A 72,089-nucleotide genomic window follows, 5' to 3' on the forward strand; every position below is an offset into this window, starting at 1 on the left:
AACTCATGGTACTACATCAAACTAAAAAGTTTTTGTATGGCAAAGGACATCATCAACAAAACAAAAAGTCATCCTACAGTATTGGCAAATATATTTGTAAATGACATATCCAACAAGGGGTTAACATCCAAAATTTATAAAGAACTTACCTCAACACCCAAAAAGCAAATAACCTGATTAAAAAATGGGCAGATACGAAGAGACGGTTCTCCAAAGAAGAAATTCAGATGGCCAACAGGCACATGAAAAGATGCTCCACATCACTAATCATCAGGGAAATGCAAATTAAAACCACAATGAGATATCACCTCACACCAGTAAGGATGGCCAGCATCGAAAAGACTAAGAACACATGTTGGCGAGGATGCAGAGAAAGGGGAACCCTCCTACACTGCTGGTGGGATTGTAAGCTAATTCAACCATTGTGGAAAGCAATAGGGAGGTTCCTCAAAAAACTAAAAATAGAAATACCATTTGACCCCAGAATCCCACTTCTTGGAATATACCCAAAGAATACAACTTCTCAGATTCAAAAAGACATATGCACCACTATGTTCATCACAGCACTTTTTACAATAGCCAAGATATGGAAGCAACCTAACTGTCCATCTATAGATGAATGGATAAAGAAGAGGTGGTACATATATACAATGGAATACTATTCAGCCATAAGAAAGAAACAAATCCTATCATTTGCAACAACATGGATGGAGCTGGAGGACATTATGCTCAGTGAAATAAGCCAGGCCGAGAAAGACAAATGCCAAATGATTTCCCTCATTTGTGGAATATAACAATGAAGCAAAACTGAAGGAACAAAATGGCAGCAGACTCAGGGACTCCAAGAAGGGACTAGTGGTTACCAAAGGGGAGGGGTGTGGGAGGGCGGGTGGGGAGGGAAGGAGAAGGGGACTGAGGGGTATTATGTTTAGTACTCATGGTGTGGGGGTCACAGGGAGAACAGTGTAGCACAGAGAAGGGACATAGTGGATATCTGGCAACTTGCTGCACTGATGGACAGTGACTACATTGGGGTGTGGGTGGGGACTTGATAGTATCGGTAAATGTAGTAACCACATTGTTTTTTCATGTGAAACCTTTGTAAGAGTGTATATCAATCATACCTTAATAAAAATTTTTTTTTAAAAAGGGTATGCTCTATTCAAAGCACTGAGGGAAGAATTACTACTTGAAAGAGGAGAAATGAGCTATCCAGTATAAAAGTAGGAAAACAGCTTACTTTTTATCTGCAGGGCTTATTTGCAGTGATAACAGCCAGCATGCCTAGAGAGGTACAGTCCATTCCTGATTCTGGAGTATGTTTCTAAAGTTACATTTCCTTAACTGAAGACTTGCACCACAAAGAGCCTAAGTAACATTCATGGGTTTCGTACCTCATCCCCCGTCTTGTAGGAGTTGTGTCTGCAGACACACTGATACATGTACACAGCCTGGTCAGGAATGGCATGGTGGGGGTTCTGTGTAGGCCTCTCCAGATAACGTGCCTACTGCTTGTTTATCCTGGTTCTCTCTTGGTCCACTATCATTAATGAGAAGCTTGAGGGAAAAAAAGACACTAACAGTCAGATTCCAGTGGCCTCCTTTTTATACTCATTTAGATAAAATTAAATGGGAGAATGTTTGAGATTAAAGACCCCAATGTTTACTCTGGAGTAACAGGCTGCCTTCTAAAGGATTGCTTTACTCAAATGTGGGGAAAAAAAATGTATACTGACCTAAGTTTCTGGGTCAGTCCTAAAAAAATCTCAACTATCCGGTAGATTTTAAGAGGCTTATTTTTTACTGAAAAAAAAATAGTTTTGGTCAAACACATGACCTCACATCAGACATCGTCGGCTTATGAAGAAGCTCCTTTATCCACAGGGGCAGAACTCCTTAAAATTAAAACATAAAAAACACCAATAGATATTTGATTATATCCAATTCTGAAGGTTAGGTTATCTCCATCAGAAAAGAAAACAGAATGTCTGTACACTTAAACTATTCCCTTTTCCTCTATCGTTGGTCATAAAAAGGTCCCATAAAATCTCCAAGTGATTTAAAATCCTATAGGTTGTTTTCCTAAGGAAGCAGTGCTCCTTAAAAGAGCTCCCTAAAGGACAACTAGTGGCTAAATTTTAAGTTAAAAAAAATAATAACCTTTATAATCTAACAACTCCTAAAAAATAAAGTTTTTAAGTAACTAAATTTTAAAAAGATCAAGACTTTATTGAATAAACGTTACACAACATTCTTTAACATGTAAGTTTCAGCGTATTTTAGATGAGAAACAATTTGTCATTCAAGTCTACAAAATGAAATAGGCTGGTGAAGATTTGAAATACACAGGTAGCATGAAGCAAAGCTTAAATATTAAGCAACTCAAGCAATGAAGTGGAATTAGCAACATGGTATGCCTGTATTTTAAATACCAAGTTTCACTTTTTAAAAAATGAGTATCTAGTTTATTACAAAACACCTTTGAGAACTTATGAGAAAAATATTTAAATACCTAAAATCTGATCTCTCCCAGTTCTTTTGCCTTTTTATTACTTCTTGGTCATTTCCATCACTATGCAAAGACTTCCGAAGCTTAATTAAAAATCTTGATTACACAGTCCACAGTGGCTTGGAGGTCCCTGATCCTCAAAGTGCACCGGGACAGTACTGCTGCCGGCGGCAGGTGTCTTACGCCCATGCCCTAGGGCCACAAAGCGCAGGGCACCGTTCAAGGACACTCACCCTCAGGAAGCCCCCTGGCTGCTACAGTTTCTGAGCAGACTTTTTCAGATTTGATCAAATGTGTAATGACTTCATGATAAAGAATTTTCCCAAAAATTTTAGAATGTGATCAAAACTTGTAATGAAAAAACTAGTTAGGATTTGTATTAACAAAGCTCACTAGAAGCAAGACTGCCCAGCTTTTTTTGAGTTGTAAAACAAATCCTCATCAGGTATGTTAAATGTTCTAAAACTCACCCAGAACCTTTTGCTAATCCCGAGTGTGGGGTTATTAAGTAATTCCAAACCTATACATTAAGATTATAGAATGTTTGACTTGAGCCAAATGCTCAGTTACCTGTTTCGTTGCTTCAAATGCTTTTGGTATTTTTGTATTTTTTGGCATTTTTTTCCTATTTTGTATGAAGTTATCAATGTGGATTATCTTCCTCACTTAAAAAATAAATCAGTATTGCCACTAAAAAACTTCAGTTTTACTATTAAAAGTACGGCACCATCAAATATAAAATGCCTTAAAAATGTAGTACTAATAGGTCCATTTCATTTTCACAATGTTTTCTCCATTCATTGTAAAAGAAAAGTTAAGGGTTTTCACACTTATTTATTTTCCAAAGACAAAAACATTACGGTCTCCAAATTCATGCTCTATGCATGAAGAGTTAGACGCCATCTTTAAGGGTCTGTTCCTGCTGCTTGATCCCTGGGGTCGGGTGCCACCTGACCCCTGTGGGATCTGCTTGCACTTAGAAGGAGGGGCACTCCATGGAGAGAGGTCCACATCAAAATTCAGGTACTGTCACCCTTTCTGAGTTAGATAAAATCAGTAAGGATAGGGAGAATAAACGCCATTCCAGCTCAGCAGAATTAGGAACTAGCGCTTAGGGTATACATTTTCACTCCAAAATCAACACTAGCCTACCGATTTTGAGTAAGAATTTGAAACAATGTAGTTATGAAAATGTGCACACAATGTTAAATACTGGTGGCAAATAAATACATCTTAGTATATTCTAACAAGCAAATGTATATTCAAGAATACAGCCCTGCTTTATTAAAGAAAAGATCCAAATTTCCTTTGTGGGGTAGGGTGGGGCACTTTGGCCTTCCTTCAGGAGGAGGCCAGATCATCTTTGCTGCTGCTTCCTGGCATCCTGAAGGAAACTGGCCTCGGCATACGTGACTATTGCTGCTTCATAGAGCCATTTTAGAAATACATTTGCTTATATCCGAACTGATTAACATAGACCTTAGAGAAAGCACAAAGTTTTAGTACGTTAAATGAGAATTAATTCAGCATTTCAGTCATCACCCCATGCCTTTTAGGCCTGACCAAACTACTGGTAAGAACTTCACTTTCAAAATAAGTTACTGTCAATGACTCTTCACACATAAAATCTGAGTTCTTTATGTGTGTGTTTCACATCACTTTTCTCCTCATCTATGCATAATTTATTGCAGTAGTCTCTCATAAAATATTCCTCTAATACCTTTTCTTCAGTTTAATATAGCAAAATTTGCAAGTGCCCCTTTATAGATGGTTGCTTTTAACCACTGCCTTAACATTTACTTCTTGGTGCAGCTTTAAAAATCTGAGTCTCCAATTTCATTCAGTCCTGATGCTCTGGTGTTCTCTGTGCCATTGTGGTACAGGTCCATGAAACCAGCAGTCTGTTAATGTCTTTGTGCTGAAATATAGTAAAGAAAAGCAAGAAAATGTAGTTAAGCACAAGTAATCTATGAGACAAATGATGTCCTTGTTGTTTAAGCTCTACTTAGATTATGGGACCACACCTGATTTTCTTCTTTTAAGTCAGTTAAACTTCACCAATGTTTCTTTGAGAAAATGACTTATTGCCCCCCTACACCAGCAGAAGCAGTCCTGTTATTTCTGAAGTATATCTGGCTAAATTCCAACACAAATTAAACAGTTGTCATCTTCACACAGGGAATCTGCACTTGTGTATTTTTTTTAATGTTTTTGAATATTTGCCTAATAAAGGGGTAATCTTAGTTTTGTTCTTTTTGCTGCCATTTCACAGGTAAAATACTAAACTTTGCCAGTCAGCCGAGCTCCTTTTGGACTGCTGTGAACCACCAGCAGCCTTCCTGTAACACAGGCTGCCTGCAGGCTTCAAAAGCAAATTTATATCTAAGACCAGGCTATGTTAAAATTAGCTGCAGGCCATACCATCTACATATATGCAAAGAGTAAAAAAAAAAAAGTGGGTGGGGGTGCCTCTCCCGAGGTAGATACTGCGTATCAGAAGGCATGGAGCACCATTTTGCTACTAGAAGACAACAGGCATACACTGGTCAGATTGACCATACTGTCCCTTGTTACACAGCAAACCAGATTATCAGAAGTCACTCTGCACCATACCTCCGACAAAAAGCAAGACTCTGAGCAAAACATTTAGAGAAAATAAGGTTTATAAAATTTGCTGCCAAACAGCACAACCAGACTGCCCAACATTACTGACCTCCATTTAGTACCAAAAAGTGGTAAGAACCCCATTAAAATTCTCTACTACCCCTGGTTATACCTTTCTCAAACCTGCTAGTCTAAGTACCAATAAGAATTTTAATTCCAAGAGAAGGGGACTCATGGAGAGAATGATCTTTTTTTTTTGGTCAATGTATTTTTAAACCAAAGATGTATATTATCAGTGGAATAACAGACAAACATAGACTGCAAAAAGGAAAGAAGAAAACCCACCCCCATCCTTGCCAGTATTCAACTTGCCAGTATTCAACTTCCAAACATTTCCAAGTACATGTCTCCCCCTCTGACAGGACTCGTGAACTTATGTTAACTTCAAAATGTTGCCATGCTTCATTCAGCTACTGGATCAAGGCCTTTTACAGGGCATTCTATCATGTTTCTCAAGCAATGAAAAATGACTTCTAGCCATAAATACTGCACACATCAGAATGGAAGGTGAATGTAGTCCTTGCTTCTAAAGAAACAATGATAAACACTTTTAAAATTGGACATAGAGCTAAGAAAACTTATTTTCTAAAACTAAGATACTAACATAATCCTAATAAATTTAGACTCACAGAACTTAGGAAGTAAATATCCCCATTTAATAAACTGAAAGAGGAAAAAGGTAAGACAGTTCCATGTGCAATTCCATTTCCTTCTATTTATGACTCAATATTTGGCTTCAGCCTTCATAAGGTCTACTCCAGTTGGAAGGACTTTTGAAGCAGATCTTAGTATTCTTATGAGAGGTACATAAAACTAAATGCTGTTCCTCCAAGAGATCACCACAAGTCCAAAATAGCCCAGCCTCAATTTGTGATCCAAAATGTGCCATTCTAATCCATCTTGCAAATTACAGCTCATATGCAACAATTCAGCCCAATTACAGCTCTCCAATAGCTGCAAATACCAGAGGATTAAATAGCCCAACTCAAAGCAGCAAAAAAACCTTAATTCAAAGGCAGCACAACAGAAATCCCTATACCCTTCCTATTGTATGAGAGCCTTTTAGGCAACTACACTTAAGTGTTCTCCTTTTCCACCCTCTGAGTTTGACCTAGGTAAATAACAATGGTTTTGTGGTTAATTCACTAAGAATATATAGATAGATAGGTATGTTCATAAATGGATATATATTCTTATATATACATTAATAACTAAACGGTTAAAGTAAATATAAAAGTGACAAAGACTGAGACAGTGAAAAGATAAATCCATCATTTGCCTCTCCATGGACTCAGCTATTTGACATAATGCTGCAATCTGACACCCAACTTAACACCACCCTCAGACAAACTCCTCTCATTTCATAGAAGCTCGTGCAAGATCAGCTCACTTTTTTAGCACAGCAGGTAATATCAATTAAGTTATTTTCACTCATTAAAACTATCACATGAGGTACACCCAGCTACCAAGGTCAATGAAAACTAAGGAAAAAGAACTAATGAATTCCTTTTGTCTAGCCTCATCTACTTTGGGAATGATCAAGTGATGACATGATGCCCTCTTCACTTTGTGGCAGGGCTTAACACAGACAGACCTGCCTGTTTCACTGTTAACTTCAATGCTCCCAGTCTGAATCCACAGTGGTCTGTCAGACACTGTAAGGGAGCAGCAGGACTCGTCACTGTCTGATGTAATAGCTGCCATTTGTTGAGACCTAAGGTAGAAAAAACCAAGTTAACAAAAATAGAGCAGTCATTTGAGTTCTTTTTAATCCATTTACCAGAAAAAATAATTTAAAAATAAGACCAAAATTCAGCTGAATTTTCATAATGAATTTACTCTAGATAACTTGCTGGCTTCACAGAATGCAAAGGCTTTCATACTACAGGAAAAACAGGCTCGAGGTGTGTACACACCAGCCTTGGCCAGGAGAGGGCACTCTCCGACCCAAGTCATTCAGCGGCAAAACGCCTTTGGGCATTCCAAGATGAGCTCCAATGCCAGCTCACATTTAAGGTTCCTGATTTTTTTTTTAAATGTACTAGCCTAACACTAGCCTAACATTGGAGTAGTCTTGATCTTCTCAGTATTCTACGAGGGCTAAAGTCATCCTATCCACGTAACATCATTAATGAGCTCAGAGACCCTGTTTTGCAGAATGACCAAAAACTGCCTGAATGCCTTTCTCCTTTAATGCCAGCGACCACCTACGCATACTACTACTCCAGACCTGAACTGTGTGAGTTAATATCTGCTTGAAATAAATTTGACAAGATAAGCTTTCTCACTCAGGCTTTCAGAACAGAGGCTTAAGTTCAAAAGCATAATTTAAATGAAGGGTTGCTATTTTTTAATGTATTTACTTGTCTGTTTACTTCCCTGCTTGAAGCATGAATTCATCATATCCATGTAGTCAACTCTGGGATTACTGATTTAGATAATATTCAGTCCTTATAACAAAATAATTATTTGTAAGATACTAAATCAGAAGCAGTAACATATAACCAAAACTTTAAAAAGGCTTCTCCGATATTGAAAAAGGAAATTTTACACACCTGATCTATAAACATAATTATGTCCAAATTTTAACTCAGAGAACAATTTTCTTAAATGAGGTTTAAGAAGTTATTTACCTTTTTGTTCATGGGAAAATATACTACTTAAGTACATTTAATATACTGAAGTATACTGTCAACTATAACCCAACAGCAACCACACAAGAGAAAAAGGAAACAATGCGTGAAAGAATTTCCTTTGAACCTCTCCCTCCACAAGTAAAACTGGTTAGGTTTCAACAACTCTTTTGATTCTAGGCAAGAGAGGCAAGAAGCTGCATTAAAGAATGACCAGCCTTTCTCTGTTCATCTCCCCACCCAGCCCCCGAACGGCAGGTAAAATATCAGCATGCCAGTGCCTGGCCCCCAGAACTGCACTCATGAGTCGTCTGTGCTAATGTTTAAGATCAGTCTCTTCTCAGTGCTTTAAGAGACTCAAGGTTTTTCTTGAGAAACTGACCACTCCTACAGGATCCACTACAAGAGCCAGGGAGCCCCAGGAGCGATGCAGTTAAACGGGGGGCTACCCCCATAGAAGACAATGATTCTCTGGGAATTACTTATTTTGTCCTTTAAGAGAAAGCTTCCGTAGAATGGCAACTACTCCCACGAAGCAGCAGAGATACAAAACGGCAAATCAGAACAGGGGGAGAAAACACTCAATCTCCCTTTCAGAGTGCATGAAAAAGGAAGTAGAAGGGGTCATGCTCTTCGAGCAAACCCCAGAGTTAAAGAGCTATGATGATACACATGTACCTGTTGTCCTGCTCAGCCCTCAATACAAATGTTCTCTTAGAGCAATGTGGTATGGTGCAACATGAACAGACAAGGCAAGCCTAAGTAGCGCCTCGTTTTACAATAGACATTCTGGTTTTCTAGCCGTAGACTTTTTTTCTAACCAGTTATTTTTCTAGGGCTTTAGACAAACTGCACATAGCCCTTCTCAGCACACCTGGACTCACACCAAGATGCCACTCCCAGACAGTTTTCTTTACTAATAACTGAACTGTGGGGGGAAATCATAGGTTTGTAATCAACAGCATCTCAAAAATAAGCCATGGGTAAATATGACAACCTTCTGGAAAGTAAGGCCACAAGGCACACAGATCGAGCCCTTGGAATGTGAGGTATTTCCCTCCTAGAAAGGGGAAACAATCTCCTACTCAATCATATCAGTAACAATAAAAAGTAAGAAGGAATGTTCAAATGAACGTCCACTTGTTCACCATTTAGCAAAATATAAAATAAAATGCCAGGATCCCAGGGGAACATAACGTCTACGCAAATCAGCTAATTCAGCTATGTAAATGCTGACAGGTCACTCTGTGGTCCCAATACCCTTGAAAAGCTCTCAAGGAGGACCTCTACTCCCTGAGCCCCACAGCTCTGATACTTCTCATGCCCCTTTCAAAGGTTTGGGATGCACGGGGCTTGAGATGGTGATTGGTTGTTAGTACCTAAGTGCCTGAGCGAGAGTCACTCCTCCTCACTCATTCGTAGGCAGACTATCATTTCACCTCTGCCAGGTTCCGTGCATGGCCTAACAGAGTAGAAATGGAGAGAAACAGGCTGCTGGGGTTTATGCAATACATGAATAAATGGGGCAAGGGCTGAATCTGACATGATGTTAACTCAGTTTCTCCCTCACCCTGATCCACATAACCTCCAACCCAGTTGCCCTCCACAAATGCCTACAGGAAATATTTGTTCATGCCTACTTCTAGGTATTTATGGACAATCATACTATGATTATTGTAATTTCAGGTAAGAATAACATTAATGTAACTTTTTCACTTATACTAGGTGTATGTTGCAGAAATTTAATATGAAAAGCTGCCAGAAGGGAACTTCTGTGCTGTGGTTGTGTCAATGACAGCAAGTCTTCTCTAGGTCTTGTGCCAGGTACTTTACTGCTTCAAGTATTTAAACTCTCACAATTACTAGAAGGGACTGTTATTCTACCCATTTCACAGATGACGACACTGAGGTAACCTGCCTAAGATCACATAGCTTAAGTGGCAGATTCAAGTCAGGCTTTGCATCTAGGAAATCTGACTCAAAAGCGTAGACATTCAACTTGTGCCTGAAGTGAAAGACAATGATTCTTTGCTCAATAAAAGCTTGATATGGAGGCCTCCCGGGGCAAAAATATTCATCAGTGCTCCCACCCACCTGCATCACTGGCAAGTTTTATAACCCTAAGTATCCACTTCTATCTTTCACACTCAAAAGGATGACCTCCAATTTCTACAAAAACATTCTCCCCAGGCAAACAAAAAATTCTCTTTCACCAGGGGAAAAATTACATTCCTTGTAGGCTTTTTCAATATCTTTTAAGTTGATCTTTGTGTTGGTGAACTAAGTGAGGGACACTGAGGGTTACAAAATATCTTACATATTTATTAAAAAAAAAAAGGTCCTGGCTAAAACTTGATAGCTTTATAATTACAAATTTTTTAGATTACATGAAAAGGAAAAATGTGTGATAACAACCATCTCCATACTTTAGCTACAGAGGATCTGGTTTTCCTTCTAGATACTGGCAAGAGGATAGAAAAAAATTTAAGTTTTAAATAGTTTCTGATGAAGACAGATTTCTAAGGCAATAAAAGGACATTTTCTTTGAAACAAAGACTCATGGTCTTAGGATACAAGGAAAACTCCATATTTAAATAATGGCTGTATTTTCAACTTATTTTTAATGAGAGCTTACAAAAATATCAGGAATTTGAAGAAAAAAATATTTAATTCATGCTTAAGCAAGACTAGGTATTTTAAAGTTGGCCTGTTTCCAACATCAAAGTTTTAACGAATTGTTTTACAAACAAGTATCCAACAGAAAAAGGCCCATAAATTAGACAACGTATACTAACAGCCATCTAACTTATTCAGTTGGAAAATGAGAATTTGACTCTGAAATTGAGTATTTTACTAAATGCTGAAACTCGAGTCTACTGTTTCTACTACTGCTTTACACTTCCCCACAACCAATATTTGAGCCAGAATAACATAGAAATCTGTAAGAAAAAATTCAAAGACAGCAATAAGATTTTTCAGAAATTAATTAGCTATATTAAACTATGACTCAATCCATCCCAAGATGGATTTAAAGATGTAGCATAAAAATTAATTTAACTATTTCCTACCAAAGTGCAGTATGTAAGATGATCTAAGAATTTTAGTTATCTGTGTATGTATGTTAAGGCATATTTGTTTTCCATTAACTGCACTGACAGTGTAAAAAAGTAATAGTTCACAAATTTTAAAACATGGCAGTGTTGGCATTATAAATAGTGTAAATGTCCTGATGGTATGTAAATACATGTTAAAAAATAACTGATTCCGTTACTAAAATAACTTAAATGTTTTCCATATTCATAAATTGTCCAAAGCAATTGATTTTGTCACTGGGAGGGGATGGTTTTAACATAAAACCTCCTCTTAAGAATTTAATAGATAAATGCAGCCACACTAATGCACCTAATTTTTCCAAGACACTTAAAAATGGAGCACCATTAGCAATGTGCAGGACTGCAGGTTGCTTAGGAAGGAACCCTAGAAGCCAGGCTGCCGGTACAATGTTCTAGTCACCGTGCCTGACCAAGAAAAACACTCCAGTGACTTAATTTCCAAACACCCTCTAAACCAATCCCACCCCAAGTTTAAAAGATTTCTATTAAAAACCAAAGTACAGATGGATGGTGCTGATGGTTGCAATACAGTGTGAATGTACTTGATGCCACAGAACTGTACACTTTTAAAAAATGGTTAAAATGGCAAATTTTGTTAGGTATACTTAATGACAATTTTTAAAGTATCAGCAAACAACGCTGTACACCTGAACTAACACTGGTATGTCAACTAAATTTCAATAAAATATCATCACAGTGCTCTATTAATAGGACAAGGTGGTAATTCCCACCTACAGTTACAAGGAAAGTGAAGAGAAAAAAATCCTGGAGTCAGTAAACATTAAGTCTCCTACTTGGGTAAAGATTAAGCAGAGTCGAGTTGTTTCTCTTCTTAGTGTCAACTATCTATGGTAAAGACACCAACATCATCCTGGAAAAATAAAAAATATATGACTTTAAACTTCCTATTCCTTTATTCAAAAGAGCACAACAGCACATATTAATTGCTAAAGCTTTCAATTTTAAATTCTACTTACTCTTTTTTGAATGAAGGGACAAAGTGTACAAAAATGTACATACAGAATATATGAGCCTAAACCAAAACTAGGTAAAATTAATTAATGCAGCTTAGCTGTTTTGTTCTCTCCTGACAATTGGAATGTGCAGCCTCTTATACCGTTTCTGAATTCCCTTTATCAGGCATTTCAACCAGAAATTATTTTAATAGCAACCATATTGATACAATCCCAAAGTAACCGCTAAATTTGTCCCAGTTTAGAAATAGGGTCTTCATTCTCTTTGGACAATTCTCTGTTGGAGGCCATCAGTGGACCCAAATCAAGACAATATCCTGAATCAGAACATTATCAACTTTTCTAGAAATTTGCATCTCTGCTCTGAACACTTAACAGTAAACCAATGCAGCACAAACCACAGATTAATTCACAAAAGGGAAAGTCTAATTTCAGATTACGATCCAAGTTAGATTTCTTAAGGTACAGGTATACCTCACTTTATTGAGCTTTGTAGATATTGCAGTTTTTTCATATTGAAGGATCAAGACTTTAGTGGAGTGTGTAACTGAAGATGTGGTGGAAATAGCGAGAACTACAATAAGAAGTGGAGCCTAAAGATGTGATCATTTACTATGATCTTTTGACAAAACCTTAATAGATGAGGAATTGCCTCTTATGTGAGCAAAGAAAGCAGTTTCTTGAGATGGAGTCTAGTCCTGGTGAAAACACTGTGAAGACTTGAAATGACAGCAAAGGATTTAGAGTATCAACTTGGTTGATAAAGCAGTGGCAGAGTTTAAGAGGACTAACTCCAATTCTGAAAGAAGTTCTGTAGGTAAAAATGCTACCAAACAGCATCTCACGCTACAGAGAAACTGTGAAAGGCACACTCAATTTATGCAGCAAATTTGTCTTTAAGAAACTGCCACAGCCACCCAAGCCTTCAGCAACCACCACCCTGATCAGTCAGCAAGCCATTAATATTGAGACAAGACTCATCACCAGCCAAGATTACAATTTGCTAAAAGCTCAGATGGTTGGCACCTTTTAGGAATGTTATTTAATTAAAGCATGTACACTGTTTAGACATAATGCTATTGCACACTTCAATAGACTACAGTATATATAAACGTACTTTTATTTGCACTGAGAAACCAGAAAACTCATTTGACTCGCTTTACTGCATTACTGGCTTTTGGTGGTGGTCTGGAACCAAGCCTGCAACATCTCTGAGGTCTGCCTGTATTTCCAACTCCCAACTCAGTTCCTCTGAATCAAGGAATGTGTTATGCATATAAAGGACTATCAATGTGCACCTTTCCCTCAATACAATATTAAGTACAACCAGTTCAGATAGGAGTGCAATTCAGTATTTTGAAATTAGAAACTCAGATCCACTCAAAAAGATACATACTTGGTATGATTTTGTTACGTTTCATATTCTTTACCTGCAGTCTATCTCACTATATTCCTGGTCTACAATTATCCTTCGTAGATTTTTCCCATCAAAACCACATAGGAAAACACCATGAAGTCATGTAGGTGGGTTCAGACTAGTTAATTTTACTTTATCTTTTATGTCTGTTTCCACATCTATTAATGAAAGCTGGATAGATATCCCTTTCAAATGAAGTCAGCCTTCTGGTCTGAAGAATATCAATTCAAGAAAAATAAAAGGGAAAAATACTGATGCTTTCTGAGAACTTCTAGAAATGAAGACACCTTTGGCTATTATAGCCAGTACTTCACTTGGTTTCTCCTCTTGCTAATGCTGTTTCAGCCCCTTCATTTTAAACCACTGGAGATTTTACCTAAGCCTAATTTCCTCTCTGCAAAGGGAAAAGATACCCACTTGGTTCTCTCCAGAGTAAATTCCTTCTTTTATCATTTTAAAGAGAAATATAAATGGCTACAATTACTTGATTTTAACTCTTATCTCCATCCGCAGTAGACACTGGACAAATTTATCTAGCTGCTTAGTAAGTTTCTATTTGAACAAAACATTAATATGCAGCCATTAGTGTCTAGAACACGTATTTTAAGAATATAGAAATTCCTTAAAACTTGTTTCCCTAATGGAACTTCAAATGAAATATGCAAAACTGTGGGTTTAAAATGGATCATTGGTATGATAGAGATCATGCACATTTGTGATTGTTTCAACCTTCTCCTCAAAGGCATGGACTACATAAAATTAAGTACTTTTGTTCTCAAAATTTTCTTCCCCATGTGGCTTCTGAATCAAATTTGGTTGGTGCCAGAAAGCACATTTGCCATAGCACTTGACTATCTTAGCAATGTCCACTGTCAAAACCACTATGTTAAAACTCACCTGGATCATTACACAAAGGCTTGGAATTATTAGGTGACTATTTACTCAGCCTTGTTCAAATCTTTCTGAACCTTAGATGTCAAACTTTCAAATATATATGAATGAGTTCATTAATCTGAAATAAATACTCGGAAAATCTTTTAAGATACTTCCTTAAAACCTCTCAATCATGCTGTGAATTTCAACCTGTTATAATCAAAAACCTTTATACTTGTTTCTGTTTGCAGGAAAGAATATGTTCTATTCAAGTGACACATTTGTTTTTCCTTTCAATTGTGTGTTTATTATAATCAAAAAGCATTGATTCTGAGTTCCCCAGAAGAAATTCTACTTGCTTTTACAGAAATCAGTACATAAACCATAGTAAGTCCATGACCTTAAGGAAGCTGACAGACTATTGGTTTTCAATCTCCGTTAATATTATCATTAATTTCATAGTTAACTAAGATATTCCAAATTGGACTACTTAGAAATACACAAAAAGGTGCTGTTTCTGAACGTTTCAAGTTTCCAAAGTGTCAGATTGACATTGTATCAAATTTTAAAGTAAGGTACAAAAAGTATGAAAGCAACTTAAAAAATACTGGGATAAGTTTGCCTCCACAGGCAATCAGGTGTATTTTTCAGTAACAATAAAAGCTATAAGTAGAAAATAAGAAATCAAGTCTTAGGGACAGATGGACCATGTAGAAAAATAGTGAGTTAAGTTACTAGCCCCAGTAGCAGTGATACCTGAGGCAGAAGACCAAGCACGAGAGACTGATTGTAATTACACAAGTATAAAAAAGAATGAAGCATGTGATGTAGTTTTGAAACTAAAAAATGAAAAAATTAAATCCACACATTTGTATGCAATTGGCGGGAGGAGGGTCTCAAATCTGCTTCTCAGACCTCTACAACTGCAAAATCTCATTTGAAGAATATACTGATTAATCACTGATTTTTATCTATACTCAGATAATATATTCTGATAGGGCAAATAGGAAAATAAAAGTTTGATTTTTCACCTCCTCTATACATTATTACAAAGAATAATTTTCTACCATCTTGAAATTTTTCAAAGCTTTTTGAGAAACACACACAAATAATTTGGATTTAGTTGATTTTATTTACAGCTTGTTTTTTTTGTACATTTCAGAGCATTACACAATTACATTTTCTCATTTTCTGACCTGCAAACAGATACCTTAAATGGAAATATTTTTTAAAAATTATCAAATTAGGTACATCCAAAATGCAACAATTACACATGACAATTAATTCACAAAGTGTAATTTACTAGGACGTATCCTAAGAATTTAGGAACAGCCAGTCAGGAGAAATCTGACCAAATTTAGCCATCAACTATTTACACATCCAAAGACAAACCTACCTAAACTCCCAAATCAGAAATTTGAAAGTTTTTATTAAATCCCTACTGGACAAAACAGAGTGATGATTCAAACCTAGCCATCCTTGACAGTCCTGATCCCAATTACTGGGCTATTTCCCCAGTCTGAAACTGAATAGCAAGCATCTCAGTTTGTCAAACACCTAGTATCAAACTTTTGAGCCATTATACACACAGAAAGGCTAAGTGATCATTAATCTTTAAAGAACAGGTAGTCATTAAATAACCATACTGTTCCCCCCAGCTCACCAGCCCTTACTGCAATCCCAAATATGCAACCTGTGTCACATAGTGACCGGCTATATTATATATATATGTATGTATGTGCATGTATCTACACACACACATTGTGTGTATATACACACGGTACTAGGTACAAATGGCAATTAACAGTCCCTGCAAAAATTCATTTTCAGTTGAGGCTATGGTTCCTATGCCTTGGGATGGTTAGACTTCAAAACTGAAAAATACTGCTAAAACCTCACTTCCTTAAGACAAAATTGATTGCTTGTTCAGTTTAAGCTTCCCAGTCTAAAAATGGCTATCAGGTAAGTGTAAAAAAGCAGCCAACTGAGTGCAATCTCTCTCTCCAGTTTGGCCAAGCTATTTCATAGAAGTTACTCCTCTAACTAGACAAGAAACCTGTGGCTCCTTCTAGTGGTTCTTGCCTACCTTACTGTCCATGTTCACGTTTCAAACTGTGTCAACAGAGCCCGCACTTCGGGGGTCAGCTGCTCGGCAGCCTTGGCTGCCTCTGTGATAGCCTTGCGATACAGGCCCTTTCTCTTCTTATTAAAGCGTGACTGGAAGTTTTCTAAAAAGGGGGAGAGTTGCGAAAGAGCAAGGAAAGACGTCGTCGGAGACCCGAACCATGAAATACGGGCCTCCTGTCGGACTAAAAGGCCGTTATCTTTCCGGCTCACAGTTATAGTAAGAATACGGGCTGGCCACCATGGGAAGCCATAGATCTTGGCCCAAACAATGTCCCCTACACATATGGTCCTGCCATCTGGTGTGACGCATTTAGAGACGTTTTTGGAAAAGACTTTCATTTTCAAGGAATTACTGAGCTTTTTCTCTTCCTTTGAAGAGGAGGAAGTAGAGGAGGTGGAAGGTGCATGCCTACTGCCTGGAGGAAAATCAAAGCTTTCAGAAGAACTACACTCAGAGTTGGAGGATTTCAAATCATCTGTGCTATCAATGCTACACACTGAAGCACTGGAAGAGTCAGGTTTCTTTTGATTTAGGGTCATGTAAACAGAGATATTGCTTTTGCTGCCCTTTTTGCCCAGTGTCTGTGGTTCATCCTGCTCACCAGGCACAAGCACTTCAGTTGTGTCCTGAACCTCACTGCGGGCCTCTTCGGGGCCTTTTGAGGGACTCTGGTTTTCTGAAGGGGCCTCACCTGCTGAGCGGGTAGAGGTGCAGCGAGACTGGGGTTTAGGCGCCATCTTGCTGCTCCGCATTTTCTCAAGTCCTGTCTTCAGAGAAGAATCATTTTCTTCATTCCTGTACCTTTGTGGTTTTAAACGAACCCGGGGTGGAAGGGAACCTGAGCTAGGATTCTGGTATCGCCGTGTGAAATGGACCTTTGAATGTGCATTTTTCGATGTAGAGGTTTCGCTTTGCTTCTTTTGCGCCTTTTCTTTGGCAATTTTCAGCACTTCCCGAGCCTTTGCATGATCCATGTTCTTACTCTGGAGCACTTTTTTAGTACTTAACTGAGCTTTCGAAGTGTTTGCCTGAGTAGAAACCTTGACTACTCTGCCTCTGCTGTGAGCAATACTTGAGACCTTGACCACAGCATTTCTTCTCTGGCTTTCGTTTGGGTTTTTCCCATCCACCTTATGTTCAGTTTTCAGTTTTTTGTTCACAGTAGCTATACTTTCACTTTTCCGTTTTTTATCTTCATATTTAGAAGAGTCACTTGCACTACTACCTTTCCTGATTTCCTTTTTTTCAGCAACAACACTGTTCTTACACTTATCGCACAGGACCTGCCTGGGTCGTAGTTTGATCGCGTTCATCATTGAAGTTGGCTCTTCCCTGTACATCTTCCGTTTGGGTCGCTTAATTTTCCGAGGCGGAGGCTGAGGTATTGACTGGTTATACGTGTCCCTGATAAACAAGGGGGGAGGGTAGGGTGCTCCCTCATGGAAGAGGGGCGGTGGTTTGGAAGTCCACAGGCCTTCAGCCGGGCTCGGCGTGGGAGGGAGGCCAGGAGAGGGGTCATCGGGAACAGCACCGTTCAGTTCACGCTTGACTTCTGTCCCTTCTTGGAATGTATTACTTTGGAGCTGCATGGCTTCGGGTTTATCCTTATATTCCCTTTTGGGAAATACTGTCACAGGGATCCCATGGGGCCCAAACCTTTGAAAGAAACAAAGAAAAAAAGCTATTAAGTTAATGTCTATAATTCAAATTCTTAAACACAGCTGATGTTCATTCTTATGACCTTTCCCGAAAACTAGTTCCTATTAAAGAACAAAAACAAGAACCTACTGAGTACCTCTCCCCCAAAATTCCGAAGCCCTCCATTTTGGTCCTACATTTTAGGTATAAATAGCGACACTCAAATTTTAGTCTAAGCAAATGCCAGAATGGCTTGATATTATTTAGACCTTTCCAGCCTTGGATCAGAAAGGAGGTTCTATCAGCTAAATATTAAACATCATCTGATATTACATTCACTTAACTATACAGACAATATGTCCAGTAAATTTAACAATAAATTTGTTAACATACGTATCTTTGGTTATAATAGCTTTCAAAAGCTTCCTAAGACAAATTCAGCCTTAACTACCCAGGAACACTTAATCAGTAAACACTCATCTTAACTTTAATTGCTTGAAGATTCAAAGACAGCTTTCTCTTTTACTCTTGTACCCTAACTCTTAAGCCCTTGTCCACCCAACCCTACAAAAACACAAAAATACTAGAAATACAGATACCCAAATTACCTCAAAAACACAGGTATAAAGCTGTGGCTAAATTTTTTTAATCACATTGTACATTAACATTTTTACATTGCAATCCAATAAAAACATTTATCTACGTACACATGCATAAATATATGCATACATAAATACACACACTTAAGCAAAAGTGTCCCTAAATAGTTAACCTTATATTATGTGATACATATTTTTTTCTACTCTGGTTTCTTCTGTTTTAAATGCCAGACACCATTAAATGTATTTCAAAACTCCCTTACAGGTCCAGACCCAGTTTACAAAGCACTGGTATAAAACACAGATATTTATAATTCTCAGTTTCTAATAAAACAGGGGTCAATATTCTTATTTCTCATGCAGACTTAAAAATAACTGTTTTAATCTGCCTGGACTAAACATGAAGAATCCTTAAAGTTAAACCTGCTAACTTCCTGCACATGAAAATGAAATCATACTATCATATATGTTATCATATACACATTACTATGATCATTTTAAACACTATTTGATTCAAGCAGTATCGAGCACAGTACAGTTCTACTGCCAGTCCCTTAAAGTGGAAGAGCTTAGAGGATCAGCTTCAGGAGTCATGCAGAACCCCGACGTTAGATGTCAGTGATTTACATATGCCCACTTTTCTGGAAAATGAGTGTGGGTTCTCAGATTCTCTAAAACTAAATGCCCATATGCCTGTCCACAAAAAGGTTCAGAAATACCTTTCGTGGGAAGAAATCTTGAGATTTCATGTTCTTAGGGCTGTCAGTGCACCTAACTTCAAAGCAGGGATATACAGAAAAGCCAGAACCACGAGAGTATCCAGCCGTAACAGCTGAATAGTTTTCTTCCTAAAGAAAGCTTAGCTACCACAAACCATCAACTTATATAGCAAATATTTACAAACCACACAGGAAGAAGAAAACCTTTGTTACTTAGGGTGGGACAAGTTTGGGTCCAAGATAATCCACAAAGGATACATTCCTCACTGCACCAGATTTACAAAAAATGACTTTCCTATGCTAGTGTAGCATTTGGTATCTGTTTGCTTCCTGACTAGTTAATTCCAACTTTGAGCATTTAGTCTTTTTCTCTATGTGGGTACTCAATAACCACTTTTTCAAAATGATAAGACAAGAGAGCTGGCTTTGGGTTTTACGTAGAACTACTTAAAATAATGTAACTTATCTGGTGAGACCACTATTATTAGTGATAAAAATTTTCTAAAAAATTTTTTAAAAGCCATCGTTTTGATGCATTACACTTTCAGGTTTCCACAGCCGAACAAAGAACAAATTTCCTTCCTTTCATTGGGAATAACTACACTGTAATTATCTTAATGTTTGAGGTTATGTTTCACAACTGTCTCTTAACTCTATATCTTCAAGTGTTACTAAACGTCAAATGGGGTCAAATGAGGTGGTACTATTCCCTACCTTAAAGGATTCCAATGAGGATTAATAGTTCAATTAAATGTTAGCCATTTTTCTTGGCTAAAATTCACTTCATTTACTTCATGTAAGTAATTTGATCTTATTTTTAACTAACAATTTCCTGGAGTTTGGGAATCCTTTCTTTAATTTATAATCTCAATGTCAAGATAACCCAGCCAATTATTTCAAAGCTATTTATATAAAGTAAACTGTGGAATCTAATGTTTACCCTCATGGAGTTTTATTTGTCTTTTTCTAAAGTAAAGATATTTATGTCCCATATGAATGTTCATCAAAGAGTGACCTCAGCAGAGGAAGTTTTAACAGTCAGTGGAGAGGTGAAGTTTAACTAGTATCCCTTGCTTGAGCTTTTTCTGAAAGAACTTTTTTACAAATACTCAAAAGTTCAGTAGTAAGATGCAAAGTATCTCTCCCCTTTCCCCTACACCCCTTCTTTGTACAGCATGAAGGTATTTATTAACATATTAATGACTTATTCTAAACATTACCTATTTTCAGCCTTATTTAACCACTACCCAAAAATTCTGAAGGAGAAATATTCAGGTATTATGGCTTCATTAAAAATAGCTTCTGGGGAAAACTAGGTGAAGTATTCAAGAGACCTCTCTGCACTATCTTTGCAAATTCCTGTGAATCTATAAAATGTTTTAAAACTAGCTATCTTAATAAATTAGGAGTAATGAGTGCCAAAATTTTGAGCTTTGACTGAACAAAGCCTTTATTCACCCACTTGTAGGCTTTACAAAAGTATGGTATTTACTTAAGATTTCTAGCATTACCAGTCAATCCTGTACCTAAATATGCTTTACTTCTTGGAGTGAAGCTCATAACATCATCCAAATTCCCTTTCCAAAGGAGTACCTCAAACAAAACAAAAAATGTATACCAACAACTCTTACTCTTATTCTGAAAATGTTTTCTTAAATATTGACATAGTGTTCATCAGTGTTAACATCATAGCAACCTCAAACTCATCTCTGACCTAGGATTATATTCTTTTCCTTCCTGCTTTCAACAGTTTAAATAGTGCACAACTGATTCTCATTTTCTTCTAATTCTGGTTGCTAAACTCCAATTTTAGGAGATTTTTTTTTAATATTATATACCAACGATAGAGAAGTAAAAAACTAAGGTGTTCTATTTTAGGCAAGCAAAGAGAGGTCCTGAGGAATTTAGTGCTCAGAGAAAGTTCAGGAGGGTTAGTTCAAACAGGATCCAGTGTTCTGGCTAGATCAAACCTCCCTCCAACAAACGGATCAAGAAAAAACAAACTTTTCTTCTCAGAATTCCTCTTAACTCACAGTAGAAAAAAATTACATGCAATTAACCATGAGAAAAATAATTTCCAGATTTACTTCACTTCAAGCATGTTTTCAGGAATTACCATTTCCTTAGATTAACAACAGGTTAAATCATAAAGGAGGGAAAATTGTGAAGCAAGCTTACTCTGGCTCACATTTTCTCTGTGATATTGGTTATTATGTCAACATTTAATCCAGGACAAATGAAATTAATTCAATAGCTACAAGCAATGGAAAATTTTACAAAATAAAAATGTACATCTGTGCTTCAAAAAAATTAAAAATGAGCCAGCACCCCCACTTCTGGGTATACATCCAAAATAATTAAAATAGTGTCTCAAAGAGATATGTGCGGTCTTGATGTTCAAAGCAGCATTATTCACAACAGCCAAAAGGTAGAAATAACCCAAGTGCCCATCAATGGACAAATGGTAAACAAAATGTAGTATATACATGCAATGAGTGGAATGTTATTCAGCCTTAAAAAAGGAAATCCTGTCAAATGCTACAACATGGATGAAACTTCAGAAATTACACTAAGTGATCACAAAAAGATATTACACGACTCCACTTAAATAAGATAACTAAGGTAGTCAAATTCACAGAAACAATGTAGAATGGTGGTTGCCAAGGCTTGGTGGGAAATGGAAAACAGAGAATTGTTTAATGGGTATAGAGTTCCAGTTTTGCAAGATGAAAAAGTTCCAGAGTTTGATTTCACAGCAGTGTGAATGTACTTAATACTACTTAATGAACTACACACTTTAAAGTGGTTAAGAGAGTACATTTTGTGTTTTCTGCCACAACTGAAATTTTGTACCTCTATCAAATGTACAGGGGAAAGTTGATGAGCAGTGTTATTTTCATGGTAATAAAGGAATGATTAGTACAAGGGAAGTAACAGTAACTACTGGGGATAACAAGACACCACCCACACCAGAGGGAGAACCCAGCGACCGTCCCCAGTATGGGCAAATGACTATCGCCAAACGTCTCATGAGCAAGTATCAGACAAACCTAACTGAGGAAGAGCCCCTATTATATTCTATATAATATTGTAAATAAATGCAATAGATGATCATTTACTGGAAGAGGAAAAAAGCTTTAAAAGACAATATTGGAAAAACTGACAAAATAATATGGACTGTAAATTAGTAAAAGTACTCAGTCACAATGTTTTATGAATTTGAAAACTATTCTGTGGTTATATATGCAAGTATCTTTGATCTTAAAAAAGAAATGCTCAAGTATTAATGGGCAAAGAACAATGTATGCAACTTATTACTCTTAACAGTTCAATGAAAAAATGTTTAAGAAATGATAAAGCAAATGTAGCAAAATGTTAAAAATTAGTGAATCTAGATAGAGTTTCTAAGAGCTCTGCCATACTTCAAGCTATTTCAGAAGAAAAACTTTAAAATTAGCTTTTAAAAAGTATACTTTTTAATGTTCCTCATGTAATTGTAGATTAAATGATACCAAAATAAAAAATTTTTTTAAAGTATACTTTTAAACTGTTTACTTCAATATCACAAAAACTTATAGGGCAATGAAAGTATATAAAAAAGAAAATGTGTCCTACTTAAACATAAATGCTAGCAAACTGACCGCCAACTACCACAAAGCACAAAATCAACATTCAAATACAAGGATGCTAATTAGTCAGATAGTATAAAATTAGATCCCAGCCCAAGGACCCAATTTATGAGGTGAGACCAGAATGGTCCTTGCCAAGAGGCCACAGACTTCAGAGGGATAAGAAATCACTGTGGGTTAGTGATCGGCTATGGGCTTTGAAGGAAACAGACTACACCAAAACGGCCCAAGCAAATCAAGTGAAGATCAAAACGAGTGAAGAGTGGTTACACATTTTTTAGTGAAAGTTGGTTTAATAAAGTTAAAGCACTGAGAAGGTGTGGTAAAAGCAAACACATTATCAGATGCAGTGTTAAGAACCACCAGTCAACAATCTGATTCCTTTTCTACATGAATGGGGTAAGGATTCAGAGGCTTAGAACAAGCAAAAAGGATAATCCACCCGGCAGAAACAGAAGAGGATATGTTGGTGATTGTATAAAAAAAGAGCGTGTTGTTAAGGATGGTCAGGTAAGGGTGAGGAAGGTGAAGAATACTAGTCTCCTAGCAGGTGAGGCCAAGACAGTGAAGTCTTCTGATCAAATTAGTGATGGGACCCAAAGCATCTAGTCTGGTGCCATCATTTAGTAAGTAAAAAGAAAAGCACATAAATGTTTTCCTTTCACTAACTTTAAAATGTGTTATTCTCAACGATGAGCCCTTTTCAGCATTAAGCATATAGGAAGAGGAGAGACCATAAAGACTAAGTTTCCCTAATGAGACTGTAACTCACTCCTCATGCAAGTACCTGTGACTTCCTCAGTCATACACCAGAAGGGGCTAGCAGAAAGAAAACAGAGAAACACCCAACACCATCCATTATGCAAACACCACCTAGTTATCACTATCAATCCCTAGTAAAATATAAATGGCACCTTCCTCATTAAAAGGGGAAAGTTACACATCCCAGGTACTACCTGAAGCTTCTACAGTTCCTTTTCAAGTACTTTAAAGATGCAGGCCACAATACAACAGAATTTAGGTCGAGTGGCTGTTCAAGCAACCCCATATTAAATAGCTGCTGTCACATTCATCCTAGTTCTGCCACTTAAAAGCTACTTCATAAAATAGTTAAAACACTTCTACAGCATTTACTATGTACCACACACTATTCTAAGTAGGCATTTTACATTAATTGGTTTAACCATCACAACACCCCTAATATTTAAGTGCTGTTACTATCCTCACTTAAATTGATGAAACTAAGGCACACAGTGTCAAGGCACACAACTTGATAAAATTGTCATCAAGATGAGTAAGAAATATACATAATTGCTTACCAAAAGGCCTAGTATACATTAAGTAAAATACATGGTAGCTATTATATTAAAATGTAAATGTATTCAATTTTATAACTGTAAACACTTCTTTTCCCTGTGAAGTCTGTGGCCTCTTGGCTAGGACCATTCAGGTCTCACCTCATAAGCTGGGTCCTTGGGCTGGGATCTAATTTTATACTATCTGACTAATTAGCATCCTTGTATTTGAATGTTGATTTTGTGCTTTGTGGTAGTTGGCGGTCAGTTTGCTAGCATTTATGTGTAAGTAGGACACATATTCTTTTTTATATACTTTCATTTGCCCTATAAGTTTTTGTGGAATTGAAGTAAACAATTTAAAAGTATATTTTTTTTTAATTTTTATTTTGGTATCATTAATCTACAATTACAAGAGGAACATTACAAAGTATACTTCACTAGTGTATGCCTTCCCTAGATCACACAACTAGTTTAGCGGTTAAGCCAGGATCTGAACCTAGGCAGTCAGCCCAATGTCAGGTTCTTAACTATGCTATTACTGCCTCCCCTCATTTCATCAAGTTAGCCCCTTTTCTCCACCTCCACACTAAGAGAGTGGAGTAGCTAACAGGTCCACATGCTCTTTCCTGAACCCCATGACAGGCTTCAGAATTCTGAATTTTTCTGGTTTTCAGAAGTTAATAAACACCCGATTATCAAACATATTAATATTTCAGCAGTAAATGAAATGAAAGAACAATCACACTAAATGGGATAAATAGATCACATAATTTCAATCAGGTTAGGTTTTGCCACCAAAGAAGTTCCCTTTTCAGAGCTTTTTGTATACTGGAATTGCAGTTAAGTAAATTGATAAAATTGTCATCAGATTAATAAGAAATATACATAATTGCTTACCAAAAGGCCTAGTACAAAGTAAAATACATGGTAGCTATTATATTAAAATGTAAATGTATTCAATTTTATAACTGTAAGCGAATGGATGATGTTTTGAATTAAAAGCCCCAAGCTTTACAAAGGCAATCTGCAGGCACTATGGGTACCCAAATGGGTAAAAACAGGGAGGATGACTTTAGCAACACAAAACAGAACAAGCACCAATTATTAACTAGAATACCAGGAAGTATTTTTTAAAATTAACTGATGGGGAGGGGTGCTACATAAAGTCTTAAAAGAACATTAACATTTCTCTACCCATAAGAATATATTCGATCTTTTAAAAGGTCTATTCAATCCTCTTTAATAAAATCATGGTGGTGGTAGGGGTGTTAAACACTAATAATTTAGACTTCAAGCTCCCATACATGTACCTTCAAACAATCCTCTAAAAACTTACCTGGATGACCAGGTTTGAAAATAAAAATGGAACAACTGTAGAGAGAGGAAACATTTTTGCTTCAGTCTTTAAAAGCAAAAATAGTAATAACATCTGTATGGTATTCAAATTATTTAACTCCCTAATAGGAAATTCTTATTTTAAAATAACCATCTAAGAAAAGTTTAATAGCCACAGACTGGCAAAATGTTTTGAAGAGCAAACAAACCTTGACTTCACGTTGGTGCATCACTTACAGCAAATACTTGACAGTTTCCCAAGAAAATGAACACTGGTGTAAAAGATCTGTTTAATTATTAATGTAAATAACTCATCAGTTTTCAAACACTTGGACAGAATTCCCTGGGTCCTTGGCCCTAAGATACCAATAAGCAGTTTGAAGTTTCCTATGTTTCCATTATGATTTTGATGTACTTTCAGTATTTCTTTTTATTACTGTTGTCCAATAGGGTCCACCATACAGAGTCCTAAGTTATTTCTCAATAAATGGACTTTTTTAAAAGGCCACTTATTTATTTCACTATTCCTATTTTACCCAAAAAAGTTTGTCCAACAACTTACTGTATTTTGTTTGGTCTTCCAATTCAATCATCCAGCACTAAATGAATGATGATCCTGTGCTCGAGCTTCAAATCTGACTTTTGTGACCTCTCATGAACAAGTGAACTCCACGTTGCTAGAGCCAGGCCAACCAAGGCAAAACATTTAACATTTCATACATGAAGAAGAAATCCCATTTTCAAAAACGACCAAAGAGGTCACTAAATTAAACTGAAGAGCATTCATCCATGAAAACAAGCAGCTGTTGCCTGGGCTGAGTAAGGAACAGAGGGCACTACCATTCCTACCTACCAGGGGTAACTCTTCACCAAAATTATAAACTACGGTAATGGTAAATATAGTTAAGTGTATTAAAACAGGACTGTTTTCAAACCTTAAGAGAATTGTGTATCATTCAAAAAGGCATCTTCAGTATACCTACTGGTATCTGCCACTTAAAATTTCAGGCAATTTATTTAATCTGAGCCTCAGTGTCTTCATCTGTGAAATGGGAATTAATGGAATTTACTTGATTGCATTTTTTCCAGAGTGTAAAATTAAACAATGTATACAAAGTGCTTTCTACAGTGCCTAGCATAGGGTGGGAAATACATAGTAGCTATTATTAATTACAGAAGTAAAACTTGCCAACCTTTCTAGATGATAGAAACATGCAGAAAAGTAAAATCAAGTATTACAGAAGGTACGAGTTTTAAAAGACTAAAAACCACTATTCTAGTCTACGTGACTAAATGAAACTGGTCCAAATGGAGAGAAATAAAGATTACAGATTATTTAAACTTCTAGTGGGCAACCAGATTTAAGAAACATTTCGAAGTCTAATTACCAATTCTACAGTAAGTATGTGTGATCCATCCCCACATTTACTGCTTACTTTGTAATTATATCCCACGTGAAATTAACCAGTAACTTTTAAAACAGGTTTAACAAAATTTCGGTCCTATTTTGGCAACACTACATCCTAAAAATCAGTTATCTCCAAATATGGTCCAAGAATTACTGCATCAAAATCACCTTGTTAAAAATGCTCAGAAAGAGTGGAGCTCAGACATCCTTTTTTTCCCTTAGAAATCTTAAACATATGTGTTTTGAGGACCACTGCCCGGATGTACTTAGCAAGAACATTCTGTATTAAATCCACCCAAAGTATAACTTAACCTCCATTTGCTTTCTTGCAAGACCTTCCACTAGGGCAAACTCTGTTCTGGTGTGCCTGAATTAATTTGGGGATTTAGGGAGAACAGAGCCAATAAGTACAAGAAATAAGGATGCGCCTCATAGGCACAAATAACTACTAAGAAAATCTTTCATTTTTTTATCAAGGTGAAATTAACTCAGCTGTAACAGAAGATAAGCACATAATAATACAGTCATTAATAGCCCCCTACAGGAAAACTGGCCTTAGGTAGATTAAACCTCATTTTAAGAGCTTTGCTTTAAAACAATACAGTGAGGTATGGTCTTTCTTACACAAAAAGGGCTAGAAAGTAATCTCATTAGAACCCCCAAATCCACAAAACATGTTTGGCATAGTTTATGTATAACACATCTAGTTAGTTTATAAAATTTAGTTATAAAACTTACTTTATAATATCATGTTACATGATTCTTTACTTCAGAATAGGTTTTTAATATCCAAAAATTAATCACTTCCAAAACATCACCACAGTCCAACATGCACTGAAGAGCTCACTCTGTCAGTACAATATATTAGTGTACAAGTGGGTGTAAAGCCATCTGGGTCAGAAAGTGATTGGCATCTAGCTCTATGCTACTTAGCCATGGGAACACTTTACCAACACCTTGGCATATAAGCAGAATAATCACCCAAAAATACTTAAATGTTTTTAATATGTACAACTCAACTCAACACAATCATTCAAGCATACTACCTGAGGGCCTAAATTCTCAACCTGGACGCTTAGTGTAAGCTCCTGATACTACTACTCACTGCTTCACTAGAATGGCTGTATAATATTCCCACCAAAAGTAGGGCTATTGCACCATATGTTTCATGGTCTCTGTAAAGAATAAAAATCATTGTATTGGTTTATAGTTCCTTTAAAAATGAGTAAATTTTCTAAAAATTGTTTTAAGAACTTAGTAAAATCTGAAGTTTTCTAAAGAAATCACAATTCTTTTTAATGCAACACATACACACAGAAAAAGCCAGTATTTGTAAAAGATCAATTCTGAAATACAACTAGAAACAACCTTTAATAGGCATGTATGACAAAATTTAAATGCACAAGGATTTTCAAACATAAGCATTTAATTCATGATTTTTGGTTTATATCAGGTCCAAAAAATAGAACTCTTTCTAGATTTTTCAGGATTTTAAAGTGGATTTATAAGTACTTTTTAAAATGTATACAATGGTAATAAACAGTTTATATGATCCCTCTGTGTAGAAAGAAAACCACAGGTCCCAGTAAACTCTGTCTTTTCAAGTATGGACAGAGAAGACTGAGAAGCTGCAGACATTTGCCTTTTGCAGATAACCTTGACTGGTTAATTTTTTCTGTATTTGAAATTACTAAAGTTGGAAGTGTGTTTAAGGGATAGGTCTAAAAGTATGCAGACAGGAAAGAGATATCCACATCATTTCTACTGACCCAAAACGAGATGAGAGGCTTTCAAAAGAGGCCTTCAAAGGACTGTTGCCACCCCTTTGGTTTGCTCCTGAGGGAAAGAACTATTTTTAAAACATTATGAAAATGAATCCAAAGGGGTGCAACCAGAAAAAAATCCAGAACATGGAAAATCCTTCCAAAGTGTCTATTATTTAACAAATAAACTGTTAATAAAAGTAATGCTAGAACCATAGATGAAAAATTTATAAAACTTATCAACACTTTGCAATGTATAAATTTTACTTGGATTCCAATCTGAACCAGATTTAGATGTTGACTGAGATTAATTTTGAGACAATCTGTAAAATTTTAACACTTACTGGATATCTGATATAAAGAAATTGTTGCTATTATTTTAAGTCTGGTAACAGTGGTGCAGTTGTGTTTTTTTAAAACTTTATAGAGATCTACACTGAAATACATATGGTGAAGAGGTATGTTTAGGATTTGCTTCAAAATAATCCAGTGGAAGTGGGCATATAATGAAACAAATTTCGCTAATAGTTGATAAATGTCAAAGCATGGGTGAGCTTTACAGAGGTTCACCGTTACAAAAATAAGGTTCAACCACTGATTTATTATTGTCTAAAGTAATCATTAAGACAGTTTAGCATCCCGAATACTTATTGTATAATGCTAAATAAACGTATGTACCTAAGTCAAAATTCAAAAGCATAAGGTTAAGGAAGCAAAAGAATAGGAAACCAAACTCAATTTGTGGGTTAGCTGATTATTTTTATCTGCTACTATTAGACTACTGTCATTAGACATTGCTAATGATTTGGGGATAGACTGTTGGGTATAAAACAGTGCTCAGCTTAAACTAGAAAATGCACTAAAGGTAATCAGTTTCAAACAAATACTACGTTATATAAAATCTGTCCTAACCAGATATTCAAATACCCTCATTTTTAGGGTGACCATGTCATTTATCGGCCAAAGCAAGCTACTCTGACAAAAGAGGAAGTTAATCAAACCAGGATGGTACAGGACCCCCAGACCACCTTGTCACCCCACTCACTTTACATATATATAAAGTGAGGCATAAACTTTGTTTGTTTGTTTGTGTTTTCAGTGAACTACCTGAAGTCAAAATGAATCAGCCTCTTAAGAACCAGAAATAATGTAACCCAACCAAACAGGCAAAGATTTGCCCAGTCAGTGTTAACTGGAGAGGCCAGAACTACAAGTCAGAAACCAAGTAACCTGACACTCAGATCAATCTACTATTTAGTACCACTTTCTTTTGTCTTTATTTACATGTGTCCTGCTCCTTTTTCCACACACAAAAAAGATTATCCTCAAAAATGTGTTCTTCAATCAAGTAACTCTAAAAATAAGGCAAAAAACACCATGACAGGAAAAAACAATGTTCAATGTTCATAAAAGTGCTCTCTCTCTTCATCAATCTACATAGATATGATATCCTATACTGCATTATCACAAACTCTCTCTACATGGTGGACAGCTCTTCCAACTTCAAGACATTTCTGTACCATGCATAGTCAGAATAAAATGATTAATTAAAGCAGTAACTGGCCCTTCTGAAGACCAAAGAAATGCACACACACAGTGAAACAGTAATCTTCTAAGAGTTAATTCTTTCCTATCACTGAACAGACAAGAACCAAGTCTTCAAAGCCTACTTGTGTTCCCCAACATACAGCTAAGGAAATGGGGATTCTCCAGAGCAGAAGTTCCATGGCTATTAGCTGACCAAAGAATCTGCTTGGCTCCAACATCCATATCCTCTGTATTACCCAAAACATCTGCTGAAACCAAGATAAGCACTAATTTCAGAAACATCCAATTCTTCACTTAACTGCTTAAAAGAGTATTTGTCAGCCCAACTAACTTTCCAATAAGGAAGTAGAAAAAGCATAGGCTTCAGAATCAGATCAACCTACACTTGAATCCTTGCTTTGACATTTACATTCTAAGTGACTGGCCAAATTAAATGAAACCCCGATTTCCTCCTATACAAGTGAAAAGCCACAGTTATAAAGACTAAAGCATGTGGCACAATGCTTGGTACCTAACAGGCACTCAAATAGGAAACACTTGTTATTTTTACCTAAAGGTGTAATTTAATGACAATTCAAATAGGATAAGCTATTTTTAAATCAACTGATGACTATGGTCTTAAGGTGTATGGTGTCCATTTAAGAGTATAAAGAGTTATCTCGTGGATCATCAGTTAACTCCAAAACTGCACATCAAAGTATGCAATCCAGGTAAGCACAGATTATAAAATATATTGGCAGATCCATTTTTCAAGATTATATTAAATTATGAAAAAGGGATACTCAACTAGTCGATCATTAGTCCAATAATAATTCCTTTAAGTGCTAAGTTTTAAAAACACTGAGTGTTTTATTTCCTCACCGCTTCCATAAAGGGTGCTTCCCACAAAAACACTAGAAGGCAGGAACTGTGAGACTCATACATACAATACTCTCAATACCTAGAAGGGTGCCTTACATACAGATATGCTCAGTAAGTATTTGTTGAATGAAACATTGATATGGTTCACGTAATGACTTTAAAAAAAAAATATTTTAATGACAGGATCCCTTCACTTCAAAACATGAAAACATAAAAGGTTCTTAATAGCTCCCCCAGCAAAAGAAATTGCTGTTTATGAGCACTGTTGGCAAAATAGACCAAAATTCATAATTGCAATTCCCTACCAAAGAAAAATAATACACAAACACAATGAGCACCTTGAAACAGGAAAGCGCTATCCAACCATTTCCAGAAACAACTTACCTTTTTGCACCTTCCTTTTGCAGATTTGAAATCCAGATTCTCACACAATCACTGGCCTTCACTTCTGTTTGATTCAATAGCATTCACACTACTGAGTCTCTCTTTCGCTGTTAAACACATCAGTGGAAAGTGCACTGGTCTTACTCTGCTTTCTAACAATGAAAACACAAGTGCAAAAGTCCTAACCCAAAATGCTTTATCAATTTTTTTTTAAGAAATTAATTAAACACGGTAGAGAATAAATTGTAAAGTCTCCCATCTTTTCCCCCCAAAACACCGTACTTCAGTATGTATATGAAACGGCTTTTTCCCCCAAATGGGAAGAATCTTGTGACTTGATGGGAGGGCTAGGAGTTAAAAGTAAAACATACTAAAATAAGCCATTTCCAAACAGGTGAGATACATCAGTGTGTGTGCTGTTGCAGGAAACAGAATGGAGAGCCGTGAATGGGAGTCTCTGCACTTCATATCTGCAAAAGAAGAGAATAAAAAGGTTAACTTAACTCTAGACTTAGGACAGATGATCTTCTTTACCTGTTTAAATAAAGCAACGCCCATAAACATTCTACATAAAAGATCAAAACGTAGTGGTTAAGACAGGTTTGTGGGTGAACTGAACCTTCCTGACCTTAATACAGAAATTTAAACTGTCACTACAGTATGAGAAGTCGGTATTTGAACACTTTTCATACTACACTATCTTGATATTATAGGTTAAAAATATTCCGATCTCTCCTTTAGACTATCATTATAATTAGCCAAATGGGCTTCCCTATTGAAGAATTACAGAGTAATTAGTTCTAACAATAAGGATAACGGTCAAAAAAGGCTCATTTGTAACAAATGCTCTTCCCCCAAAAGGAGTGACAGTTAACCTTTGGGGAACACCAATGCAAACCTCCTTTCTCCAACTCGTTAAAGGTTAAATTGAGAACAGAACTGCCGTACAAGCAATCTTCCCTCGCCCAGTACCCTGTTGTCTGCAAAAATCCTTCTGCTTTTTTGCATTAACCAACCCGCCCCAGTGTTAGAGAGCCGGGGTCGGGGTGAGACCCACCAGCCGGTCATGCCCCCGCGCTCCCCCGCCGGCGGCACACCTGCCCTTGCAGGCGCCCACCTGGGGCAGGGCCCGCCCTCTCCCAGCCTCGCGCGCCGGCCCCACTCGGAGCGCGCGCCGCGCGGCACCCGCGCGCGGAGCAGGCGGCGGGCGCCGGGAGCCCGGGGTGAAGGGGCCGCCGCGGCCCCTCCCTCCCTGAGGACCGACAGGACCCTGGCGCCCCGGAACGTGCTGTGGGCGGGCGCGGTACCTTTTGGACAGATCCATGAGGACCCCGGAGAAGAGCTTCTCCCCAAGGCGGAACGACACGACAAGCGCGTCCTCAATGATGTGGTCCAGCGTGACCCGCACCTCCGAGCCGGGAATCAGCTGCGACACGGCGGAGTCCCCGCCCGCCGGCGGCACGAGCGCCGGGACTGCGGGCTGGGGCAGCGGCGGCTCCTGACGCCCCTCGGGAGCCGGGGGCTGCTCGGGCGGCGGTACTGGGGAAGGCGAAAAGTCGGGTCGTTCCTGGGGTGCGGCAGCCGCCGGCTCCACCGCCCGGGCGGGAAGCTTCTCCTCAGCCTCCAGCTCCGGCCCCGCCGCCTCTGGGCTGCGGGCGAGCTCCCCCGGCGGTGGCGGCGGCGGCGGGAGCCGCGGCTCGTCGGCCTGAGAGGAAGACTGCTGCCCGTCGGCCTCGCCGTCCGGCACAGATGCTTCAGTGGCCGTGACCGGGAGGGGGTCAGTACCGGCCTCGCTGCCGGGGATGGGCTCCATCTCCGGCTCAGCCTCGCCTGCGCCCCCCTCCCCGGGGGACGCTGCAGTCGCTGCCGCCTCTGCAGCCACAGCCGCCATTTTCCTCCTGGCTTCTCCCTCCTCCAACTCAGGCTGCAGCGGCGGCGGCAGCACTGCTTGGTTCCCTGGGCCTTCCCCTCCCTCCCGCGAACAATTTTGTCCCGCCCTTTCACTGATGCTCGTTATTGACACCGCGCCATTGGTTCCGTCCTACACCCCTCCCGCACTTATGATGTTCCATTGGCTAGATGGGGACGTCTGTCTTCAGTCAGTCCCTGCCTCCCATACAGAGTAGGAACTTCTCATTGGCCGGATGAGTTGTCAAATGTCGAATCTTAGTAGAGGAGTCAGGGGGCAGGGGAAGTCACAAAAGCTGAGCCATATACTTATTGCCTCTTTCTATTGGCTGGAAGAGGAAATAAGGTTCTATGATTGGCCTACGTTCCTGCCCTTTATTAGCCAGGCCTTCAGCTGTCTGATAGAGGGATCACGTAGCGTGTCACCTCTTTCAAAGGGGACCGAGGGGAGGAGTAAAGAGAATGCTGTGGGAGGCGGGGACAGCTTCCCAAGAATCTCTGCGCCGAGGTCCTTAGAATAAATGTTATTTCTAGGCGCCGACCTTCTTGCAGCTGCTTTGGGGCACGACAAGCTTATTTGGGAAGGACAACTAAAGTTTGAAAAACACTTTTTGAACTACTTCTATGCTAGGCACTGTTAAGTGCTGGGGATAGAATGATGTGAAAGATTCTCCATAACCAGTCACTCCAGCCCCCACACAAGTAGTGTTTTCCTTGACTTCTCTCCACTTTCTAGGAATAATACACTTACTTATTTGAAAGTAGGAAAATGCTAATGAAAAGAGGAGAGACACGATGCACACTGGATTAAGCTGATGAATATTCCAGAGAACAGTCCTGAGGCGTTGCTGGACTTCCATGTGAACACAGTTTTCTCTCCAAATTCACTGGAAAGTGGGTGCATCTGGCTCCTTGCCTAAGACTTTTTCTTTCCTGGCCTCTCCTATGTCAGGTACATAAAGTCTCTCTTTTCAGTGTCCTAATGCACCTACTTCTGTGTTTCCATATTAAGTCTCTTGGTTCCTTATGTCTGGAAGACTCTACCGAACGCATTTCTCTCAGATTGCATCTCAGAGACAGCCTTTTCCCCAGAAGAGATTATAGGCACTGAGAATGCCTACAGGTGGGAGGAAAGAAAAGTTGCCTGCATTAAGGGAAGTAAAAAAATGAAATTGTAAAGAATAATTACAGTTAACGTTTATTGAGCACCTACTATGTGCCAGGTATTAGACACTTAGCATCCATCTCATTTAATCCTTACAATACTCCTGTGAGGCAGGTACTACCATTATATCCATTTTATAGATAAATTGAGGCACAAAGAGGGTGCTCAAAGTCATTCGGCTAGTAAGTTACAGAGTCAGAATTCCAGTTTTACATTGAAAGGACTGAAAATGGCAAAAAGTAAATATCACCATATGTTCTGTTTCAACCCATAGAGCTCTTGGGGAAAGACCAGTAGGAAATCCCAGTCAAGGCAGGTTCAGAAGTAACAGAGAAAATGGACTGACTGAGTGTCTACTCTGTGTCAGAGAGTTTCCTATAAAGCTCTCATTTAAAATCATATGAGTTAAATCTTCTCCCACTTTTACAGATCAGGGAACTGACTTTTAACCAAGTTAAATATCTTAAAGGTCACACAGACAGCTAGCAGCAGATCGTATCTAACCGAGATCTTTCCAAGTGTGTGATTATTTCATTTACTTACTTATTGAATAAATAATTTATCACCTACAGGCTAGATATCTGCAGTAAACAGACATGGATCCCACCTTACAGGGTTTTGACCATTATTACGTTGTCTATAGTTTACCATAATCAATTAAGTAAACATAACATATATGAAACTCCCAACCCACATAAAGTTCCCACATTATATAATCTCCCACAGGGAGAAAAATACATTTCAGGTCCTAGGACCTGATTACCTCTTGCAGTAATTCAATATAAGACACTGCAGTGAATCATAAGTTAAGGACTTACAGCAGATTCTGGCATACCAAGTCACCCTTCTAAATCACCATCTTCATCCTGCAACTCAAAAGCCTCTACTGGCCCCTTATGTTTATATCAAGGGTACCCTCTTCTGCTTGTCTTTCAAGGACTTCTGTGTCCCTGCTCTATCTTTCAAGATCTGTTTTCTATTACTCTTCAAGCTTCCTCATACTGGGAAGATCTGGTCATGCATATTATATCCATTTATTCAACAAGTAAATATTGAAGGCCTACTATGTGTCATTGAGTGGTCTAAACAGAAGACATGCAAAATGAACATGAAAGACTTAGTACACGGCCCCGTGGGGTTTACTTTTCTAATTAGGAAGCTAGAAAATAAGCAGTGAATAAACAAGTTGATTACAGATTTGGAACAATGCCATAAAAGAAATAAACAGGGTAAGGGGACAGGGGGTTGTTGGGGGAGGGGCAGAGAGTGTCTTGATTAGATAAGGTGGTCAGAAAAGACCTGTCTTGAGGACAAGATGATTTAGCTAAGATATAGAGAATAAGAAGCTAGCTATTGACACTGCCAAGAGTGAACTTTTGGGTCAAAAGAAACAACCAATTGCTAAAGTCCTGAGGCAAAAGAGGGCTTGGCTTACTGAGCAGCAGAAATAAACCCGTGTAGTTGAAGAGGAATGAACAAGAGAAGTAGATAAAATGAGGTTGAAAAGGAAGACAAAAGCCAAATCATATTTTTATTGTGCTACAGATACAAAAAACAAGAGAGTCTGTCCTCAGGGAGTTCCAAATCTAGTCAGAAGCCAGCTTTCACAGGTGCTATTGTCTCCTAATCCCCTCTGCATTCAGCCTCCTCCTGGCATAGAATCAGCATAGGAAAGGCTCTTGGTATCTGTGGAATGAACAGCCACATGGTATTTGTGGTTGCACTTGTGGATGGAGGGAGGGTTTGAAGGATAGTTGGAAGGTTGGATGGCGTCTAGTCTGTTCAGGCAGCTAGAACAAAATACCACAGACTGGGTGGCTAATAAACAACAGGAATGTATTTCTTGCAGTTCTGGAGGTTGGAAGTACATAAGGCGTCAGTACGGTCAGGTGAGGGCCCTCTCTCATGTTGTAGGCTTCCTGTATACTCACAAGGCAGAAAGGGACAAGACAGCTCTCTGAGGCCTCTTATATACGGGTATTAATCTCATTCGTGAGGGCCCCACCCTCTGACCTAATCACCTCCCAGAGCCCCCACCTTCTAACACCCTTGTAAGGTAAGATCTTGGAGGGACACAAACATTCTGACCATAACACATGGGCAGTTGGTTGACTGGACAGTTGATTGAATGGATGGATGGATAGGTGAAGAGATGAATGGCAGATAAAACAAATGCAGCTGACTACTCAAGCAGATCCTCACTGTCACAAGCAGACTTTTATGTGGAGTACTACAGTTTGGTGGCTAAAAACTCAGAGTAGAAGTGAATGAACATGAATCTGACTCCCCAGTTGGTCTCCGACTAGCTGTATAATCTGGACATGATCTTAATCAAGTTGCTCAACCTCTATTTCCTCATTTATAAAATATCTTAACATTAACTACCTTCCTATAGGGTTTGTTTGTTTTTAAATTATTTAACATACCTAAAGTGCTTAACATAGACTCTAAATCAGAGCATAGCTCCATAAGTGTTAGCAACTAGATCTAGAAATCCATCTTATTGTCTCTGGTGTTGACGATACTCCAGGGGCTCTGACTCCAATACCAAACTTGTGAATGACCAAGTAAAAACCCAAACACTGGAGTGTTGGTTCATGGAAAGGGTTAAACTTGGCTAATTATGGCTTAGTGGTTATTTTTTTTCTGGGCCTGGTCTCTCAGGAAATTGAATTACAAACAGACGACAGCATGGGTAGCAGAGACTTAGTTAGGACAAAGAAACTAACTTATCGCACATGGCGGCAAAACCATAGTAGCTAAATGAACTGCCTGTCCTGTTCTGGGACTATTTCTGTCTGGGTAACCAACATTTCTTTTCTAAAATCAAATCACTTGCTCCCAGACCAAGACTATAATGGATAACTATTGACAAACATGGCCATCATTGGCTTTCTGTCCAGGTTCTCAATGTATTGAGGGATCTCTCTGAGAATCACTAAAAAGCTACTTTTAACATATTGTGTGATCCTGTTTATATAAAGTACAAAAACAAGCAAAACAAATGTATGCTGTTAGAAGTCAGGATTGAGATTATTCTTGATAAGGGAAGGGGACAGTATAGCTAGTGGCTCAAAGGGAATTTCAATGGGGTTTTCTGGAATTCTGATAATTTCCTGTTTATTCATCTTCACACTAATTACATAGGTATGTCCAGCTTATAAATAGCCATTGCCTTATATGCGCTTTTCTGTGTATAGATTTGTATTTATTATCTATTACTGATAGTAGCAACATACATTTATTTTATCACAGTGTGACTGTAGACAGAAATCCAGGAATGGCTGAGCTTGGTCCTCTATTAAGGGTCTCTCTCAAGACTATAATCAAGATGCCAACCTGGGCTATAGTCTCAGCTGAAAGCTTAACTAAGGAAAGGCCTGCTACCAAGCACACTCACATGATTCACTTGCAGGATTCCGTTATTTGGTGCCTGTCAGCCAAAGGCTGCCCTCAGCTCCTTGCCACATGGGCCTCTCCATAGAACAGTTCATGATTTATAGCTTATTTCATCAAGTGAGCATACAAAGCCAGAGAGAAATGGTGTAAGCAAAGGAGAAGTCAGTCTTTTATAGTCTAATCTCAGAAGAGGCATCCCATCACTTGTGCTGTATTCTGTTCAGAAGCAATATGTTCAGCAATATCTCCCTTTATGTTCAGAAACATAAAGGGAGAAGATTATACATGGGCATGAGTACCAAGAGGTAAGGATCATTGGGAACTGATTATCACACAATTTAAAGGTTTAGAAAAATGAAAAGGAAAAATATTTCAGATGTTCCTCCAAACCTCACTTCACACCCACATACTTACCCACAGACTCTGCTAAAGCCTCTTGTTCTACGTGGAAGCTCTATGCCCCATGCCACTCGCCCCCCGCCCCCAAGTTTGCACTTCAGACTGGCAGGTAGAAGAGGCTATCATGTTTCAAAAGTAAATCCCAATATTGAGAACAATCCCTATAAAAAGAGCCTCATTGACCCAACCACATAGTAAGCACCTACTATGTACCAAGCAGAGACAGCAGCCAGATGATCCTGAGGGGATTGAGCCCATCAAAGGTGGGCATTGTCCTTAGTCACCTTCCTCCACAGCTTCAAGTTTCCTTCACATGCTCCCCTCCCTTCTTTGTATGTTCTCAACACCTGCCATGTCAACAGCTTCTTAAAAATGGACCCCTAGAGCACTGTGATGGAGGGAGTGGCTCTAGGTTGACCATGTTGGTTTACCTGGGACCAAGAGATTTCCTGGGATGCAGGACATTTGGTGTTAAAAGTGGGACAGTCCTGGGCAAACTGTGATCATTGACCAGGCTTTATGCTGTGTGTCTTTCAGATATGAACACTGATCCTTGCAATGACCCCAGCAAAGAAAGGGAGGCTCAGAGAGGTCAAAGAAAGTTTCCAAAGCTGGATCCTGGGATTAGGGTGGGAATTGGGCCTGTCAGTCTCCATAGAAAGTGCTCTTGGCAACTCCAATCTTCTGGTTGTTTCTTATATTTCCTTAGCCATCCCCTGGGACAGGACCCTTGGGGAAATTTCATATCAGCGTACATTTCTGTCCATCTTTCTATTTCCATGACCGCAGATTAAAGCCGACCTTAGATTTTAAGCACCTGTGATTGTACACACCGCCTCAAAAAATCCTAAGAACTTTTATTGATGTTTCTCTCATTTGGGTTCTCCCATCATTTCAAATGTGGTATCTATTAGATTACTGGACCCTTATAAAGTACAGACTTAATTTTATAGCTTCCTTAGCATAGTGCTTAGCCAAGTAATGATACTTAATCTTTATCAAGTGCTTACTTTACATCACTAAATTGATTGAAACTTATTGTATCCCTATGAGGTACATCCCATAATTATCACCATTACAGATTAGGAAACTGAGGCACAGAGACGTTAAGTAAATTACCCAAGGTCACACAGTTAGTAAGTATAGATACCAGTGAGTAATACTTATTGGCTCATTGGTTGCCAAGAGCTCCCTGTGTTCTCTCTGGGAAGACTCTCATTTGTCCTGACAACCTTATATGAAGAATGGGTGGTAACCTCAGCTAAAGAGGTACATGTGAAATGACAGCCATCCTTGAGAAACCGCAAGCCCAAGATCATTTTGATAGAATTTTTCCTATGTCATCACAGTTTCTCTCTGTCTCGATTTCCTCCTCTGTGATACTGGAGGGATAATCATCATCTCCCCCACAGTCATTGCTGGGAGAGTCACACGGAATTAGATCATGGCTGTGAGGCAGTAACTATCTACTCTTTACTCCTCCCAGAGACCTGGAGGCCTGGGCAGGGTCATCTGACTCATCCAATGTAAATTCTGAGCGGGAAGCTGGGACCAGGCACTGGTCTTAACATTTACTTCACAGCTATTCACTTCCAAGTAGCTATTTCAGTGTTTACCCCCAGTTATTCCTCTGACTACATAGTTGCTATATGTGCAAATACAAAAATGACCTGAATAGTCAGTTCTAATAGTCGGTTGCTTTGGTTCATTTTATACCAAATTCCTACTCTCTATTTTATTTGTATTTGTTTGTTTTAAAATAAGCAGAGATTTTTTTAGGAAGGAATGTGTATACAGCTATACATAGACAAAAGCCCCTTGTGATATCTACCTTGTTCATCATCACACCCTCTCCCGTGTTGCATAGGACCTGGCATATAGTAAGCCTTCACAAAACATTTGTAGAATTCATAAACAAATGACTAAATAGGTGAATAGTTATTTGTAGCGGGTAGGATCACTGGGGGCTTTCTTTCCTTTTTGCTCATCTGCATGTCCCACTTAACCTAATTTTCTCATTTTTCTACACTGAACATGTATTTAAGAGGAAATGTTTTAATTCTTACCTCAGCAAATAAATACATATGTAAGTGAATAAAATAGGGCCTGGTAGTCCTGTAAAAGGAGGATTAAACATGGAATCTCTGGCTGGGGTGCAGAGCAACAGGCATGGCTGGGTTGCCAGGGATCTAACAGGAGGGACAAGAGAGTTCCCGTCCTAGAACCCAGACGCTCCACCAGCCTGCTCTTCCCATTATCCTTTGGGTCACCATTTTCTACTCTGGTGTGTTGCTGGGGAAGGCTAGAAGCAAGTCCCACAAGAGTTTTCAAGGGCTCTAAATGATTCACACGGAGCTCCCCTCCACAGCTGAGGCCTGGGTCTTGGCGTCCCCCGCGCGCCGCATTGGAGAGGGCGCTGTTCCCACCCCCGCCCCCCCCACACCCCCGACTGTCCCAGAACCTTCAGAGGCGACCCCCCTCCAGTATGCGTTGGCTCCTGCATCCTAATACGAATTCCTTCCAGTATCAGCCTACTCTACCCAGCTCTGTGGATGCAGAGGAAGAAGGAAATAGCCAAGCTAATTTAGTTGTCCTCTCTTTGTTCCCATGACCTTGAGACACTTAACTCGGCAGAGCTCGCGGTGCGGGAAGCACGACTGAGTTCTGGAATGAAAGGCAAGAGACCTTGGAGGGCTCTTGCAGCCCGCACTCATTCTCTCTGCTCTGGTCCCATAGTGACTTCTCTCTGAAGCCTCAACCCTGTGGTTTTTGCTCGATATTCATTCATAATAAGGCCACCCCTGTGTTTTCCGCCCACTGAGGAACAGAGCTCCGCGTGCACTCACAGTCAAGTAGCTGACGCGCTGGGCCTTTAAACTGTGTGCGTGTGTGTGTGCGTGTGTGTGGCGCGCCTGCGCGCCTGTGTAGAGCGCGGTGCGGGGGGTGGTAAGTGGTTGGTTCTCTACGGTGCAGATGGGAGGGTCAGAACTGGGGAGGGTTAGAGCTGGGAAGGCATTCAGAGACCCTCCGTTCTTGTCCCTTCATTTTACAAAGAAAGGGCTCGCCGAACGTTTCTCACCCCTTAAGAACAGGAGTGCCCTGACTCCTGGCTTAGTGCTCACTGCACCGCACCACACAGGGGCCAGGGGCTCATCCCAGATTTTCTTTGGCTTCTTGTGCCAAGCACTAAGGTCACACTTCCTGGGACTGTCACCGAAGGACACCGAAATTTATGGTAATCAGATCAGGAGCTCCTAGTCAAAGGCGAGTACTAGAGCTCCTATATTAGACAAAGCACTTCCGTTTCCAGTACAGATTTGCATGTAAATTAGCTCATTTAATCCTCAAAATTACCCTGCAAAGTGACTATTATTATTCCCTTTTAAATTGAGAAACCTGGTGCTGGTTGAAGGATCAATTTAAAGTCAGAGTCGAATTTGAATCCTAACTCTGCAATTTACTAATGATAAAGAATGGCATAATAACTCAGTACAGGTACTGACTTCAGATTCCATGAGATTAAGTAATGCCATTTCACTGCTGTGTGACTTTGGGCAAGTCACTTAACTTCTCTGAGCCTCTATTTCTCCACCTGTAAAAACAGCATAATAATTGAACCTATTTCATAGGGTCATTTTAAAGTAATGAATGTAAATCACTTAGCACTGCGCCTGACACTTAATAAGTGGTTCCATTATTTCAAAATTAGAAAGTATTCTCCTTCTGCAACTGCTGGTCAGAGACAAAAAGAGGAAATCTACATCACACTTCCAGGCACACACAGAGCCCAATGCTTTCCTTTGTGTCAGCCAAGGAATAAAAAAAAAAAAGTCTTCCAAAGAGAGGAAAGTGAATCTGAAAGATGCTTTCCATAGCTTGACTTTGCATTTTTTAAAAATTCAGACAAGGGAGGGGAAGAATGGAAATCGGTGTCTCTATAGCTTTGCTGCCAATACCCTCCAGAGCTATTGCCTGCCTGTCACAGTGGCCACCAGCCTCTTGTGGTTATTGAACACATGAAATACACCTGGTCCAAATTGACATGTGCTGTAAGAATAACACACGTACCAGATCTGATTGACTCAGTGGGGGAAATAAAATATATTATTAGAATTAATTTCACCCATTTCTTTTGATGTTTTTAATAAAGCTACCAGAAAATTTTCAAAATGTGACTCACATTTATTTCTACAAGACAGCTGGTATAGAAAAATCGAATTTGAGCTCCCCAACCTGTGTAAGGCACCTCCCCCCATTTCTCTCCTTTAATTCTCACAACAATATTGTACAGAAGGTATTGTTATCTACGCTTTACTCCTGGAGGGCAGGCTCAGGGATGTCAATCCTTCATTTTGCCAGCTAAGGTTGCCAAAAACCACTATTATTATGTACTATCATTACTTCATGAAACAAAGATTGCTTATAATACCAACAAAATTGAATGCTTCAACTATGTAAAAAGTATGCTGTTGCCCCTCAGCTGTCTCCCCATAGTACAAGCAGCTGGTATTTCTTACAGCATTATTACTTTACAGGCATTGAGCTAATACATGCTTTATCTTATTCAGTTCTGTAAAACTTATGAGGTAGGTACTATTACTCCCATTTAACAGATGAGGAAATGGAGCCTCTGAGTGCCACTTGACTAATAAGCAGGGGCTGTAGGATTTGAACCCACATCTGGTAAACTCTAAAGACTGTTCTCCATCAATCTGCCTCCCCATAATTGTCCCAGGAAGTGACTATAGTTTGCATTTGGCTATAAATTTGATGAAGTTTTTTTAGAATCCCATTATAGAGTCATATCCGTTCCCTTGCCACCCCACCCCAGTCTGTATTTGAATTTGGGAAAAGATGATTACAGTTGAAGTGACACACATACTTAAAAGGAAACCCACACATCTGCCTTCATCCTGCATGAATATGGAAGAGGGATTTCTACTGAACCAGCCCTTCTCATTTTCTCTTCTGATGAGGAATGTCAGGAAGCTCTAGCAACCCCAACGAACCCAACAAGAAGGTCTTGGTGCCCATATTCAGTAAATGCCAGGCTGTGCCAGGCTGCCTGCCCCCTCCTTACCCATAACTCCATCTGCATCCTTCCAGTCAGTGCCTGAGGCCTGGGAGACCTGGGGTTACTCCTCCAATTCAGCACCTTCAATCCACCTGACAGGGGATTTAGAACTGAGCTTTCCATGCCTGAGTTACAACTGATCTCTGACTTGTCCACCTCCAGCTTTCCACTTTCAGAGCTCAGCCCTCAGGGAGATCACACCTGACTGTTAAAGCTGAGAGGAAACCTGCTCAGCATTGAGCTTCTCCAACTGCAAATTTAAATCCAGAAGTTGCAGGTTTGCAGTTGGGGGATTAGGGTAACTGGAATTTTAAAGTCACAAGTGTTGTAAGCAGAGACTTTAATAACCATCTTTTAGTCGTTTGTGCTTTGTGACTTTCAGGACTTATTGCTAGGTGCTTTACAAACATGGAATCATTTAGTCCTCATAGCAACCTACAAGGCTGGTCCTATTATCATACAAATGAGAAAATGTAGGCTAGAGAAGTGAAGTGACATGCCCAAGGTCACACAGCTGGTAGTGGCTGAGTCAAGATCCCAAACGTGATCCATCAGAGTACAAATCTTAGACCTGTGGAGTGGTTTGCTCAAGGTCACATCACAGCTAGTGAGTGATAGAGCCAAAATTCCAATTAAAACAAAAATGAGAGGCTGTGTTTTCCCCAGCAAACTTATAAGATTTTTAAAAAATGACAATACCAAATATGAGTCAGGGTGAAGCGAGATGAGCATTCTTTCAGGCACTCAAACCTCTGCAAACTGGTATTTCTCTTCTGAGAAGATATTTGATAATATAAAAGACCTTAATTTTTCAATTCTATTTCCAGGGAAGTAATATTTTAAAAACGTTATTTATAAGGCAGTTTATCACTACCTACTTTATTAAAGGGAGATTAAAAAACCAAACTAAATTTCACCAACAAAAATTGGTAAATAAATTATAATATGGCCACTCAATGGTATATTATACAACTTAAAAAGTTGTGTCCATAAAGATTTGGATTAACATGAAAAGTGTTTATGACCTAAGTCATAAGTCTAAAAGGATAGAAAGTATTATGATGTTTACATGCATAAAAAATCCTGAGGACAAATACTCTAAAATATTAATAATGGTCACGTTTCAATATTAAACATAGGAGCCATTGTCAATTTTCTTCTTTCTATTTTTCTGCAGGATTAAAAATTTCCATAAGCATATTTTTCCTCTAGTGGATAAATATTGTCCACTATAAAGAGTATTCAAAAGTATGTGCTCTGGTCTCTGGAAGTTATTCCAAGAGAAATAAAAATCATAACAAATAATACCAATGTCTTTGGAGTAAGTGTAAAGCAACTCAAACTGATTAATTTGAAGGGCGCGTGGTAACTTATGTAGACTCTGCACCTCCACATCTCACTTCTGTCCATTTTCCTGTTTTAGTTCAAGTTCATCACTGATCACTGAAATGATATATCTTCTTTTTTTTTTTCATAATAATCAAGGAGAATGCAATTTACATAATCTTCCCAGATAAGACTCAACAGCACTACAAAGATACCCAAATTTCAGATCTTCTTTACTTATGTACTTACTCAACGGTTCCTTTGATACACCTATCCCTGCACCCAGAACAGTCTCTGGCAGTCAGTAGGCCTCAGTGAAGATTGGCAGGAGGAATGAATTCACTCTTACCCTGACATTCCCCTAAGACCAAAGTGCTGTTAAGTTCACTTAAAATCGTAGTTCAAAGAGGAGACACTGAGTAAGGGAGGACAAGAACTTAATTTGAAAATATCTCTGATCTACTTAGCAGTTTATAGACATACCATCGGCAGTCTGCAATGGGTCAGGATTCCCAGAATAAATCGTTCTCATTGCCAATTTACCCAAAGAATATTCTATTGTTAGCCAAAAATGCTGATAAAAATAACTACCATCTTTGGAATGTTCACTGCATGCCAAGGACTCACATATTAATATAATTTCATCTTTGGGATAGTCCTATGGATAGAAATTATAATTCTCATTGAAGAAATTGAGGAGAGGTTAAATAACTTACCCAAGGTCACCCAGATGGTAGGTGGTGAAGCCAGGATTCAAAGTGAGAACTCTGATTTTCATTCCTGGCTAAGCATGAGAAAATGGAGATTACCAGACCCTACCTAAAGTCACCAACTCAGAGCTTCCCAGAGTGGCGCCCTGGGATATACTGAAGTCTGCACAGGCGACAGAAACCTACCAAAAATTAAAGATCCAGTTTGGTCTTAATCCAAAACTCATCTTTTGGACCCGGTGCTAATCATATTTTGTTACTGCCCCAGAAAAATCTCTGTTTGATAGAACTCCTGGTGGTCCTTATAAAGCTTCTGTCCAATAATCAGCTTTTGTGGTGTGACTTGGTCCTGGCAGTGATGGAAACCTGTGTGCTATAGGCTCAGGGCATTTTAACAGAAAAGGTTTCAAAAACCAAAATGATCTAATACCTTCTGAGCCTAGAAACATGTCGTTCACTCGACCTGGAGCCCTGCCCCCTCCTCACCCCGTAGCATCTTACTCATCAATTTTTCAGATCACAAGTTGCTACTTACAGCTCCCCAACATAGCCTGTCCTATTTATTTACTTGTCTCCCCTTGCACTAGACCAAAGAGAGCAAGGACCACGCCTTGTTTTGCTCATCTCCAAACCCAAGCCCCAGGTCTAGTGTAGAAGGCACTTAACAAATAATAGCTAACCTTTATAGACCTACTATGTGCCAGGGTCATGCTAAGTATGTCATATGCATTAATCACTTAATCCTTTCAACAACTTAATCCCCATTTCACGGATGAATGAATTAAGATATAGAAAGTCCAAGAATCTAAAAGATCAAATATACCAAGCTAGTCAATGACAAAGCTCAGATTTAAACCCAGATGGTTGAACTCCAAAACTGAAACTCTTGGTTAATTAATATGATGGTGGTTGACTGATTGACAGTTCAGTTTATGGCCTGTGGAGCAGCCTCACACACCATCTACCTGCTGGAAATTAGAGCTAATCCTGATGGGGCAGGGCTAATCAGAATGTCCAGTCAGCCTGGCCAGAGCACCAGACTTTAGAGAGATGCAGGCGACCCTGGGAAAGAAGGAGCTTTGGAGACAGCCTTGAGATTACATCCTGGCTCCATCACTTATGGGTCTTCCACCTGCTAGGTAGGTTGGTAATTGCTACCCTCAAGAAGACTGTAAAGATGAGATGACCTCTGTACATGGAACAACCTACCATGGAGTCTCATACCTGGCAGCAGATACACAGCACACATTTCTTTCCTTTCTTTAATTTCTTCTATCATCTCAATCTGAAGACTATCTAATAAGGCTCTAGCTTTTTCTAACTAGCATTCTCTAGCTGAGATACAAAGGCAGCTGTGGCCTCTGCTCATGTCTGCCTGCTCCCTGCCTGAACACGTCCCCTGCTATTCTAGCTCATCTCTCATCGAGGGCCTTTCCCTTTTTCCAAGGTAGCTAGGATACACTCATTGGGCCTGGCCCTGAATTCCCTGGGGTAGACAAAGCAGGGCCTTGGACAGGTGGCCACATAGGAAAGCTGAAAAGGACAGAAACAATAGAAAAATTTGTCTGGAGAATGGGAGCAAGGCAAGCGAAGCCCTCTCCTCTGATAGTTCAAAAGCGGAAAGGAGAGACAAGGGGGAGGCTTTTTCTTTCCCTCCCTCCCTCCCTCCCTTCCTTCCTTCCTTCCTTCCTTCTCTTTCCTTTTCTTTTTTCCTGTCTTTTCATCCCTCCCTTCATTTCTTTCTAGATAAAGATCAGCTTTTTTATGAAGGACTGAATGACTGAGATTCCAGATGATCTGAATTTTGACTGAGACCCAAGGGGCAAGCTATTGCTGTATGTTTAAGCATAAGGAAAAAAAAAGTTAAAAGCATCTCCCCATGGGTCTGTCTGTGGTTGAGTAAACTTCCCACTTGGCAATGAAAGCAACTGTCAGAACCTCACCTGCCAGGGCAATGGGCCACTTATTTCTGAGGTCACTCTCCTAAGCACTGGTGAGAAGAGGGGATATGTACATGGAGAGAGTCCAGGTAAAGATCTGGACTCAAATGTCCCCTCCTTATAGATAGGCCTCCTGATTTCCTCTTCTTTTTTTTCTGATTAAAAGATTTTTCCAATGAACATGGGCACATAGTGAATAATTCAGGCCATAAAGAGCAGAGTGAAAAGTAAGCCTTCTTTCCATCCCAGTTCTCAGGTTCATGGTACAACTATTGTCTTCTTTCCCCCAATGTATTATGCAACTTCCAACCTCCAGTCCAGGCATTTCTCTTCTCATGAATTATTTCAATCACCAAATATGTAGTGAGTCCTTCTATGTGGTAGGATTAGACTAGGCACTGAGGATACCATGATAAGCATAGAGACACAGTTTCCGGCCTCAGGGAGTCTACAGTCTAGATGGGGAAGAGTGTCAATAAACAAGTAATTGCATATGCATAATTATTTAACTATGTAATTGTGAAAAATGCCACCAAGGAAAATCACAGGCATATATCATGCCTGGCCAAGGAAATGACATTAAAGCTGGTGCCCGAAGGATGAGTAAGAAGTTAAAACAAAAAGGAAGAAGTTTTCCTGCCAGTGAGAACAGCATGTGTAAAGGCCCGGCAGAAGAAAGGTATTTGGCAGAAGGGGTTGGGAGAAGGCAGGTGTGGCTGCACAGAGTGGAGGGAGGTGTAAGGTGAGGCTCAAGGGCAGATGAAGCTGCCTCACACAGTGGTCTCTAAACTGAGCCCATCAGCCCAAAGCTCTCCAGAGCTGTCTTCACAACAAGACCCCGTGCCAAGCACTTCAGAGAAATCAAAAACCTTTCAGAAGGTACCAAAAAAAAAGGTAAGAAGATGAATCTAGTGCTAACAGCATGGGATTTGAGCCGGTGGGGCAGAACTATGCTCCCGTGCTGTAGGAGCCAGGGCAGAAGGCCTCGCCAGGCTGCTCTGGAGAAAATGTGTTTTGGGAATGAAATGCTTACTATTGTGTGTCCTCAAGCAAATCGATTACTCCTCCCTGTCTTGGGCTCCTGATTAAGTACAAAGATGTGAGGTTGGAGAGCAGGGGCTAACATGATGAAAACAATGTGCTTGATCTTTTTAACTGAAATTTTTATTGAGATAATTATAGATTCACATGCAGTTGTAAGAAATGATACAGAAAGATCTCTTGTCTGCTTCAATGATAGCTATGTTACAATGTTTCAATGTTAACCAAACTGTGGTATAGGTATATACCCAAAATAATTGAAAGCAAGGTCTTGAAGAGATTTGCAAACCCACATTCATAGCAGCATTATTCCCAATAGACAAGAGGTAGAAGCAACCCAAATGCCCATCGATGAATGAATAGATAAACAAAATGTAGTTTATACATACAGTGGAGTATTATTCAACCTTAAATAGGAGGGACGCTCTGACCTGAGCTTCAGAAACCTTGAGGCTGATATTACGTAAGCAAAATGGACCAATCACAAAAAAAACAAATACTGCCTGATTCCACTTAAAAGATACCTAGAGTATTGTTAACAACCATTTGATCAATAAATATGAGAGATGCCCTCTCAAAAAAAAAAAAAAACCAGTATAATCTATTCAGTTGCTACGGTTAGAAGCTAGCTCTGGCCACATGCTCTAAGGAAAGAGTCAATAAATCCTACAGCACTGCCTTCAAGATTTCAAAAAAAAAAAAAGATACCTAGAGTAGTCAAATTCAGAGAGACAGAAAATAGAATTGTGGCTGTCTGGGGCTGGGGAGAAGGAGGAATGGGGAGCTAATTGTTTAATAGGTACAGAGCTTCAGCTAGGCAAGGTGAAGAGTTCTGGGGCTGGGTACACAACTGTGACTAGATGGACTTAACATAAGTGACCAGTAGGCTTAAAGATGGTTAAGATGGCAAATTTTATGTTATGCATTTTACCACCACTAAATAATCAACAACAAAACAGTAGTATAATATCACAACCAGGATACTAACTGACAGAATCCTCTCATCCTATTTAGATTTCCCCAGTTTTACTTGTACTAATTTGTTTGTGTGAGTGTATTGATCTATATTTATCAGTAGTGTATTGTATTTATTGTCTGTGTAGGTTCCTGCATCCACTCCACAGTGGAGACACAGCACACCCCATCACCACAAGGGCCCTGTGTTGCCTTGGGTAACCACACCCACCTCCCTCCTGCCTCTCCTCTTCATCCCTCACCCTGACAACCACTCATCTGTCCTCTGTTCCTCAAATTTTGTCATTTCAAAGATGTTATATAAATAGAATCATACAGTATGCAATCTTTTGGAATTGACCTATCCCCCTCCAAATTTCCTGGAGAAACATCCAGGTTGTTGCATGGAACGGTAGTTTATTACTTTGTGTTATTAAGCAGTATTCTACGATATGTACGTACTAACAGCACTATGTTTTGACTCTTCACCTGTTGAGAGACATCTGGGTTGATTCCAGTTTGGGACTATTATAAATAATGTTGCTATGAACATTTGTACACTAGCTTTTTGTGTAAACATAAGGTTTTATTAGTCTGGGATAAATGCCTAAGAGAGCTATTCCTGGGTTATATGGTGGTTGAATATTTGAGGTTATATTTTCAAGAAACTTCTAAACTGTTTTCCACAGTGGCTGCACCACGTGCATTCCCAATAGCAATACAAGAGTGATCCAGATTTCACTGGTTTTAATGTGCATTTCCTAATAGTTAAATAATATTCAACATGAAAGGTGTTTGCTTTTTTGTAATTTTTTTACCTTTTCCGGGAGCTTTTTCTTCATGTCTTTTACCGATAGTCTAATTGGATTGCGTGTTTTTTACACTTGAGTTCAAGAGTTCTTTATATATTCTACATTCTAATCATTTGTCAAATATGTGGTTTGCAAATAACACTTTCTTCCATTGGGTTGCTTGCCTTTCCGTTGTCTGCATGAGGGCTCTCACAGAGCAAATGTTTTGTATTTTGATGAGATCCAGTTTATCAATTTTTATTTTTATTCATCGTGTTTTCGATGAATAAAACTTGAAACACTCAAGTCTAAGATACTGACTGAGTTTCCACTTTTTTTTTCCTAAATGTTTTATAGTTTTACACTTTACATTTCAGTCCATGATCCATTTTGATTTAAATTTTATGTAAGGTGTAAGACGTACTTATTAAGTGTCACGATCAGACTATTAGATTTATCAGTCAACAGCATGGCTGCAAAAAAAAAAGCCTACCTTAAAACCCTTTGCTAGAATGCTTTACACTTTCCACAGAATAGAAACTAAAATAACCTGTTATACAATTAGTCACATACACAATCCTTCAGGTTTTTGCACACACACAGGAACATTGTCTAGAACGTGTCTTCTCTGTAGCAGCCTGGCCCTGCCACCACTGTGTTTGGCTGAGTCCACAGATCTGCTGTGACCCACAGCTTCCCTGTCACTCCTCAGGCTTTGCTCTCCTGCTAAGCTCCGTTTCCTGGCTCAAGGTAACCAAAACTGCTGCTCTCACAGCTGCTGCGGCTGCTGGGCTGCCAGAGCCACCTTGGTTCTGGGGGGTTTGGTAAAGTGCTGGCCTCCAGCACCAGAGAAGCCAGAACTTTTGCCTCCAAAGTTTCCTCCTTTCACAGCCCCCAGATTTGAAGACTAATTGTAATTACCAAAATCACTATAGCTTCCCTCACCCCCAAAATTGCCTCCATTATTACCAGATCCATCACAGCCTTCCCCACTGCCACCGTATTAGCCACCATCATGCCTGCCCCCAAGGCCTTCTCGACCACTGAAGATTCCCCCATGACCAAAGCTGTCACTGCCACCCAAATCACCTCTACGGCCACCACCAAAAGCTCCCAGAATCACTTCAGCCTCTGGCTGCATGAAGCACTAGCCGTGTCTTGCTTAGATAGGGTTCCCTGACTTCACAGTTGTGGCCATTCACAGTACAGTTTTCTCTTTCTTTTTTTCCAGCTTTATTGAGATGGAATTGGCAAAAAAACATTGTGTGAGTTTAAGGTGTACAGCATGATCTGATGTACATATATATTGTGAAATGATGACCACATTAAAGTTGGTTAACACCTCCATCACCTAGGTACTGTGTGCATGTGGGGGGGTGGGGGGAGGTGGTAGGAACTTTTGAGATCTATTCTCTTAAGGAATTTCAAATATATAATACAGCATTATTTGCTAGAGAAACCATGTGTGCCTGAAATCCCCAGAACTTATCCATCTTACACCGACAGTGGTGTTTCCTGAGTCACAGCCTTGTCTGTGGAGCCACAGTCATAAGTTTCCCAGGCAAAGTCCCTCCTCTTGCCACTTGCCTTGGTCAGTCAGGATTTCAGTCACTTCAATTCTCCCATTCTGTTTGAAATCATCTCTTGGCGGATGGTCTTCAGAGTCCCCTCTAATGCCATCAACAAAATCCTTTTTCAGTTGAGCGGGCATGTGGCCTTTGAGAACTTCTCTTGAGACAGTCTTGCATGTGCCCATGGCCTGGCACACACCGCGGCACCCGCCTCCTTACACACAGTCCCTGGAGCTGCTGTGTACACCTCTCCTTACTACTCCTTACTTCCCCACCGCTCAGAACAACTCCTCAGACCCTCGGTGGCTGCGTGAACGTTCAGCCCTCCCACGAAGAGCTTCTGCAGCTGCTGGGCTCTTCGGGAGTCTCTGACACAACAGGAAGGCTGTGGAAGGGGAGCCCCTGGGATGCTTAACAGCACTGACCGCAGGCGGAAAATGAGTCTGCTGGATGTTCAGTCATCACCTCTCTCTTCCTCACTACTCACTCCCACACACAGAGGCATTCCCCTCCCCTGGCTCTGTTAGGGCAGGCAAGGTTAGGTTTTGCTTTATATAAAGTAAATTTGTATTAAGTCTTTTAGAAACCATGCACTGGATTGGTCAAGTATGGGCCAAATCCTCCGAGGGGACTAGAGATGCTCTAGGTGTCCTCAAAACAAGTTTGGGAACCATTGCACCAGACGCCTTTAGGAGTTTGATGTATTGTTGCTTTTCTGATTCACTCATGGATTCCACTTTACAACTCATCACACTAGTACTTGTAGTAAATAGGTATGGTAGCTAGGCATGTGCCAATGGCTGTGCACTATTCATCTCTTTTTGTCCTCCAATATGCCTGCGACAGGGGTATTTTTAAGCCTATTTTACAAATAAGGAACTTGAGGATGAAAGAAGTCCAATAACTTGCCCAATAGGAGAACTGGAATTTGAATCCAATCTTTCTGATTTTAAAGCTTGTGCTGAAAGTGGAAAAACAACCTACAGAATGGGAAATAAATTTTGCAAATCATATATCTGAGCAGGGAGTTATAGCCAGAATATATAAAAAACTCGTAACTCAATGATAGAAAATGGGCAAAGACATGAAGATATGCAAAATGGCCAAAAAGCACAGTAAGAGATGCCAGATGCCATTAACCATCAGGTAAGTGCAAACCCAAATGAGACACCACTCACACCCACTAGGGTGGCTGTCATATCAAAAAGAAAAGACTAACAGGTTTGGGCCTGATGTGGAGTGTATGTGGGATCCTCACACACTCTTGATGGGAATATGAAAAGGTGCAACTCCTTTGGAAAACAATCTGGCTGTTCCTCAGATGGTTAAAACAGAGTTACCACAAGACCCAGAAATTCCAACCCAAGAGAAATGGAAACAAATATTTTATGTAAAGGTTCATAGCAGTATTATTCACAGTAGCCAGAAACCAGAACAACTCAAATGTCCGCCAATTGATGAAGGAATAAAATAAAATGTGGCATATCCCTCCAGTGGAGTACCATTTGGCAATAAAAAGAAATGAAGTACTGATACATGCTGTGATCTGGTTGAACCTTGAAAACATCATGCTCACTGAAAGAAGCCAGTCACGAAGGACCACATAGTGTTTGATATCATTTATATGCATCCAGAAGAGGCAAATCCACAGAGAGTAGAGGACTGGTTGTCTACAGCTAGGGGTAGTTGGGAGGAAATAGGTAGTGATGTTCATGAATAGAGGTTTATTTTTGAGATGATGAAAACATTCTAATATTGATTTGGGTGACAGTTGCATAACTCAATGAATGTACTAAACAGCACTGAACTGTATTTGAATGACGAATGGTATTTGAATCACATGATAAGTGGTATTTGAATTATAAATCAGCAAAGCTGTTATAAAAAATATTAAGACCTGTGTTACTACATGGCTTCTCGGGGACTCAGTTCCTCCTTCAGTCAGTTGCTCAACAAATATTTATTAAATGCCTACCAGGCACCAGGCATGATTCTGGTCGCTGAGGATACAGTGGTTTATAAGCCAGACAAAGGCTGTGCCCTCATGAAGCTTACATTCTAATGAAAGTGGGCAGAATATAAACAAATAAATTTTAGAGAGACCATTTCAGATATTGATACATACTATAAGAAATTAAATGGGGGTTTTAAAATACAAAATGACTGGGTTGAAGGGACAGTGAGGTACTTTAAATAGTGTTGCCAAGCAAGGCTTCTTTGAGGAGGTGACCTTTGAGTTATTCATTCATTCAGCAAACTTCTGAGCAACTACAGGCACTGTATTAGGAACCTTTTCCATTGCCAACTCAGCTTCAACCAGTGCCTTTTTTGACGGATCTGTTTCCTTGCTCAAGTGGTTACCCACCTGATTTGTAAAATGTCTTTATGGCATCTTTCCCTTTCTCTGATGGGTGGGAGGGAGGAAGGTAGCACGAACTGCTTCCCCTTGGAACAGTAAAGTGAAAGTCATACAGCAGTTTCAAGGAAAAACAGAATGACAAAGCAGATATTTTCTCAAAATCAGTGTCATGGACCTGATTGTTTATAGTTCATGATGCGTGATCAAAACCGGAAGTTTCTGTGATGACTGCCCTTGCACTGTTCACCATGTAAGAACTTATTCACTATGTAAGAACTTATTCACCATGTAAGAACTTGTTCGTTATGCTTCAGAAGATTGGAGACTGTTGAGAATTAGGCTTGGGGTTGATTAATGATTGTGCATTGAGTCCCCTATACAGAATTTTATTGTTGTTAACAGCCATATGATCAATAAATATGAGGGATGCCCTCTCAAGAAAGGAAAGAAAAAAAAATCAGTGTCATGGACCCAACACATCAGTTTTGTTCAAATTCCTGGGAATTTCCCCTTAGCTTCTAACAACCTGGCTAACAGATGAGAAATAGAGCCCGAGGGGGTTAAACTGCTAGCTGGTCAGGCTGTGGTCTCTGCTCAATTCCAGTGGGTGCTGGGGTACAGACTTGGGTACCAAACAGTTCTTTGAGTTTCTTTATGAGTTCATGGCTTTCCCTTTCAGGATTCTAAGCTCAGTCCCGTGATACAAGTAGCACTAGGCAGTTCTGAGACCACTGACTTCCAGGGGTTCACCACCAATTTGAAAACCCCCAGAAGTGAGTAATTCTTAAGTACACAAGCAGCCCCTTTGTGAGGATCTGAAGCAGACTGATCTCCAGAGACAATGGGAAGAACTGGCTGCCCAAATTCTGGTCCTGGTTCTGCCATTGACCAACCCTGTATCTTACTTTAAGTCCCATCACTTTGGGGGGCCTTAATTTCTCCATTTGTGAGGTGATGGGTTTGGACCAGTTCTGGGGTAACTAAGACCAGATCTGCATTCTGCCTCACATACTCCTGCCACAGCAGATGTCACTAAGGGATCATGACAACCTCAGAATCCTTCTCAACACAGTGCTGTAATCAGCTCCACTAATGGATCAGAGCTGGCACATTGCTGAGCACCCACTAGCCAACTGCCTGAAACTGGGTCATTTCTAAGGGCCCATCCAGCTCTGATATTCTGATGAATATGAGCCTCTAGGTTTGCAGTCACAACAGAGGTGGGGCATGGGAGTAATGAGAAAGGAACATAGGCATTCAAATCAGAAAAGTCCTGGGTCTGAACCCCAGCAGTGCCACTTGCTGGTTATGCAATCCTGGGTGAGTTAGTTCTATTTGAACTTCAGTTTAATCTCTACAAAATGGGATCAAGAGTCCCTAACATATAAGGGGTTGTAAAAATTAAATTAGATAATGCTTCTTGTAATGTACCTTTTGCTTGCATGTGGAACATAAACATACACACACAGCAAATGTTCACTCAGCAGACTTGTCTTCTAACCTGCCAGTGATACTGTCGCCATCCCACCCAGCAGAGAAGCCTTAACAAGTGACGCCTGTCTTGTGCTGCCTGGAGTCCCCTCCCCATAGGGCTGTCTCTTCTGTTGATGACAGATCGTTCCCTGCCCTCCAAAAGCTCCCTGGGGCCTGCTGGCGTGTCAGGGAACTGAAAGCAGCCTTGCAGTCTTTTGGGCAAGGCAGAACTATTGGAGACCCATCAGAATAAACTCTGGGCTTTCCCCCTGTTTCTTATGCTTAGCCTCTGCTTAACAACAGCACCAGATGCTGGTCTCAGGTGGGAATATAGTTTCCTAGAAGCAGGGCTATAGCCAGGCAGGTTTTTGTCATTCAGGATAGGTACTGGAGACTATTATGGGAAAACCTGGTTTATACTTTCTCCAGGCCCCAGGTGACAAATTCATGGTGCAAGTATCTCCCGTCTCCCTACCCCTTCTCCCACCTTGCCCCCATCATTGTGCTGTCCTAGAGCTCTGTTCTCTGGGAAGTAGACTCTGAGCAGAGATTTGCATGTAGAAGATGCTTTCAGGATCAATAGCTGTGAGGACAAGGGGAGCAGGATGCAGCAGGGGAGAAGATGAATTCTGATGTAGGTACAACAGAGGCCTGGTGCATCCTACCTGGAGCTCAGGAGCTGGGGTGACCTGTGCAACTGCCTCCTATTGGGGACCCTGACATTGACCAATGGGGTGGTACTCTTCACCAAGGGCAAGTCCTGGAGAGGGACTCAGCTGAACTGGCTTAAAGCAGCTGGGCAAATGAACACTCAGTGCTGAAACTGAGAGACTGCAGCCCTCCCTCTGAAGCCACCCCATGTGCGCATGCAGACATTGCCAGGCAATGTGGGGCTCCAGAATTCTCCTCCAGTCTGTGCTCCAAGCAGCCATCAGGAAGCCGTGAGGGCTGGCATGTTAGAAGAAACATATTTGTCATCCCTATTCAAATCTTAATCTTTCATTTCACAGAGTCAGAAACTCAGAGAAGGAAAGATACTTGTCTAAGGCCACACAGATGATTTACAGCCAGAGGCAGGACTAGAATTCAAGCCCCTTGGCTCTGAAACTGATGCTGTAGCCTATCCAGATTTAGATTTAAATTAATCAAAGTTAAATAAAATACAGCAGTCCTCCCTTCTCTGTGGGGGCTACACTCCAAGACCCCCAGTGGATGGCTGAAACTGCAGACTGTACCGAACCCTGTATATACTATCTTTTTTTCCTATGCACACGCACTTATGATAAAGCTTAATTTATAAGTTAGGCATAGTAAGAGATTACCAACAGTAGCTCATAATACAGTAGAACAATTATATTAATAGACTAGTTAAAGTTATATGAATGTGGTCTCTTTCTCCCTGTCTCATAGTGTCTCATAGTGCTGTACTCACCCTTTTCCTCATGGTGACGTGAGATGACAAAGTGCCTACCGGTGAGGTGAAGTGAGGTGCGTGATGTAGGCGTCGTGAGGTGGCGTCAGGCCCTCATGACCTGACGGTTTAGGAGAGTCTTCTGCTTCCAGGCCTCGGTGACCTTGTGACTGAAACCATGGCATGTGAAACTGTGGATAAGGGGGTATTCCTGTGGAGAGTTTAGTTCCTCATGTGCAGTTGCCACATTTCAAGTGAGGTACCTAGAATAGGCACATTCATGGAGACAGAAAGCAGTACAGTAGTTACCAAGGGGCTGGTTGCTCAACAATGTGAATGTACCGAAGGCACTGAACTGAGCACTTAATAATGGTTAAAATGGTAAATGTTATGTTACATGCCGGTACCACAACAAAAAAATTTAAATTAGATCATTCCATAAGGCCTCCTAGCACAAGGCCAAATGTTCATTATTCCACTATTTTCCTAGAAGTGTTCTAATAAAGAGTAGAACCAAGAGCACGGGCAGCAGAAGGAAGCCAGTTGGTTAACTCTGTGGTCTGCATCAGGACGTTTCACCATGGCTGTGACACTGGAGTGAGATTTTGCTGTAGAGTTGGAAGGGGGTGCCTGGGGAGGCCAACACTGTGGTTTCTGTGAGCCTAAAGCCGCCAGACTATAAACCTCTAGGCAAGGCTCCACACTGTTAGCAGGACTGGCACCAGCGGTGGTCCACCTGGGTGGCCCTTCCTGGTGAGGCCCTTCCTCTTCATAAGGTAGGATTTTCTGGGCCTAGGCATTTGCATTTGGTGTTTTGACTACTGACCTGTTTGAGCAGCTGATAAACCACAGACCCACTTTCTCTGAAACTCCAGTGAGCAGGCAGAAAATAAGTCACCTGGCCCTCCCAGCTTTTGTGCCATAACTAGTATTTTATTCCTTGTGTGGAGAGAAAATAGAGCACCTGCTCTTAGAGGCGTCAGTTGCTGCTAGATCTCCTTTGTACATTCTTTATACACATATGATTTTAGAGGAAGGATCTTGAGGAGTTGTCTTGGAGTTGTCTTAGTTCTCACCTGCTCATCTTCCAGGGAAGCCAACATAGTGCCAGAGAAGTTAACAGACAAGGGGTGCAAGGGCCATGGCTTGCATCCCAGCTGGCCACTTCCAAGCTTGGCAGCTCGGGCAAATTACTTGCTTCTGGAAGTTTCATTCCTCCTCAATGAAGTAAGGGTAATCACACCTACCTCGTGGAGCCCTTCTGAGGAACGGAGGCCGGGGTGGCGATGAAACTCGCCAGCAGCTGGCTCAGAGGGCCCTCTCTGCAGTGGCCCCCCTCTCTTCCCGCTCCCACTGGCTTGGTGGCCGTGTCGCCATGACATTTGTCCTCATCTGAAATTGCTTATGTGGGTACTTGATGGTTTCATTTTTCCTCCGTCCTCTATCGGAGAGTAACTTTGACCCACTCGTGGTTATGTGAGATGACAAAGTGCCTACCGGTGAGGTGAAGTGAGGCACGCGATGCAGCAGCTAGGGTTGTGTCCAGCATATCACTGACATTTAATAAACATTTCTGGAATAAATGGTACTCTAGAATTACTCTGGGATTAGACCAAACCTTGTTCATGCAAATAGCCACACAACAAATGGGCACTTTAGGCAAATTATTTCAGGAACTGTTGAGAAGCTATCAGCCTAAGAGATGTATATTCAGCTGTGTGGACCAGGAGTGGCTGATATCTCTGGAGCTTAGAAAAGAAAAGTAAATAAAATGAAGGATTTTTGTGTACCTCCTTTGCTGGAGCCAGTGTCCAGGTAGCCTGAGACATACTGGGTTTCTGAGGGTAAAGGTAGGAAGAAGATAGATGTGAGGTGGATAAAACAGTTGGGGAAATAAAACTACCCAGAGTTAGACTGGCTTTTCTAGGATTTTGATTCTTGACTATGTAGCTGTTGGTGTGTTAAGTTCTTAGAAATCGTTGTACTGAACCAGGGCAGTTTAGTGGTAAAATAATGGGTCCAAAACCAGCTCTGTCCCCTACCTCCTGTGTGATCTGAAGCCAGGTTCATTGCCTCTCTGAGCCGCAGTTTCCTCATTTGTAAAATGAGGTGATAATAATACAAGGTACTTTACCAAGTTATCCTGTGGTTAAATGAGGTCAGGCACATAAAGGTCAGCATCGTGTGCTGTTAAAGTAAATTTCTAAGCCCAGCATGGAGCCACTCCTGCCCAGAGTGCCACATCAGCAAACCTGAGCTCACGTGACTTCCGTGTCCCTGCGAATGGTCTGTGTGGCCAGAAATGCAGCACAGTCAGCCCGCCTCCCGATGCTGGGCTGACCCTGGGCCTCTATCCTTGCTTCCTTGTTCCTTATTCATTTTCTATTTTGCTCTTTCCACTATGTGTGGTGGCTGCCATTTCTTGTCCCCAGGGGCCTTAGGTCTAAGACAGGAGCCTGAATATGTAAAAAATAAATTTTGAGAACTTACAAGGATGATGACTGAGGCTGAGCTGTGCAGCACAGTAAACCCATGCCTGGTGACTTTAGAATCTTCATAAAGAAACTTCTCTTCAGAATGATACTGATGCATGTAGTTTATTGAGTGGTTTCTCATATGTGCAAGACACACTGGTTGAACGCTTTAAATGAATTGTTTTATCTCCAAAACAACCCAGGGAAGTAGAAGCTGTCATGACTCCCATTTTATGGGTGTAGAAAATAAGGTCATAAGAAGTGTAACTAGTTCAAAGTCCATGTAAAGAAATTTCTAAGCAGAGCTATGCAGCATCCTTTCCTTACCCCACCTGCCCCAAGAGATTGAAGTTCCACTATTAACGTGCTCCGCCTGTGGATCATAGCATCACCCCCAGCAAAAAGGCAAGACTATCCGAAGCCTTGCCAGCTATGCACACATTCAAAATGTGTGAACCTGCTCATAGTAGAATTGCAGAGTTGAAAGACTATTAGCAATAGTAATAGCTAATCCTGTGTGAATGACTGTTGAACGTTCACATCACCTTTAAAAACAAGACTGCAAAGTAGGTACCATTATTATTCTTACATTCCAGAAACAGAGGCAGAGAAGGGCTAAGTGAGTGGCCCTTGGAATGGCATGGCTGATGGCTGATAAACGGAGTGGGGGGCTGAACCCAGGCTGCAGGCCGTCTAGTGCTCCTTCCTACTGTCCTGCCTCTTGGCCAGCTACCTGCCCTCTTGTGCAATAACCCATGGGAAGGCTCAGGCGACTCTTTGTGAATCTAAAAAAAAAACCATTAATACTCTCCTTAGACACATAAGTCTTTGTGATTTTAGGGGGTTCCCAAAGCCTCTGATATTGATCACAGATCCTGCAAAGAGTAATCTCAGCTTAATCCAGATCTCTACCTCTTATGTTCCTACCACATCCCCATCAGTGGTTTTCAGCCTTGCCTGACTTCTCCCAACAGCGGGAACTTCCAGCCTCCTCGGGCAGCTCATTCAAACAGCAAGGTTTAGTAGAAATGTCTTCCCTCTGGTGAGATGGTGTCTGCCTCCCAGAGAGCACTGCACAGAGCCTGGGGCCATGGACCACAAGCAAGGGCTCAGCTCCCAGACAGCTGTCAGATGACAGCCCTCAGTCCATCCTATCCTACCCCTCCTTCCTGAAAGGCTTCTGACAGGCGGGGGCCCAAATGTCTAGTCCTACTGCTCCATCCACACCCGCTCACCACGGAGATGAGAGCATCCTTTCTGAGGCAGCTGCGCCCTGGTCCCTGCACCTCTCAATGTAAGAGGGAGCCTTTGCAGGGACAATAAGCAGCAGGATGGAACAGCCTAGAACTCCCTTCCCGTCCACCAAGTGCACGTGTGCGATACCTCTCCACTGGCTCCCTATGCATCTTTGGACTGTAGGCCTAGATTAGTCTTCTGCAAAATTATGGGGGTTGATTAGATTGGGGTTGCAAATGCAAATGCTCACTGGGGCCAAGCAAATGAGTGAAGCATCTAGGACTATTCATTTCCTCTGCAAAGAGAGAGGTTCTTTTCTGATTTCCTTAGAACATGCCACTCTTTCACTCTTTCACTTCCCATTTCTGATGGTGCCACAGAGGCAAACTATCTAAATTAATAAAAACAAGATGCCTAGGGTGAGGGAAAATGGCCACTGGCACTTGGCCTCAGTGGTGGAGACAAGAAGCTCACTCCATAGGCCCATGCACTGTGTAAAGGGGCAGCTGACACTCGGCAACGTCTGATTGACACCATGTGGACACACAGGCCCAGTGTTAATAGATCTTACAAGCTTTCTAAACAAGCTGGACACATTGTTATGTGAAATCTCCCAATTTTTAAAGTGTTGGCTCAAATTTTTTCTTAAACAGTGCAAGGGCCAAATACAACACCTTCTGAACTCTGAGCTCCCGGTCTGCAATTTCTGGAGTAGGTGTTTTTAAAGCTGCCTTTTTGCTGGCACATCCTGTGGAGGGAGAAGTGAAGAGGCCAGGAGGACAAAAAGGAAGGACAGCAGGAGCCGCAGGGAATCTCTGAGATCTCACACAGCCTCTGTTGGTTCAGCAGGGGGTGGGAGGGTGGAGCAGAAGGCCTGGTCTTTCCATTCTGTAAAGTTTTGTTTAGGTTAACCATCTTGTCCTTTTGCTTTGAATATAATGGCCCCAGGCCTCAGGAGTGTCTGAGCAGGTCTGAACAGGATGCCCCAGTTTGTGGCTGGAGAGGTGGGGTGGGGCTCCCAGGGCTGGTAGAAGGAGGGGAGACAATACTCAGCATCCTAGGCCAGAGGAGGGCCCTGGGCCTCAGCCTCAGGCCGGACTGCTCCCTGACTTGCCTCTAGCTTTTGAAGGCCCTGGGTGTCTTTCCAAATGGGCCTCTGTGTCAAGGAGAGAGTGTATAGCCCCTGGTTGCTGTGGCTAGCTGCCAGCATGGCAGATGGCCAGAGCCCAGAACTCACTGGGAAGAAGTATACACAAGGCCTCTCGTAGGCAGCTGTGACCCAGAATCTTCCAGCAGAAGAGCTGTGAGGAGGGAGGGGAACAATGGGGGACCCTCCCCCCAATTCCCCAGGCTGCTCAGGACTCAGGCATCAGTTAGGGACAAGATGGGGCTCCCCAGAGCACCAGACAAGCAGCTGTCATGGAAAGAGCTGCACAAGCCTGCTTTTAAAAGCTCCAACCTTCCGAGACTCTGTCATTCCACGACTCTATGATTCAGCTTTTCTCACACTGTAGACTGCTCTGTACAGAGGACATCTGTGGTTTTCCCTTGCCTGGAATCCATTCCACTCCTTCTATTAGCAGCATCCTAGTCATCCTTCTGGAAACCACCCCTCCTCCCCTCTCAGTCCATGTGCTTTGGGTGAGGCTGCCCTGGCCTTTCTACTCGCCTGGCTGCAGGCTGGGTGCATGTGCCAGGCCTGGCCCGGCTTATCAGCTGATTTCTTCCCCCCTGCTGGGCCCAATGACAACCAATCCAAGGAATTTTGCTGGAGCTCGTTGGAGAAGAGAGGTTGCCCGTAATTGGCTTGGTGCACATCTGGAGATACTAGAGACCATCTGGCCATGACATGGGAGGATCTTGTCTGAGAATAAAGCCATCACAGAAGAAAACAGCATGGACAAGGAGAGAATTAGAGAGAGGGGGGAAAGAGAAACAGATTGAGTAATTAATTGATGAGTATGAGAGAGAGAGAGAGCCTGAGACTTGACAAAATGGGTTGAGCCCCTAGATCCAGCCTTAACTGATGCAGTTTCTAATCCCTGGATTTTTCAGTCAAGGGGTCAAGAATTTGCCACTGCAGCATACAAATATTTCTAGCAGAAGGCTTTGAGTTCCTGATATCACTTATCTGCCTAAAAGCACAGCCTCTCCAAGGAAGTCAGTTGTCATAAATTCCCTCTGGAGAGTAACCAGGAAAGATGGACAAGAGACTAGAATCAGCACACCTAAACAGACATTGAAACAAAATTATCACCTCCCATCCATTTTCCTAAGCACCCATTCTCTTTCCTAAAAGCCATTTGTTTTCCTCTAAGTGACCTCCTCCCTCCTCCCTTTCCCCTATTAAGAAGGTCTATAGGCCCCCAATTCTAACCACCTCCTTGAGTTATTTTTCTGTGAGCTCCTCCTATATGCATGTAATTAAATCTGTCTTTTGTCAGTTAATTTGTAGCTTCCCTCATCCCTCAAAATGAATCTAAAAGAGTAGGGGAAAATATTTTCTACCCCAACTTCAGTTACATAAGCAGAAAATAACCCTCCAATATCAGCTTCTGTGATTCCAATGTTCCACACAAGTCTATGATTTGCCTAAGGACTAAATTCTACTTTATCTATTTTTTTTTTCAGGACAGAGAGAAGCCAGCAATGACCTGGGCTTCTGAAGACTTGCCCTGATTGCCTGAAAATAGAGGGATTTGCCCACAGAGCCGTGAGGATCCTGGCTGCATTCCTTGCCCTGTCTGCACCCTCAGTATCCACTCAGGAAGTGCCAGTCCTATAAAGGGTCCCAGTGGTGTCTTGTATTAATTCGTTTGTTAATTCAACACACATTCATGGAGCACCAACTAAGTTCCAAAATGAAGTTTTTATTCTCAAGAGATCTTAGGATTTGGTAAGGAAAACAGATAAGAAGGATTTAATCAGAACGTGATTACTGCTCTGCTAGCAATAAGCACAGAGAAGAGGCCTCTATGTGGGGGGCTGCGGGGGGACAGCAGGCATGTTAAAGAAGCTTCCTGAAGGAAGTGACCCCTGAGCTGAATTCCACGGGATGAGGAGTCATCTGGATAGAGGGTAGAGGACATGCTTTCCAGGCAGGCAAAAGGACCAGCATGAGACACAAACTCCAGGGGACAGAGAGGCTGTGGCCTGGCAGAGGAACTGGCTAGGGCAGAGCTGGAGGGGGAAGAGGTGCAGGGATGCCTGCAGGGAGCAGGGCATCTGTTTGACAAGATACTCTGATGAGGACTGCTTCCCACAAGTACAGATGGACAGATAGCAAGCAACACGACTCAGGCCCAATTCTGGGCCCAGGGAAAGCCTGGCTCATGCCCACAGAGAAGAAGACGGGTGGATCCCGAACCAGGCTTCATGGTCAAGGGGTATGACAGAGTCTTGAGCACAAGTGTTGGTGAGCTCTTGGCCCTCACAGAAAGCTTGGATCTTCTTATCAGAAATGACAGCAGGCCACTGAAGGCAGGGCCCAGAGCAAAGTCTTCCATTTTCTCTCCCCATCCTGATTCCTCCTAGATTATACTCTTCCCCAATCATGAGCTCTGCAGGGCCTGTGGGGACAGGGACTATTATGGGTGAAAGTGGATTCATTCATTCACTTTCTTTTTACATTACCCTTTCTTGGGGTCCACCCCATTCTTTGTGCTCTGTTGAGACCAATCATAAAGCCTTAGCCTCTTCCCATGGGGCACCTGCCATGCCCAGTCAATCATGATATCCCTTTCCTGGCAACAGTGATTCATCCCTATGGTGGGCTCAAGACTCCCACAGGCCAACCAGAGTCTGCCTTGAATCTCTCCTTCCTGGAGTTACCGAACTGGGAGACTATGAGTTTGGAGAGAGCCCATCTATTCTGTGGGCAGAGTCATTTGTTAGAAGGATAATGATAATGATGATGATGACAGCATTGATGTAGATATTACCAAGCACTGCTTGAAGCCAAACCTACTCCTGGACTCCCAGTTCCACGATTCAGTTCATAAGCCAATTTAGTTGGGTTTCCTTTACATGCAGGTACAAGAATCTTCAGTCAGTTTGGTATGAACAGGTCTGAGCTCAGTATTGGCCACCATAAGAAGAACTCAGTGTGGTCACTACAATGAAGAGGGTGAAAACAGCCTTCATCTCCTTTATCACCACCTCTTTCCTCCTAGGAACAGTCTTACCCTTTCCTTCTGGCCAAGGGAATAGGTACTGGCTGTGTGCGCTTCCCACTTGCAAAGATGGGCTGGGGTTGAGGGATACAGCAAAGACAGGCCAAGCCACCCACTGTCCACCAGTCAGCGTGGGAGCTGCACCAGCCCTGCCCAGGTCCCCAGCCTGCCCAGTAAATGTGATTTGTGATTTGGACTGGCTGATGGTAGAGCATAATCTGGAGTCTGATGGACAGTCTGAATCCTGTTGCAAGAGCTGTATGACCTCACTCACTTTACCTTTCTGGGCTTCTGTTTCCTTGCCTATAAAACCAGGACAATAACAACATCTGTTTTGCAGAAGTTATAATGACTACATGAGAGAAAACAAAGAAACCTAAGATTAACATTGTGCTTAATGTATGCCAGGCGATTTTCTAAGCACTAGACAAACCATTAGTCCACTCCAACTTTACAATAAACTAAGAAAGTAGGTATTGTTATTATTCTTGTCTTATAGATGAAGGAAGTGAGGAACAAAGAGGTTAGTAACTCGCTCAGGTCTCACAATTAGTAAGCAGTAGAACTGGGATTTGAATCTAGACATTGTAAGCTGAGTCCACATGCTCATGCGCCAGGGGTCCATGAAATCAGAACCCATGCCAGGGAGTTCAAGAGAAGGAATTCGATAAGGGCAACTAGTTAGAGAGGGGCTAAAAGAAATGAAAACCAAGGAAAGGTGGGACAACCTAGGGATTAACAACTGTGGGAAATCACTATTTCCCCAGGACCTAAGGGACAAAGGCAGGAGTGGGTGTCATTGCAGCCCAAACACCGTGGCTGCCTGGTGGGAGGTAGGACATTGCAGGAAGAAGCCATCTTCTGGAGTCACTGCCAGAGCCTGCAGAAGGGTCAGTGTGACGGGATACATCCTGTCTGCTCCCCATGCCCTCCTCTCTAATCTGCCAGGACCTCCCCCTGGCCAAAGTTAGCAGGGGAGCCTAGGACTTGTAGTTCAGCCTAGATGCTGAGCCCAGCAGGGGAAGGGCAGGGAATGGATCTGAGAACAAACAGTAAACGATCTGCATGCCCAAGGTACCATACAGTCTCCTCATCAAAATGCGGGACACAGAAGGACAATTGTGCCATAAATGGGAGTTGAGGACACACACTGTGGTGGCAAGAATTTAGGCCCCTGTCTTCTGGTTCAATGCTGTGTCCAGCATGCAGTAGAACCCAGCATATGGTTATCCTAGGACACTGGAAAGCAGAAAGGAAAACTGGGGCTCCTGATAGTACCTCCTCCTCTTAGCCTTTGCACAAATGGAAACTTCTACAGATGGTTCTGCACAGCTGGGTGCAGACCTGCCACAAGAAGCACACTCTCTTTTTCTCTTTAAAAGGAGAGCAGCTTGAATTGCCCTAGCAAGTGCTTTGGGGTCTGAGAGAAACAGATGCAGCTGCTGCTGAAAATCAGCAGGCAAATAAGGGGGGTGAGACACCTCCCAGCTCCCTGCATCCTCCTTTTCACAAAGGCCATCATCTCTGTCCCTGCAGGGTCCCCTTGTTCCCCTCCCCCCACAGGCCTCTGTATGATTTCTGAGTAGCTGGGAAGCAGCTGCCACCTGCTGCCCTTGAAGCAGGCAGGATCGCACAGGTGACAGTGGGAGCAAGGGCAAAAGGTCAGAACCCAAGAGATGGGGAGTCTAAGCCGGTTTTGACAGGATGTAGGAGAAATGGTCACAAAACCCTTCCCTTTGACCCAGAACTCTGCCTCTAGGAATGTATTATACAGATGACCTTATACAAGTGCATAAAGACCTCTGCAAAAGGCTGTTCCCTGCAGCGTGGATTATGATTAGCAGAAGACTGGAAAAAGAATAATGATCAATTTGATTAAACAAACTATGTTGCATTTGAACAATGGAGTGCTCTGTGCCCTTAGAAGGAATGAGACCCATCTCTATGTGCTGAAACAAGCTGATCTTCAAGATAAATAAAGTAAAAAATGCAAGGGACAGAACACAAAACGCACATTTGCAAGGGGGGAGAGGGAAGAGGTGTTTTTATGTACCTTTACACGTGAGTCCTTTGTTATCCAAATCCATTTTGGTTTCTGAATTCACAGAGGGTTCGGAAAGCAAAGGGTGCTACATTATCGGAATCTTTGATTCCTGCATTTCATTTCAGATAACGAAATGGCAAGAGTTAGACAGCAATAGCACATCCAAGAGGCTATCTGAACCCATTTGGTTCCTGAGTTTGAATAGGGTTTGGATAACAAGAAGATAGCAGGAATATCTATAAATGGATAACTCTCTCTGGGAAGATACACAGGAAACTGGTTAGTAATGGCTGCTGCAGGGGAGGGGGTAATTCAGCCCTGTGACAATTGGGTGGTAGGGAGACTTATTTTTCAGTTTATATATATGTTGTAATGGTTTTAAAACATGGCCCCAAAATTCTTTGAGAGGTGGGAGTGGGGGTGTCCCTTCCATTCTATCTGAGTGGGTTGGCATCAGCTCAGATCAATAAAGAAGGGTGGAAATCACACTATGTGACTTTTAAGGCTAGGCCATGAAAGGTCATGCAGCTACATCTGGTTCTTCTGTATTGCTTGCTCTCTCTCAGCCCCCAGCCCCATGCCGAGGCACGCCCAGGTCGCAGGGAACAGCCCCATGTGGGCACTGTGGTCCACAGTCCCATCTGAGCTCCCACTGACAGCTCACGTCATGTGCCAGCCATGTGAGTGAGCTGCCTCACAAGCCCAGCTCCAGGTGAGCGTTCAAATGACTGCACACCCAGCCCCCACATGACAGCACTACCAGGGATGCCAGGGGAGAACGACTCATCTGAACCAGGTCAGCACACAGAAATGCAAGAGACAGCACTACACTGTTGTTTTAAGCCACTAAGACTTGAGGTGGGTTGCGGGGAGGGACATATTAACTGGAACATATGTGTTATCATATATAGTACTATTCAAAATGAAGAGTACGGTCATTGTGAGGATGGTGCAAAAGGCTGAATGTGCAGTAACGAATTTATATGTCACAAGGTACTGCCATTATCTCCATTCCACAGATGAGAAAACTGAAGCGATGAGGAATTCTTTGATTACTTCCCCATCACATAGCTCATAAGAGGTTTGAAACCAGGGTCTAAAACCAGGAGGCCTCTGAGTCCTAGGCTGTCACACCTGGGACTCTGCCCTCATTCCTTGCCCATTGTGCCAAGGTTTGGGATTGGTGAAAAACTCAAAACCCACAGGGGCCTGGTCAGTAATGCAAAGGGGTGAAGTGGGCCCCCTGAACTCTGTCTGGCGCCGTGTCAACTCAGCTCTGGGAAAGCCAGCCTGGAGTTGCCAGATCTTTGAATTTTCTAAAAGAAACTAGAAATCAGATTTCTATGTGCAATCTATTCCTGTTTTAATGTTGGCAACAAATTCTTTCTTTCTTCTCTCTTTTTTTAAACTGTGCAGACTGAAAAGGAAAACAAAAACAAAAGCCTGCCAATTTGCCTCTCTGGACTAGAGGATCTCCAAGGAGTCTTCAGCTCAGACATCTTGACTTCAGTAGAAGCTCTCTGGGGAGACAGCTCTAATTCCAGTCCCAGGGGGCTCAGATCTGAGAAGGAGAGGGAGCGGTGTGGATGGAGATGCCCCAGCCTCCCCCACCCCTCCCCTCCCGCCGTTGGGAAGCAGTGGGTGCTGGGAAGCCAGGCCCCGGGGAGCAGTGTGGGCGGGCAGCTGATCCTGTGATAAATCAGCCACCAGAAGCTGCCTGCCTTCCCAGAGCTCTCAGTCTGCTCCCCGGGGCTTCGGGAGCAGCCAGGTCACCAGGGGAGACTGAATTTCTCCTGTAATGGGAAACCTCCCGGGCTCACAGCAGCCATTTTCTTCACCTCTCCTACTCACCCCACTGCTTTTCCAATGGGAACCTTGCCCCGTCTCCTCCCCCAGCTGACCCTTCTCTGTGGAGGAGGGATCCATCCAGTCTTCGGCTGTCTTTCTGGGTTAACCCCCAGTTCCCCAATGTCTTCGATTCTCTCCTGAATCTGAAGCCTATTCCATCTTCAGCTGACTTGTCTTCCTCTGAGATACAGCCTGGCAGAGTGCAGGCAGCATGACTGATGAGCTAAGAAGCTCTGGCTGGCAGGCGGGTGGGCAGCCAGCCAAGGACATGGCTCTCACCAGAGAGCAGAGCCGCCGGGTGTCGGGGGGAGCCCAGAGCTACCAGGACGCTCCCTGAGGTCCCTCTGCTGCTTGGGCTTATGTGGCAGCCTTGCAGATGACCGCAAGGATTATTGGGTACAGTACCTGGCACACAACTGTCCCATAGTCAATGAGAGTGTTCCCTTCTCTCCCCACTCCACAACAGAGACCCAAGGAGATGCAGACAGCGAGCTTCTGAAAGCTGGGAATGTCTGTTATTCAGGCATACCACTTGGCCCAGGTATTTGTCATTTGCCCACTCACTCATTCATTCTTGCAACCTGAGGGTCTGCTATGGGGATCAGCACATCATTGTGACTGCTAGTGTGGTCCTGGGGAGCAGGCCAGCTTGGTCCAGGGTCCATCACTTCGTAGCTGCATGACCTTGGGCAGGTCACTTCACTTTTCTGCAGTTCAGCTTCTCCCTCAAGGTTGCTGCTGTGAGATTCAGTCAATGTTACATGCAAAGTGTGTAGAACAGAGCCTGGTGTTTAAAAGAGATCAATAAATTCATTCATTCATTTAACAACCAAGATAAAGACCTATGATATACCAGGTTCTGAGGCTAGGGTTATGAGTGAGGCAGATAAAGTCCCTGCTTTCCTGCAGTTTACCTTTGGGAGGGGGGAGACTGACAATAAACAGATAGCGGAACCAACAAACAAGGAAATACCAAGTTGAGCCCAAGGCCATAGGACGTGAGTAATCACGGTGAGGTGGCCAGGCATGAGACCCGTCCAAGGAGGTGACACTGTAGTTGAGTTTGGATAAGGAAGACATAGCCAGCTGGAAATCTGTGGAAATGGTATTCTAGGCCAAAGAAAACAGCACATACAAAGATCCTGAGGCAGTAGTAAACCTTAGAATATGCAAGAATCAGAAAGGGAGAGCAGAAGAGAGAAGTGCATCTGGAAGAGCAAAGGGGAGCATGTAGGAGCTGAGCTTGGGCACCCACACAAAGGCCAGGTCAGTAAGGACTAGCAGGCTGGGATAAGATTTTATTTAAAGCACAACGGGAAGTGACTGTGCTTTTGTTTTTGTTTTGCTTTTCAGTCTGCACAGTTTAAAAAAATATTTTTTTTTTGCCAGTTTTTTAAGCAGGGGAGTGGTCTGATGGGGGAAGTAGAAGAGGGAGTGGCTGAGCAGTTCCCATGGTGGCCTGAGCCAGCTCAGTGGCCATGGCAGATTCGGGATGGTTGAGGGGTAGAAGAGACAGGTCTTTTCCTGAACACCCAGGAGAGAAATAGAAATCAAGGTGTCCATGATGGTTCCTGTGTTTTTTGTTTGAACAGTAGTGTCAAGAAGAGAGGTTACAACACTTAGGGGAGGTGGTCTCTGGCCTTAAGAACTCATGGTCTGGCTGGGGAGTCAGAGAAATGGGCAGGCAGTGACAGTGCAGTGTGACAGGCGCCATGATGGGGAAGGAAAATGAGAACAACCGACCCAAACATGGGAGGAGGGGGTCAGGCTTCCCGGTGATCTGCTCCAGCCTCTCTCCAGCCTCCCCACTTGCCCTCCTCCCTTTCTAGGCTCCAGCCACACTGGCCTTTCCACTCTTCCAGCAAGCCATTTCCTTTCCTGCCTCTGAACTGGGCACATGCCATCACCTTTTCCAGGAATGCTCCAGCCCCACCTTCTACCTCAGCCCTTGCTTCTGTCACTTCTATGTCCTTCTTGACTTAAATTATTATATTTTTCTGCGTGTGAAATTCTCTAGCTGACTGTCTCCTCCCATGAGAAGCTATAACCAACCAAGGGATGGGGACATAATATATTTTTCACTCCTGGATCCCAAACCCTGGGCACAACCTGGCACAGGTAAGTGCTCTGTAAGTATGGGTTGAATGGATGAATGAATGAATGAGGATGAGGCCTGTTCTGGCATAGGGAATGGCTTGCACAAAGACCAAGAGGCATGAGAACAGGACATAGTCAGAAAACTAAAAGGACAGAACGATCTGTGACTATCTGCATTCTCTCTGTACCCTCAGCCTGGCACACAGGAGGTGCTCCGTAAACATGGAAGCCTCTCTGCTCTCCTCCATGTCGTCTATAGAAACCCTGTTTATAGAACAGAATCCCAGGCACAGAGCCTGGGAGCTCCTGTAAGGACTGTGCGTCATTCGCACACCCCCCACAGTGCCTGGCATCAACTGGCACATTGTAGGTGCTCAATGGTTTTTGGGCCTTGAGTGATGCTGGAAGGACAGTCACCCTCAACTACAAAGTGACAGAATTTTATAATGCCAGAGTGTTAACTTCAGCAAGGACTTTACAACCCAACCTGCCTCATGGTACAAATGAGGAAACTGAGGTCCAGAGAAAGGAATGGATTTGTGCTAGCTGACATAGCGGGTCAGTGGCAGAGCTGGGACAGGAGCCCAAATGGCATGACTGCTGCTTCAGAGACTCTCCTACCCTGTCCACACTTCTATCAGTCCACCTCCTTCCCTCTCCACCCTTCTGCCTTTCAAGATGTCAGAAACAGCAGAGCAGAGCCAACAGGAAATCCCCTGGTGCCTCTTACCAGGGTGAAGGCATTGTGTTACAGGGAGGGCAGATGTGGCTACCATTAGCTATAGCTGAGTTCCTGTCAGTTCCATTAGTGCCTCTGATTAACCCATTAGCACCCACTGGAAGCAGGAAGTGCAGGGACCCCAGAGGGGTTGAGTGAGAGTTAGCCAGCTTTGATGAGGCTGAGGGAGCAGGGCTGGACAGACAGAACAGGGGTCTTTTTCTTACCTTAGAAGTGGGCTTCCTGGGAGAGAGTGCCAGGTAGTTTAAGGGATGACAAAGATCAGGCAGGACTCAGAATCATGGCATTGCAGAGCTCGAGGAAGCCAGTTGAGCTTACCCTTTGTACAAATGTGAAAACTGAATAGCAGAAAAAGGAATATGTCTCTGAGTCACTCACAGAGAACCCGGGTTCCTGCCCAACACACTACATTGTAGGACTCAAGTGTGCTACAGGAATTATGGCTAAAAATACAGCCAACTATTA

At 41.5% G+C, this 72,089-nt stretch overlaps 1 protein-coding gene, 1 long non-coding RNA gene and 1 pseudogene across 11 annotated transcripts in view; all 3 read right to left on the reverse strand.

Moving 5' to 3' along the window:
• Positions 1-2,204: 2,204 nt before the first annotated feature.
• On the reverse strand, positions 2,205-33,485 carry PWWP2A (PWWP domain containing 2A). 8 transcript variants are annotated; one of them, XM_036917456.2, is made up of 4 exons: positions 32,801-33,483; positions 16,913-17,967; positions 6,772-6,887; positions 2,205-4,427 (listed from the first exon to the last, which is right to left on the reverse strand). In XM_036917456.2, exons 1-4 carry the CDS (start codon positions 33,382-33,384, stop codon positions 4,350-4,352), a joined length of 1,833 nt encoding a protein of 610 aa, XP_036773351.2. In that variant the 5' UTR covers positions 33,385-33,483; the 3' UTR covers positions 2,205-4,349. The 8 variants fall into 8 exon arrangements, 7 of the variants coding, with proteins under 7 accessions (XP_036773351.2, XP_036773446.1, XP_036773534.2 ...); XM_036917551.2 differs by having other exon boundaries at positions 6,768-6,887; positions 32,801-33,482; XM_036917639.2 differs by having other exon boundaries at positions 17,003-17,967; positions 32,801-33,481.
• A 17,407-nt stretch (positions 33,486-50,892) lies between these two features.
• Positions 50,893-51,966, reverse strand: LOC130682696 (heterogeneous nuclear ribonucleoprotein A1-like; annotated as a pseudogene).
• An 11,620-nt stretch (positions 51,967-63,586) lies between these two features.
• The window catches only part of LOC118928538 (uncharacterized), a 12,450-nt gene continuing 3,947 nt past the window's right edge, over positions 63,587-72,089 (reverse strand). The window contains exons 2-3 of one of the 3 annotated variants that reach the window (XR_005031294.2): positions 69,194-69,572; positions 63,587-65,248 (exon numbers count right to left, since the gene is read on the reverse strand). This is a non-coding gene — a long non-coding RNA (uncharacterized LOC118928538). Of the gene's footprint in view, positions 65,249-68,273; positions 68,502-68,791; positions 69,573-72,089 lie in introns of those variants that run through there. The other 2 variants (XR_008993570.1, XR_005031285.2) reach the window with 2 other exon arrangements.

The sequence above is a fragment of the Manis pentadactyla genome, chromosome 2 (assembly GCF_030020395.1).
Source record: "Manis pentadactyla isolate mManPen7 chromosome 2, mManPen7.hap1, whole genome shotgun sequence".
Lineage (NCBI taxonomy): Eukaryota > Metazoa > Chordata > Mammalia > Pholidota > Manidae > Manis > Manis pentadactyla.

Excerpts from the sequence above, each read along its gene's own strand:
- PWWP2A (XM_057491289.1), bottom strand. The coding sequence starts at position 33,384 with ATGGCGGCTGTGGCTGCAGAGGCGGCAGCGACTGCAGCGTCCCCCGGG. Across the intron at positions 17,968-32,800 it reads CTCATGGATCTGTCCAAAAG|GTTTGGGCCCCATGGGATCC; the intron begins GTACCGCGCCCG and ends TTTCTTTCAAAG.